Source organism: Ostrea edulis, chromosome 5, assembly GCF_947568905.1.
Source record: "Ostrea edulis chromosome 5, xbOstEdul1.1, whole genome shotgun sequence".
Taxonomy (NCBI): Eukaryota; Metazoa; Mollusca; class Bivalvia; order Ostreida; family Ostreidae; genus Ostrea; species Ostrea edulis.
Window position 1 is genome coordinate 78,294,517 of NC_079168.1, and position 69,754 is coordinate 78,364,270.

The 69,754-nt window shown below is 36.6% G+C and overlaps 1 protein-coding gene and 1 long non-coding RNA gene across 3 annotated transcripts; one reads left to right on the forward strand and one right to left on the reverse strand.

Annotated features, from left to right (window-relative positions):
• Positions 1–12,056: 12,056 nt before the first annotated feature.
• Positions 12,057–29,335, forward strand: LOC125649883 (mesenchyme-specific cell surface glycoprotein-like). Of its 2 annotated transcripts, none has more exons than XM_056166338.1 (11): positions 12,057–12,109; positions 18,549–18,752; positions 19,011–19,253; positions 20,425–20,617; positions 20,864–21,008; positions 21,447–21,561; positions 21,760–21,939; positions 24,672–24,740; positions 24,916–25,154; positions 25,300–25,508; positions 28,980–29,335. In XM_056166338.1, the coding sequence occupies exons 2-11, from the start codon at positions 18,557–18,559 to the stop codon at positions 29,089–29,091; spliced, it is 1,701 nt and encodes a 566-aa protein (XP_056022313.1). In that variant the 5' UTR covers positions 12,057–12,109; positions 18,549–18,556; the 3' UTR covers positions 29,092–29,335. The 2 variants fall into 2 exon arrangements, with proteins under 2 accessions (XP_056022313.1, XP_048733677.2); XM_048877720.2 differs by having other exon boundaries at positions 12,070–12,170.
• An 8,057-nt stretch (positions 29,336–37,392) lies between these two features.
• On the reverse strand, positions 37,393–38,465 carry LOC130055068 (uncharacterized). Its single transcript, XR_008803294.1, has 2 exons — positions 38,373–38,465; positions 37,393–37,908 (listed from the first exon to the last, which is right to left on the reverse strand). It is a non-coding gene; the product is annotated as an uncharacterized LOC130055068 (long non-coding RNA).
• Between the last annotated feature and the right edge of the window lie 31,289 nt (positions 38,466–69,754).

Genomic DNA, 69,754 nt, shown 5'->3' on the forward strand with positions numbered 1-69,754 from the left:
GTTTTAAGCAAAGCTTTAAAAGCAATCGGGGTAGACAGCACTAGGTATCAGTCATATTCATTCAGAATAGGTGCAGCTACTAATGCAGCCAAGTTAAGGTATATCTGATGATGAAATCTGTAAAGCGGGTAGGTGAAAATCTAAGACTTACAAATCATACTTCAGAACCTAGTGTGTTACTTCATTTGGCATTAGATAAAAACAATCACAATCTGTGGAAATGTTATTTCAGAATTTCAGGTCTGTGTTGTCGGTTCTTCAATATTGAAAAGAGCATTTGTGGCAGCCAGGGATAGGCCAGGTGGAGTGTGCTTAGGACTACAAAGATTAGGGATAAATATTTGGTGGCAAGGACAAAGGGGGTATGGTATGGTCAGATATGTATAGAATAATTAAAACTTTGTTGAAAATTAATGACAAACCACAATATCTGATATTACATTGTGGTGCCAATGATGTTGGTAACACACCAGTGAAAAGCTTGATAGAAAGCATTGAAATTACTTTAGACAATTCAATTACTTTTGCCTAATACAAAGATACATGCAATATGGTCTCTGTTGCTACCTAGAAGGGGATTGAGATATTCAGTAAATGTCAAAACCATGAAAAAATCTTTGAAAAAGGTTGAACCGCTCCATTGCATCATTAAATAGCAAGATATAAATTCCAATGATGAATCACTCTTTGAAAGTGATGGTGTTCACTTGTCCAGAGTAGGAAATTAATTATTTTTTAATGCAATTTGTGCAGCAATTGAACAATTTAAAACAAATGGGATACATGTGCATCCTAAACTTTATTAGTCATAAAAAGTTTACTTATGTGATGTGTGGCATGGTCTAGGCTGCAGAAACTAACAGCTTCCTCCAAATGGTGGCAGTGGCTTCAATGTACACATGTTGAGCATAAGTCCATTTCCGCCATGTGGAAGAATGCGCGTGTTGTTCCTCTTTGATTTGTACACTAAATCTGTCAATTTGACATTATTTGGTATTCAATTTGAAGTTGAAAAATTCTGTCTCGGATTGCCGTTCATCGGAATCCGAGTTAACCAGCTTGGTTTCTTGCATATATATTGATTGCAATTTTTGAATTTCTTTTTATAGTTGAGCAATTTGCTACAGTGTGTAGTTGAAAATTTTGCAAATATGTTCTTTGCCGTGTACCGGGAAAATGAATTTGCATATGAAAGATGAAGACAACGAACAGTGATCAACCTCATAACTCCTGTAAACAATACAAAATAGATAGTTGGGCAAACACGGACCCCTGGACACACCAGGTACCTAGGAAGAGTAAGCATCCCCTGTTGACCGGTCACACCCGCCGTGAGCCCTATATCCTGATCAGGTAAACGGAGGTATCCGTAGTCAAAATCAGTGTACCAAGAATGGTCTAATAATCGGTATGAAACACGTCAGACAGCATTTGACCCAATGATAGGTTGCATATGGATATTTGATTCATTTATATTTTAGGCAATGGTGACCTTTACCAATTTGGTGTCAATGCACAAATGACATTTCCATTGTAAAAGTATTGCTGTAATTAACAATTAGCTAATTTACATAAATTTTACTCATTGTCTAAAAACCAAGAAATTCCACAGGGGTCGGGTGGGGAGGAATAAACAAATGTTTACATAGTCACTGATTAATAAAGGGTTATTAATTCAACTGGTGTCTTATTCAATTCAATTTGTCATAGGAATAAGGCAGATACTTATGGCACGTTGGGAAGTTTTGACTGGTTCAAGGAGAAGGTCCTCTGTGTTTGAACATGCTTTAGGTCTACAATAAATACATTTTACTCACACTCTCATACAGTTTAAAGAAAGCAATACAGAAAAATACACGTACATTTGTAAAGCGCTATAGAAAATTAATGTTGATAGGGCGCTATATAAGTCTTTTAATTACAATTACAATATGTATCTCTTTACTAAGAGGATTATAAAGTTTAAAACCCTGTGTTCTTTTTCTGGAAAACCAAAATTAACAGTTTGTAAATCATATCCCATTCGTTTACTAGATTTTTCAAACATCCAATCGGATAATTTTATCCACAGTGTATAGACAGAAAGACAATAAAAAGAAATGCTTCATTGTTTCTGGTTCCAGTGCACCTATTGAGCAAAGATCTAAGCCAGTGAGAGGTTATCGTCCATCTCCGACAACAATAAGTAATATATTTGTTCGAAGTGTTATCTAAGGAGAAGTAGAATTGGTTGTGATGCTCCATTTCTGTTCATTGTTGACTGCAAGCTAGCCGAACAATCTTGTGCAAGAAGGATTTCGAAGTAAAATTCCCATCATACCGCAGATCCGTGTATCTAGGCGCGTTTCTACTCGTGTCAATCGAGTATTCCCCTGTACAAGAGTACTGGGGGACCGGGAAGGGTGTGTTGGGGCACTGGGACTAGTCCCTGGACCATAATGCCATGATAATGGCGTGTGTGATTCTGATTCACCTAACTGGGGCTTAATTTTGGCTACCCTACCCCTCTTCCCCATACAAATAGTGGTGCCATCCTGTGCCTGAATGAGCAGGTCCCTACTGCTGATAGGGGACGGTCATGGCAACGATGTGGTGCATATGTGTGCTCGCATAGCCACCAATTATAGGGGATACCAAGGAGTAAGCGTACTGGGCACTCGTCCAGACATAGAGTCAAGGAAATGGAACGAGTAGGTTTTGCAAAGCTGTACAGCTTGGTAAAGGGTCCGTGAGGAGATGGGGACAATGGAGGGACTACGGGACCTGGTGAGTTCCGAGGGTACGGTCCTGGTGTGGTTATATGTTAGCGCTGACTAGAACTTCTGATCAAACCCTGACTGAACTGACCTGAGGTCTGGTCATCAACTTATCGGAGAGGTTGTTGGGCTGATCTTCACGACACTGGAAAGAGGGAAGGCAGTGACGGGGGTATGGTTTTCTGGGAGATTTCCAGAACTGGATCTGTAACACTCGACTGTATAGTCGTAGTAGGCCTCACTGGGATATCTGGCATAACTGACTCCTCCTCCATGTGAAACGAGTAGTCTTCAGCCAACCTATTTAAGTCCCTAAACCTTCGGATATCATGGCTATAACTTTTTGGGGTGAAGCGAAACTAATAAAGTTCTCCGGGAAGCCGTACCTACAATATGGATCCACCATCTAAAATCTGAACTGCCAATCTCTTGAGAACTGAACTGGGGACCAGTACACCTCAATCCTGTCATTGGCACCCCTGAACCTTCCAACTCCTCTAACAAACAAGAAGGCAAGGACGGAGTGAAATAATCACCACCCATGAATGTTCCCCGAGAAAAAACTCAAACTTACGGCCTTTCATACCGCCGTGGGTTGTCTAATCTAAAGCCGACATTGCTTATCAACCCACTCATGTGTAAATTCGGGGACGCGGTGTTACGCCACACGATCGCTGGAGTATCCGGGGAGGGGCACAGCCCAAAACAGAACACCTAATTCATTGAAAAATCCAAAATTTACAAAGCTACTAAATTTTGCTTTAAAAATGTCTATATAGTGGATTCTATCTATCTAAATATAATTTACTAAACCTAGGTTTAATTCAAACCCCGACAAAATAGCGATAGACCTGCGGACTGCAGGGAAAATCAACCCACAGATATACATCCATTGCCTGGAGTTGGGGGGGGGGCTATACAGTACACCACAGTCAATGATTAAAGAAATCTGATAATGGACTCGAGACTTGGAAGGCATATGGTGCGACTCAAACAGGCCCAAACTGAGGGCGGAAAATGTTAGCCTTAGGGATCCCCTTTCTTGCCTGAATACTCTTTTAGCAGACTCTTCAATGATTACATTGTTATTAACCTCCATTATAATCCTAAATGATGTAAAATCACGAACTTTCTGGTGAGTTTAATTGCCATTAAAGGTCTATATGACCCCTTTCAATGGTTGTATGTGTTTGGTGAAGGCGTCAGAGAGGTCTGAAAAGTTGCCCCACCCTTTATGTGCAAGTTTACTGATACTGTATAAAATCTAAATGCATAACAGAAAAGGATGTACAAATAATGGTGAATTTCACAACCCAGGGTTAGAAAGACCCCAGGTGGTACCCGTACAACCCTAAACAGGGTAGAAAATGATAGCCTTATGGGTCTCCTTCCTTACCTACATACTCTTTTAGCGGACTCTTTAAAGATTAATTTGTTATAAGCCTTTATTATGACCCTGCATGATGTAAAATTAGGGACTTTCAGGTGAGCTCAATTGTACTTTGTGACCTTATTAAGTGTTCTATATGTTTGACCTTGTTGTTTTCTACCTGTCTATCAGCTTTGGTTTCTTTCATCACCCAATATTCCATTATTAGGAGGCCTGAAAAGGAACCCCATCTTTGGAAGGCCCCAGGTGGTATCCCCCACAGCCCCAAACTGAAGGTCGAAGATGATAGTCCTAGGGGTCCCCTTCTTTGCCTGCATACTCTTTTTGTGGACTCTTCAATGGTGAAATTGTTATTAGCCATTATCAAGACTCTCCATGATGCAAAATTAAGAACTTTCATGTGAGCTTAATTGCCCTTAAAGGCCTATCTGACCCCCTTTAAAGGTTCTATATATTTGATTTCATTGTTCTATAGTCCTTCATCAGTGCCGGTTTATTCCAACACCCTATAGTCATTTATTAGAGAGGTCTGAAAAGTGGCCCACCGTTTGGTGGACCTAGATGGTACCCCTACAGCCCCAAACTGAGGGCGGAGAATGATAGTCCTAGGACTCCACTTCCTTGCCTGCATTCTTTTCTGTGGACTATTCAGAGATTAATTTGTTATTAGCATTCATTATCTCCCTATGTGACGTAACATCAGGAACTTTCAGGTGAGCTCAATTACCTTCAAGTATAAAACTTTGTAATTAAAAATTTGTTGATTAATTGTTTGAAAAATTATCAATTTTTGATTTATTATTTATCTTTTAATCTGTGTTTATTTTACTAATATCTGTCTGTATGTATGTTATATGCAGGACCATATTGAAAACTAGCGTTATCGCTAAATATGTAATCCTGGATAAATAAAGGCTTTATTATTATTATTATTATGTGTTACTTTTTGGTATTCCGAGTACTCGCAGTACTTTGATGAACTTTCTTATTGGCTGCAACACGTAGCTTCTATGACCTTATTGTCTGCTGGTTAGTGGCTGCTTGCTTCAGCCTAGTATTGATATAGCGCTTCATAAAACAACTGTTATTTTTTGACAATACTGGCGATGCAGACGTTACAATATGGCAAACTAATGATGGGTGTTATGTATAAATACACATAACATTATAAAGAACTGTTTTTCTGTTTAACTCATGTTCTACTTGACAAGAAAATAAAATCATTCTAATTTAAAAATAAGACCCTCAGCTTTTTTATTTTTTTTTCTTGGAAAGGGGGGGGGTGCAAGACCCAAAATAGAAAATATGACTTTTTAAAACAGATTGATCACTGTTCGTTATCTTCACCTCTCATTTGATCGAATTCAAATTTTGAACATGGTGTTTCATGCAGCCATCCTGTAATCTAAAGAATAAAAAAAATAGCTAAGCACAAATAAGTCTATTTACGCTACAATGTTTTATACATGGATTTAAATCCAAAAGCTTGGTTTTTTTCTTATAATTCTTTCAACAAAATTTAAAACTTCAGGAATCGATCATAATAACAAATTATCAAGTAAAGTAGCTCTAAATCTGTAGAACATTCTCTGTCTCCTCTTTTCAACAACCGGAGGATCCAGACAGCCAAGAACATCTTGCATCTCTGCCTCGTAGTCCATATGCTTCTGATTGACCCGCATACCCCTAAACTTTCTAAAGAATGTGATTGTAGACCATATATCTACTTGAAATTATGCAGAGTCGCAGACCTGTATATGTTCATGGAATATAATTATTAAAGTTTAACAATGATCATTTATTTTTATACTTTAATGCTAAAATCATTCATTTATTGCACAATGATTTGTTTTACTCTGAAATGCTTTGTTTAAATACTGAAAAGATTTTCAACAATGTTTAATGAAAACAATTTCTTGAACGGAAATGAAAAATTCAATTCAAGAATTAAAAGAGAAAATGATGTAGATGGAATGATATCAACATCTCAACAGACAATAAAAATATAGAAAGAGACTCACAACTGCTAGCAACAATTTTGATTCATGTTTAATAAGGATGTATTTGTCCATAGAGTATATAATGAACACAAACAACCCATGAAATTTTAACTTTATGGATGTCTGGATGTAAAAATTTCATTTCAAAATGTGTGTTTGTCACTACCTTACCCCAAAGATAAAGAGTTGGGGAATCGAGCTCTCCATTCGCATCAATGAAGGTTAACATTCCTAGACATACCTATGTGGGTATTCCAGGTACATCATTGTGTATAGGTGGAAGCTTTGCATTCACAAGTACATTTATATTCAACAATTTTGAAGATAAGCGATGTATAATATTGGGAGAACCACTGGCATTCCAAAGCTCGTTTAGAACTAGATTTGCAACTGCGCAAATAAACATACATACATTACACAGATTGATCCCAGCCTATATACAATTAAAACACTAATGATGTCAAAAAGGTGGCGCACAAAAAAGGCCACCAAGCAATGAGACATGCAACGAGGTTCATGTAAGTTGTTGCGCCACCAAAGGAATGCCAGATGAAAAATAATTAAAGTATCCCGATCAAATGATAAATATGGTTAATTAAATTACATCAGTCTGTGTAAAAATAAAATCGTAAACTGTTTCATATTTTTTTTTAAAAACATTTAGATCTATGATGAAATACTGCAGAGGTATTACGAACAAAATTTATTCATGATGCTATATTTTTGATTCGAAAGTTTTCGCTGAAAATAAACTTTGTACTTTTGTTATTTCTGTACATCAGATTAATATGGAATTATTCTGTAATTATGAAATCACACTGTGAATATTCCAAGATCAGTGCTTTTAATTTCATCAAAACTGAACAAAAAATGAGTTGAGGAGAATTTGTTTTTAGATAAATGTATTGAGTATATAAATTATAGATCAAATCGTATATGGGTACTTATATAAACCAAGTACTGAATGTCTAATTATAACATTTTGTGATACTATGCTCTATTGTATTATTTTAAATTTATCAAAAAACTTGTTTGGTCTGAACAAGTTTTACACATGATTATCAGATAATATTTTATTGGTAGATTGGAGGCTTATGATAGAAATAAGAATTTCAAGGAGGATCCAATTTTACTGTCAGAGCCCCTTGATGTTGGATGGCCAGTGGCTGGCTTTAAACAGATCCTCCAAGAGCACAAATGCATTATCCCCCAAATTACAAGGGAACAGATGGAAACATATTTTTATATCGATTAGCAGGTATACAATATATAAGTTATATATTGAAATTGAAGAATTTATTAAATCTGAAAGATTTACATGTAATACAATAGAGGCCCTCTTGTGTTTTGCACAAGCTTAGCATTGTAAATGTTTGTGATGAAAATTTTCTGAGAATCATAGGAAAATTCTGTCAAAAGGATCAAATTTAGAAAACAACAAAATTGTCACATATTTTATTCATATTTAAAAAATCCTTTTATATCCTTTGTATGAAAGCATGTAAAAAATATTATATCATATTCAGATTTTTTTTTAATTAGATGACAAACAATGTACTGGAGATTTGAAAGCATTGGTAAAGGGCCAAGAATGTTCGACTCTACCAAAGTTTCGGCATGTTCTGTTTGCATTGAGGATGATATTTACCTCACAGGAATAGTGGGCGCCTCAATGAAACAAAACGTAAGTCAGACAGTAGTATTCTCTGGTATGCACATGTATTAAAAAATCATGGCTTAATTTTGCTTGTGGAGGGAAATGAATATCATAGATGTGGAGGTAACATTATATACACAACTAACACCCTTCTGTATGCAAGGTGAAGATAACGAACAGTGATCAATCTCATAACTCCTATAAGCAATACAAAATAGATAGTTGGGCAAACACGGACCCCTGGACACACCAGAGGTGGGAGCAGGTGCCTAGGAGGAGTAAGAATCCCCTGTTGACCGGTCACACCCGCCGTGAGCCCTATATCCTGATGAGGTAAACGGAGTTATCCGCAGTCAAAATCAGTGTGCCAATAACGGCTTAACAATCGGTATGAATCATGTCAGACAGCATTTGACCCAATGCGAGTTGTACTGACGAACTAGATCGTTATAACGACCATAGAACTTGCGAAATGCTGACTTCAATCGAGACTGTTGAAACCCCTGTAACATCAACTTGTTTGTCAGTAGCTTACCTCGATTTAAAAACTGACTATACGCAGAACAAGCTCTTGCATATCGAATCAGTTGAGATATATAAACACCATATGCAGGTGATAATGGAATATTGCTACATAGATATGGAAAGTTGACGATGGAGAAGCTGAAATCATCCCGTTTGTCATACAGTTGAGTTGTCAGTTTGCCGTTAATGTCTACTTTCAATAAAATATGCATTGTAGTGTACAATACACTTCCTGAAATTAGATGTGGCAAAACATATGAAAACTATTCTACAACCTAACAGAATTTCGCTGCATGGTATGTCATGTTTTAGAATTTTAATTTGTAACTCTTGCTTAATCCATTAATTATCTCGATATGAATACGTTTTGATATTCTCCTATCTTTGACAACTTCATATGCTTTTAGCTGCGATTTCCCCTTCAAGAAGGTGGGTGTGTTCACAGCTACATCACGACAACCAAACAAATCTTGATCCATAATTCCTCAATCGGCCATACTCCTGTCTCTCTTCCCAAACATTTTTATGGTTAAATCAAGCAAACATGATTTTTCAATTATCTTGCTGAACCTCCATAGGAATCTGATAAGAAAGTAACAGCACCTTTAGGACTGGGCCCAATCATGGTTTTCAATGTGTTCTTATGTTTGTAATTTGACCAAGTTACACTTTGACAGTTTACATGCGAGGGTTCCCTCAGTTGCATCAAGAATTACTTTTGTTTTCGGAAATTTCCTCTTAAAATCAACTGACATGGTTTCCTGAACTATATCCTTAGACGGCCAGATGTTGAGCTCTTTTAATTGGAAATAAAGAAAATTTATCCACTGGACTATTACCCTGGATACAGTTGATTCGGAAAGTTTGAACAACAATGCCAACTCTACATCATCTTTGGCCTGTCGCAATTTCATAAGGGTCATAAACAATTGATCTTTAGGGTGTAGTAGGGAGCATTGACATTTTAATGCAAATACAGCAGGTCCCAAGCAGTAGAAGAACATCATGTAGTGGTCAAAATCATCAAACCCAGTGTAATACAAAATTGTTCTATCGTCTACACAGACATTATCAATTGAGTATTTCACCGATAAAGGAATTTCGCACTGAATTTCCTCATCACATGTATTAGGACAGCATTATTATTGATTTGAACTTTCCCCCGTCGTTGTGACTTCAGTTTCACGCTGAGTATCTAAATTATCAAGCTCTTGAAAAGATAAATCATCACAGACCTCTGCGTTTGTACCGCCTCGCTCGTGACGACTCATCAGTAATGCTGTTCCGAAACTTAAACACTGTTGGAATTGAGTTTTCTTTCAAACAGGAACGGTCTCCTAAAATTATATTTAGGACATCATAGAATTCATAAACTATCAAAACATTAAAACAAATATCATTTTATAGCTTATGTTTTCAAGACATATCTATTAATCTATTTATATATGCTAAAGGTAGAGATCTTAATAATAACTTGAATATTCCTTGCTATGAAAGAGTAATCAGTGGAACATTCATGTAGGCCTACAGTACATGGTAATTTATTCATAATAAGGAGCATTCAGGACCTCCCATATATCTTTCTAGGCCTATTTGTTTCTATTAGATTTGATAACCATTACATATGGCTATTCATAAATAAGGAAATCTTATATGTATGGTACTGTCTGAGGTGTTAGCTGTACTTCAAGGACTTGCATGAGTATCAACTGAAAAAGAAACATGAAACCTTAAAGCAACACGAACTTCAATATCAAGATGTTAATTGAACAATACACAAAATCAATAAACGAGGAAATGAATGAACAAATAAATAGAATGTAAAATTTGCTTTTAGAAGTACCTAATAGCCCAGAATTTCTGTAGTCATATGTTCGAAAGTGGAAATGGCAAACAACATCATGTTTCATAGGCCTCCATAACCGTTTCATTTTGGGGTCAATTATCTTGATAGCGACCACCCACGTCTGTTGTAGCTCCCGATCTGATGGAAATTTGTGTCCTCCTGAATTATTGCACCCTGGGACACAGCAATATTGCGGCATTGTTGCTTTAATAGACGTTTCTTGGCGATATACGGCATTGTTTACATTACACTCAAGCGATGACGCGAAAACCAAACGCTCAGTTAACCACCTCTAGAACCGTCGCGCCTCCTATCGCGGGAAAATTCGAGAATACGTGTTTTTTTATGCACCAGATGCGCATTTCTACAAATAATATCTCTTCAGTTAGGCTGAAGCCGAAATTTTGGAAATCCGAAATAACAATAAACTTGTAAGAACTAAAAGGAAAAACAGAGTGCCAAAAACTGGAGCCAAATTCGTCTAAGGATCAGAGCTACCTGTATGCATGAGGAAGATCATCCTTAATTTTGAAATGAATTTCTACATTTTATCATCGCAATTAAATGTACATCCGTATTTTCAAGCTAGTAACGAAGTACTTAGCTACTGGGCTGTAGAAACCCTCGGGGTAGCATCCCCTGTCGACCAATCACACACGCCGTGAGCCATTTATCCTGATCAGGTGAACAAAGTAATCTGTAGTCAAAATCAGCGTGCCATGAACAGCCTAACAATCAGCATGAAACACGTCAGAGAGCATTTGACCCAATGATAGGTTGTATTGGCAAACTAGATTATCATTATAACGACCATAGAATTTGCGAAATACTGACTTCCAACGAAACTGTTGAAACCCTGTAACACCAACATGTTTGACGGTAGCCTGTCTCGATTTAAAAACTCATCATAAGCAGAACAGTATCTTGCGTATTGCATCAGTTGAGAGATATAACACCATATGCAGGTGATAATGGAATATTGCTACAAATATATGGAAAGTTGACGATGGAAAAGCTGAAGTCTAAATTAACTATATTTTGTGATTTAGACAAGCGACCCCCCCCCCCCCTCCTTATCTCTTTTTATTGCATGTACATGTACGCGTAAAAAGTGCTGAAGGAGTCCGAAATGCAGAATTTAAAACCAACGTCAAATTGTTCGTTCCCCTTTTCACTATTAACGTTTGTTCTCCATCTTCAATCGTTCCGTTCTCGCCGAAACCTTTCCATTGAAATCGTTCAGCATTCGATTCCCAATCAAAAACCTTCGTTCCGAAATCATTCAACGTTTTGTTTGTAGTTCCAATAGCGTACGCATCCATGTCTACGTTTGAACAAAGAAATTAAATATTGATAATGTCATTAAAGTAAATACACTTCAAATTCCAATGATAACATACAACTAGAGTTCAACATAAATTCAGCGCTGATTCGTCCTACAATTAACATTGATTCAATGTAGGAAGGTTAACGTGATTCTGCGTCAGAAGTTCAACTTCATTTCATTTTTTAAAACCAATCCTGTTTGAGATTATCATTGATGCGTCCATTCTAGTTACTTTCAAACTCTTGTTTTGTTGGAAAAAACTTAATATGATTTTAACTTTGAGCCTTCTAGACCACGAAAGCGTGATTGTATGCCAAAATTGACTTGGTTGAGGTAAGTTCAAGGTATACAATAATGATTATCACTAGTATGGTTATTCAATCGACCTCAAATACTTACATAATTACTTTTTGAAAAAACGTGACCGAAAAAGCTCATCCCTATATGTTATACAATTCCGATGTAAACGTCTGCCATTTTGTACTACGCTGACATAGATACCTCCAACGAAAATACGAAATTATATCTCTGACCTTTGACCTATGTGTTTAAATACACGAGTCTTATATGTGTTCAGACACACACTAAAGAGGGGCTAGTGGTGGAAGGTGAGAAAATCGTTCTTTTGTTTTCATAATTATCATCAACACTAGATTGACTACAGTACCAGTGAGTACAAACTATTTTTATAAAAATCTCATATGATGAATAAATATTTCTGGTTTTAATATGACACGTAATCAGGTTATTTTGAGTTGTTTTGTATTTTTGGTTGTTGTTTTTTTTTTTGGAAGGAGAGCATCAAATATGGTTTTGCTAAAACTATAATTTCGTCAGTTGATTGCGAGAAACAAAACACAAAAAACAAAATAAAATATTCAGGGAAATATACACTTTGTAGAAAATTATGAAACCAATGCACTTTTCCGGTAGAATAAAATACGTCAGCCATTTCACATTACTTCTTTACCAGATAACTTCAGCTGACAGAGTGAAATACTGGTGACATTTCACGAGAGATCGAAAAAAAATAATGCAGTCTTAATTTCGGTGTACGCACTCTCTATGGGTGAATCCTTATCTTGGGCATTGAATTATTACCAAGATATACTGTTTAAATGTCCTGGTCGTCATTTCGTGATCGCCATGGGAACTTACATGTGGCCAAATCTCCAAGACATCATATGATAACAGATAATTAATCCAAACCATTCCGTCAGTTCCTCAAACTAAACCAAGGCAACAGAAGCCGTCAACATACGCAACGTTTTTGGTCATAAAAAATTCAATCTCGTATTCCATCAAGACTACACCCAGTATTTTTTTAATTGATTTTTTTAAAAGAAATATACATCTACTAAGGCATCTAAACTTTAATTTTATTGCAAATTGCACAGTACCATATAATAACAAAAACCTGCTCCAATTTTTTGTTTCAACTATAGTCCAGATGAACATGTCATTACTGGTGATGTCAACATAGTTGAAAATGACTTATTTGAAAAGGTCTGAAATTCAGAGAGTCTCGATCTTTCAATTGATGACAGAACGTTCATCTATATCGTGAATTCGGTTGACGATTGTTTAAGGCGATTAGAATAAATATGAAAAGGAAGAACACAATGTCCGAATGGATAAAAAGTGTGAGAGGAGTATTAAAATTTCGTATTAGGCACGTCAAAACAAAAATGCGTATCATTGTTTGTTTAGTAAACTTTGTTTAGTAAACCATAAATGATGAAAGACATGTTGCAGGAGGAATATATTTCATAGGCCATCTTTGAACTTAACTGTCATCAAGTCACGTGACTTTAATCATCATGATAACGAAGTTTGCACACCACATAATGTTCTTTGCGCATAACATAAAGATGTTTGTACATGATGCAATGAACCAAAAAGCATATCATATAAAAACAGAATCACAGCACATAATGAAAAAAAAAACCCATATGACATAATAAGTGAACATGATATAATGAGAAAGCTTGGACACGGGTACGTTGAGTCCGGTTTTTAAAAAAAAACTTTACTTAAATAAAATTCGTGGAACAACGTAAAGTCATTAGATAGATAGATAAATACCTGTTGATAGATAGTTAGTTAGATAGATAGATAGATAGATAGATAGATAGATGTGATTCATTATATTTTATGATGGTATGTTGATTTTATTTTGTTCAAGGAAAAAAAACAACGATTCTGCTTTACATGTTGGTCCAAGTTTCCTCTGCCATAACCTGAAATAAAACTGCAATGTGTGACAATGCCCACTCTTCGTTATTGTATTCTTTGTGGGAGTTGTGAGATCGATCACTGTCCGTTACCTTCACTTTTTCATTTGTGATTAGTCATCCAAAAATTTGATTTTTGGCACGGGTTGCCTATTCCCCTAGGCACCTGACCCAGGTATCTCCAGGGATCCTTGTTTACCCAACACTTTCTTTTGTATTCCATAGGACTTATGAGATTGATCACTGTTTGTTATCTTCACCTTTCATTTGTTAATTCTACACACTAGTACTCTAAAGCTAATATCCGAAAGATTCTGGAATTCCTTATTGACTTTACGTAAATAGGTGTCCCAATAATTTGTTGAAATTTCCATGGAAACGAATTGTGCTCATTTATACGCTGACCTGTTATTACATGTATATTCTTACAGTATGCGGTGGAATTTATTTAAAGCCTTCTACATGAGAAGAAAATACCTCATGTTGTGGCCTTCAATTCGACATTTAGAAACGTCGACGTTTCATTTACATATTACACCCTTTACCCGATTAAGGTCCACGATGGGTGTGACCAGTCAATAAGGAATGCTTACTCTTCCTAGCTAATGTTCTACCAAGTCCCTATATTTGCTCCTCACAGAAATATCAGCTGCATTGAAGGAGAAACTTCAGACTATTGTACCACAACATATGCAAGAAGTGGTGTAAATCAAATATGGATTCTAAAAACGTCCAAAGAACTTTTAGTAAAACTTTTCCAAAATCAATAGATGCAAAACATACAACTTTATAACACTATACACGACCATTCCTCACGATAAATTAAAGACGAGGCTTTTTGATATCATAGATAGCTGCTTCTTGAATAAAAATGCAACAGGGATATATTCATATCTAGTGATCAGTCATCCAAAAAATTACTTTGTTAAACGCCACTCTGAATCTACCCACAAGTACTCTGATATTATAACGATGCTGGAATCCCTCAGTGACAATGTCTACGAGACCTTTGGTGAGCATGTCCTCCAACAGTCTGTTGCCATGACCACAAACTGTGCCTTTTTATTAGCGAACTTTTTTTAATATTCTGATGAGGCATAACGTATCAAAAAGCTTCTACAACTACACAATAAGTGAAACTATCTTGCTGTAGTCTTCAACTCAACATTTAGATATATCGACGACATTTTCTATATTAAGAATAATCGTTTTCATTCATAAGTTATATCGATATATCCAAGTGAAAATCAATTCGAATTTAAAGACACCACAGAATATTCCACATATGCTTCATATTTAATGTTTTATCGAATACAGAGGTTAACGGCAAACTGGCAACTCAATTTTATGAAAAACGGGATGACTTCAGCTTCCGCATCGTCAACTTCCCATATTTATATAGCAGCTTTCCATCATTACCATCACATCATGCTTGTCACAACTGATTTCATACATGATAGCATATTCTGTGTGTGAACAGTTTTCAAATCATTACAAGCTACTGACAAATAAGTTGATATTGAAGGGGTTTAAACGGTCTCGTTAGAGGTTAGATTTTTGCAAATCTACATGGTCGTTATAATGATCTTATTTACAAGCAGAGCCTGTCGTTAGGTCGAATTATGTATGTATGACAAATATTTTGGTTCAATGTCACTATTTTTATTATATATACAAATTGACAATGAGCTATTACAAGGAAAAGAAATAAAACACAATAAATATTGTTTCTTTCCAAAAATATACAACATATCAAATACTCAGTCAACAAAGACATTGTCATGAATATTTTGGAAAAAATAAACACAAATACATCTATAACATACCCCAATTGTATGGCAGTGCCACACACAATTAAACCCGTCTCACCGGAACAAAGAGGTATTCTATTGTGAATAATAAAGAAAATTGTATAAACTCATTGTCGAAATTATTAAAGAAATATTTTACTGCTACAACGCATCAGAATTGTTATAACTATAAATGAACGTTAGCATATTTATGAAATTAATAAAATGCTAAATGTTACTATAGTAGAATTACATGTATTGATACTGATAATATTTATCCAAAATAAAATATCAAAAGCATTTATAATTTGCTTACCAATATTTAAAATGTGTTACCCCGAACTCTATTCGAACAACCAGTGAACTGTGTGAAGGGCGGCATCAGACTGAGGAGCGTGCACATATAGTGAGTGAGTTATAAATAAGCCGACAAACCGGTTTTAATATTCCAAGTAATCAAACATAATTTATAAATTTCTTAGTTACCTGGACTATTGTTATAAACACAAAATACTAATATTAAATTGTATCTGAAACTTAAATACATTATATTGCATATTTTTTAAAGGCCGGGAGTAACCTAGAAAAATTTACCCCCCTACAGCAATTAAGCATATATGGCAAGAGGACAGGGCTTAGCAGTGTTATCAGAATAAGCACCAGTCTGATGCTTGACTCTACACGTGCTCTGTAGCAGACGATAATTTGAACAGGGAGACTGGCATGATTTATCAAAATAAACTAAAGTTTTCCCGCATTTTTCTACCACCCTGCTCGATCTGTGAGGCACTGAAAGGATATGTTTTTACTTTAACAAAACTTCACCCTAGGAACTACAAAATGAATTCATCATTGTTTTATCCATGTCTTTTAAAACATGTAGTTTTTTTTAAAAAATACACAAATATTGGTATATTTGATATACTAATACTTATGATTTTCCTCTTGGTACCTTTCAATCATGAAAAGAATTTGGGGGAATTGTAGCTGTGCAATGGAGGACATGTGCATTGAAGGATTATTAAGAAACACTTTGTCCATTATGATATTTGGAGACCTACTATCTGTGATTGTCTCTTTTGACATTGTAATGTACACATGTAAGAGTCCAGATTGAGAGTAATTTTAGAGTGATGGTTGAATAATTGGACATATTTGTCATCATTGATGAGAGACAATGGGAGTTACACAACTGGCCTAGGAGATTGTTGCTTAATCAGACAAACACCATGCTTGACATTTTTCGAGAAAAGGTACCAGCAATCCTGCAAAACTCTGAAACAGCGATCAGACTGAACAGTCCTAATGAGTTATATTTATAAAGTTAACCAAATTTTTAAAGGAATGTGATTATATATAATTAAAAAATAAAATCTGGATTTACCAATGATATATGAGTAAGTACTTTTTTTCCACGTTGTACAGTGATTTGATTACATGTTTCCTTTGGTGCAATCCCTCTTATCTAGAACTAGACAAGCATGCTCGTGCAATATGTGAGTCAACATCCGGTGTAAACAATAACAAAAGATAATCACACCCACAAACTGCCAATCTCTAGTTTGAAATACAAATTTAGCCCTGCTTCAGATTTTTGAGGCCAAAATTAAAACTTCATGAGAATTTATATCTAAAATAGATATGGCCAATATATGCACAGTTATGAGGGGAACAAGCATACCCATTTTAAAATTTCAGTACAACAGCTTAATCTTTATTTTTGCAAAATAAGTGCTGCAATCTGAATGTGACCAGAAAATTCATATATTCCACCATTTTCACCGATTGGCTGCTTTTATACCCAACTGCTGGCCTTTAATCTCAAAGAAAATGATTGGCAAGGACAGAACTCTATAAATAACTCTCAATCAATTGCGGCGCGCAGTTCGCGATAAAATTCCGCAATACGATGTATGCGTCACATATGATTTATTTCATGTAAAATACGGATGTATATTTAATTGCTGTTATAAAATTTAGAAGTTCATTTCAAAATTAAGGATTATCTCCCTCATACATAGCTCTTATCCTTGGACGAATTTGGCTCCACTTTTTTGGCACGCTGTTTTTGGCTATATTTAGCTCTAAAACTTCATAGTTATTTCGGATTTCAAAGATTTCGGTTGAGCATCACTGAAGAGACATTATTTGTCGAAATGCGCATCAAAATTGGTACTGTATAAGTTTTACATTATGACCCCTGGGTCGAGGCCTCTGCTGGTGGACTGTTAGTCCCCGAGGGTCTCTACAGCCCAGTAGCTAAGTACTTCGTTACTAGATTGAAAATACGGATGTATATTTAATTGCTGTTATAAAATTTAGAAATTCATTTCAAAATTAAGGATTATCTCCCTCATGCATAGCTCTTATCCTTGGACGAATTTGGCTCCACTTTTTTGGCACGCTGTTTTTGGCTATATTTAGCTCTAAAACTTCATAGTTATTTCGGATTTCAAAGATTTCGGTTGAGCATCACTGAAGAGACATTATTTGTCGAAATGCGCATCTGGTGCATCAAAATTGGTACCGTATAAGTTTTACATTCATACCACTTTTTAGGCTGTTCTTTATGAGTACATATTGATTTTGACTACGGATTACTCCGTTTACTTGATCAAGAAAACGGTTGTGATCAGCCAACGGGTATTGTTTACTCCACCTAGGCACCTGATTCCACTTCTGGTGTCTGTAGGGGTTCGTGATTACCCTGCTCTTCGTTTTGTATTATTTATGGGATTTATGCAATTGATTTGTTTATCTTCAATTTTCATCTGCAATATAACTCTGGATAAGACCTATTCATTCTTTTAAACAGAAATGGGAAAATCCAACAATCTGTATCCCATCAAAATCCTCATAAAATTCTAATGTGGTTTACAAACATTTTACAGGCTGACATAATCTTCCAAATAGCCACTCGACAAGATAACGATAATGTCCACATACATATTTTGCAAAACCAACTCACCGCATTATTTGAAATTTGTTGAGCAATTTATGATTATTTATTTTTGTTTATACAGAATCTAAAATGAGGTCAAGTGTCGCCTTACTTACGATCCTCTTCACATACTCTAATGCTGTCATCCAGCTGTCGAAGCAATCCTACATGAAATTCCCCTACCAGTTCGCCAATGGTGATCCATCCAGTCCCAGATACGGACTTTTCCAAAATGCTGCTCACAAGGCCACCTACCACACTGTTGATAAAATTCTATATGTTGCTTGTGAGTTTTGAATTTGCAACACATATATTAATATTCCCTTATATCAACTGGTTTATAGAAAGGTAATATGTTTTCCCCAATACAAGTTCTTGATGTAAGAATTGGAAAGATATTTTCATTGAGTTCGTTTGTTGTGAATATGGGCACAAAACTCGTTGTATGTGATGCGAATTTAACATCATACCCTCAACAGTTGCTTCATATATCGATATGATACCATGTTGTTATTTTTTTTAATTTTGATCTTTAAAAAACCAGCTGCGAGATCAACGGAAAAGTACCTACACATCATTGACATGAACAATCCCGCCAGCCCATCTATCCTGATGACCCACGTGTTCAGTAGTGCTACAGACGGTATGATCACAGCAGTGGAGGCGTGTTCAGACACCATTGCAGTGGCGCTGTCCGCCGCGGACCCAGTATCCGAAGGTCACGTGGAGCTTTTCACTCCATACAACAGAGCAGACCGTGTGTTCACAAGGATTGGCAGAGTGGCAGGTAAGTAGTAACCGTCATCATTATACACATACACAAAAGAAAAATTCTACTCTGAGAAATATTGTGACATAGCTTATTCAGTAAATTTCCAAATTTCTTGTTATATTATATAGAAGTTCCAACACTTCTGACCGACGTAGAGCCGTATCGTTCCGATTCCTATCATATCATGATCTCATTATTGAGGTCATATCAAAGACCCCTGACTTTCCAAGCACTTGGTGAAGGAATAGAAACTACTTTTATTAAAGTCTTAGGTTTGACGCGATGACGGGAGTGAGAATTGAACCTGGGTCTTCCAATTGAAAGGGAGTGCCCTAACCACTAGGCCACCGAGATTGGTTACAAGTGAATGGAGGGAAAATGAGTTTCAGTTTGATAAGTCCGAAATGATATTGATTTCAGTTTCGAAACGAAAGTTTTATTCTTAATGTGAGTTTCAATGTAGATAATGAGTAAAACAGTCCTGGAAATTAGACTTTTTCAAAAAAAATCCCATGACCTTACACGTATTGGATAATGTAAACAATAGAAGATAGTGCACATACGACTACCCTGGAACCCCGCGTACTGCTCCGATGTTCGCACCCAACCTAAGACATTAAACTAGCTAGTGATTGTCTCTTCGCCAAACGGCGTTAGAAGTGAAATATTACCTGTCTTTCGGATAAAATCGTAAAACCGTGTTAGAAAGATAAATAAATAACCCTCACTGCTTTGGCCTTGAGCCCGTTGTATGGGCCAAAAGTGTAGCCCTTCACCAACAGTTGACGGTGTCCCTGTATGACTAGCAACGTCTTGAAAATAACATCCAAATACACTTTTAAGTAGACAGAATATTGTATACGTGGTTATCTTGGCTGGCGTGAAGAACTTGATAATTTCTTCATAACCGAGTATAAAACACAATGTGGTGTCTGTTAAGAAAGTTTAAATAAATTACAACATTGCCGATTTTTCACAAAGAGGTCCAACTGATAATAGCAATATGATTTCTACACTGTACATCAATCATAAAAACACTTAAAGGTAATTTATAATACTCCGACTTAACCTTTTTTAGTTATGTTAAATTCCACAGAAATGCAACATTTTAAATGGTTCGATTTTTGCATTGTAAATTGGGGATGGCATATGCAAACAATAAATCGACGGGTAAAATGTTTTATAGTCGGTGTTCACCCAAAGGATATGGCATATACTACTGACTGCACAAGACTGGTTGTTGCCAATGAAGGGCCAGTGACCATTAATCCGATAACAAGTACTCTAGTCGACCCTGAGGGTTCAATCACGATCATAATCAGGAACGACCAAGGATTTCCCGTAGAAGTTAATATGGATTTCACGCAGCTGAATGGGAGGTTCATATACATTTACAACGCATAATACGTCGTTATCGACACACACACACACACACACACAGAAATATATATATATATATAGACATATACAAACAATAAATCGAGGGGTAACGCTGGACACTTTGATTTTTATAAAAAAAAAAAAAACCAAAAAAAAACAATTTTGGAGATATATATATATATATACATATATATATATATATATGATTGGACGATGTATCTGTAAATCTCATTAAAAATTTACAGAGTTGAAGATTACCTTAGAAACGGCGTTCGCTATGTATTCCGTGGAGATCATGATGCTGGAATAGTCAATACTTTCTCACAGGATCTCGAGCCCGAGTCAGTAACCATCAGCAACGATGACAGATTCGCTTTCGTTTCTTGCCAGGTATTACAAGAATATTACATTATTTGATTAGAAAAAAAATAATCCGCAATCTATCGATGGATGGTATATCCATATACATGTATATGCAGGGGTTTCAACATTCTCGTTCAAACTCTTTGGTCATTATAACCATCTAGTTTGCCAATACAGCCTATTATTGGGTCAAATGCTGTCTGACGTGTTTCATACCGATTGTTAAATCGTTCTTGGCACACAGATTTTTACTACGGATAACTCCGTATATCTGATGAAGATATAGGCCTCATGGCGAGTGTGACCGGTTGACAGGGGATGCTTACTCCTCCTAGGCACCTGATCCCACATTTGGTATACCCATGGGTCCGTATCTGCCCAACTCTCTATTTTGTATTGCTTATAGGAGTTATGAGATTGATCACTGTTCGTTCACCTTGCATACATAAAATTTTAATCATGCAGGAAAACAACGCAGTAATGAAAATCGACTTGTTTAATCAGAGGATCATAGAACTTTATGCTTTGGGAGTCAAGAACTGGACAAGTTATACGATGGATGCTAGTGATCAGAATGACGGTAACACTTGCTTGATTGATGCATGTATTGTAAATCTTTACTTGGCGGTACTTTTTCTTTGGGTGAATGATTCACTGCAAAATATTTGAACTTTAAAAAAAAACAATTGACATTTCAATATTTCAAATCTTGTTTAGAAACTAAAATATTCAGATGTAAAGGTTCTGAATTCCGTTAATACCTCCCAATCATTTATAGCTGCAAACCTTCGTAATCACGATGTCTACTCCTTCTACCAACCTGGAAAGCTCGCATTTGGTTTAGTCGATGGTAAAGGGTACGTCATTTCTGCTGACACTGGAAAAACGAAAACCTATACTTCAAGAGACCAAGGCTATGACTTTAAAGATAGCGTGAGAGCGAGAGTAGCTTGGAATGGTAATTTTGTTCTCAATAGTAAATTATTTGTGTATTATTAATATTGTTACATTAACATGATTCAAAGAGTCGAATTGGTCGATTTTATAAACTGACCATAAGATCAAGCGACACGCGATGAATCGAGGTTGGTCAGATAATTGACACTTTTCAACAATATATAATTCAATCCTTTGAATCAAGCTTCTCTATTGCGAAAAATTGACTTTATTTGTTTTCACCAAAAGCAATGTTTTATTTCTAAAAATAGTTTTGAGTGCAATGCTGATGTTATGTAGTCAATGTTAGCTTACATCTGACGACATCAGAACGGCTATTCGGAAAGTAGGATTTACCAACACACAAATATTAAGCATTAAGTATCCCTTTTCGTAGACAACGAGAAGATCATTGAATCAGGACTCTGGGTACTGCATTTGGATGCAATGATAATGTATATGATATGGGAAATTTGATGAGTGCACAAGGAAATAACGTGCATGTGATGGGAATCTTTCCAAATATTCAAAGCCGGACATCGTTCATATAAAAGACTAAGTATAAATAATGTCACGTTTCATTCACTTTTACCTTAGGCAATTTGGTTCACATCATATTCGCACAAAACTATACTCTATTCCATTGAGAGTTTTACATACGTTATTTCAAGAAGCAAGAACTAGTCTATACTTGGATTTTTCAACACCTAAATATAGACTGAACTCTATGAGTATGGATGTTGCCAATCACAGACTCTTTAAACCACCACGGGTCGTGGATAACATTTCTTCCAAATTATGCCGCCAGTTCTTTAAGCTCAAATTTACAAACAAAGGAATAAATGCTGTCAACATAAGCAATATTCTTCGTAATAAGAATTCAGGCGTGTATTCCAACAGATTTCATGTTCAAATCTACACCTAGTATTTCCTACAAATACACTTCTACTATTGCATCCAAACTTTTTAATTATAAACAAACGTTGGAGCGCCTAGATATAGACCATCCTATACTTTATTCAGTTACGTTGTTGTTCATCTTGTGATGTTGATATAGTTGAAAATGGGGACCTCAAATCATTTATTCTAAAACGTCCTAAATTTAGAGAACCTCGGTCTGTCAACTGGCGATAGATCTTCATCTCTAATATGAATTATATCGAGGATTATGGGGAAAAATAGGGAAAAGAAGAACTCCATACGTTGTCGGAATGGATTAAAAGTATAAGAGGGATATTGAAATCCCGCATTAGACACATGAAAACAAAAGTACGTACCATCTATCCTTCTATGTTTAGTAAACCAGGAGTGATAAAAGAATTAGATAGGTTACATGAGGAATATGTTTTGGTTCTAGCTGACAAGTTTGTAACAACATTGTCTTTGTAAGGCTCATTATACAACTGTATTCTATACGAACTTGGCATTAATTCCACTTTTAATCATCGTACTTATACTCAACTGCCCTTTCAAAACCATGCTTAATCTTTAGACACATTTAATTTTTTAGTCAATAGGTTCGATGAATTTTAGTTACCGTCCCTATAATGGATTCCTAAACTTCATAAAAACTGTTACAAAGATGCATTGCTGGCAGGCTACTGACAAACAAGTAGATGGTGCAGGGGTCCCAACAGTCTCGTTTAAAGTCAGCATTTCGCAAATTCTATGGTCGTTATAACGATCTAGTTTGCCAATACAACCTATCATTTTGTCAAATACTATCTGTCATCTTTCATACTGATTGCTAGGCCGTTCTTGGCACACTGATTTTGACAACGGATAACTCTGTTTACCTGATCAAGATATAGGGCTCACGGCGGGTGTGACCGGTCGGACAGGGAATACTTACTCCTCCTTGGCACCTGATCCCACCTCAGGTGTATCCAGGGGTCCGTGTTTGTCCAACTTTCTATTTTGTGTTGCTTATAGGAGTTATGAGATTGACCACTGTTCCTTATCTTCACCTAAACGGACTTGTTCACTTTTTTGAATTTTTTCTTTCATTTTTGATGTTGAATATTAAGAATATAACTCATTTAATGTTGACAGCCAACCTTTTGAAGGCAAGGATAAGTAAGCTCTAAAAGAGACATTATTTGTCGAAATGCGCATCTGGTACATCAAAATTGGTACCGTATAAGTTTTGCATTATGACCCCTGGGTCGAGGCCTCTGCTGGTGGACTGTTAGTCCCCGAGGGTCTCTACATCCCAGTAGCTAAGTACTTCGTTACTAGACTGAAAATAAGGATGTATATTTAATTGCTGTTACAAAATTTAGAAATTCATTTCAAAATTAAGGATTATCTCCCTCATGCTTAGCTCTTATCCTTGGACGAATTTGGTTACACTTTTTTGGCACGCTGTTTTTGGCTATATTTAGCTCTAAAACTTCATAGTTATTTCGGATTTCAAAGATTTCGGTTGAGCATCACTGAAGAGACATTATTTGTCGAAATGCGCATCTGGTGCATCAAAATTGGTACCGTATAAGTTTTACATGATAAAGATTCGAAATTTTATTACATTTACATAATCATCAAACTCGTTGGTCTTCCATCGACTTTCTTGCAATTTTGTTTATTCATATTTATATTTAGTCTGCTGAAACACAATTTCCAGTACGGGAATGTATTGCGTAACCCAATCTTACAAATATTTTCAAAACTTTTTTATCAGAAATGGTTGGTCATTTGAACTTATGATAAATCTAAAAGAGGCAATAAATCAAACCGTGAAATATCCATTTGTAGACGGAGATCTTGATACAACCATTATAAATCCAGCACTTCTTGCACAAATCCAGGACAACCAACAGCTGGGTAAGTGAGTCCTACTTGTAAGAATTGTATAAATTTTGAAAATATTCTCTTCCTAAACGCATTTCTAATTACTGCATGGTACCTGGGAACGTAAGACAAATGCTTTGTCCTATATTTGATTACCGTCTTCGAATTTTCAATTTGAGAACTGGTTCTATCAATACTTCTTTTCAAGGTAGGGTATTCATGAGTAATATGGATGGAATCAACATCTATAATAAAATTCAAGACATTTTCCTCTTTGGTGGGCGTGGTATTTCTTTGTGGGATTCTACAACCATGGCCCACGTCTTTGATAGTGGGGACGACCTAGAGATGAGGGCCTCCCAGAGCTACGCATCCACATTTAATGGGGATTGTAGCAATGCTAATAGTTCTCCGTCTCAACAGGTTGATGAAAGATCTGACGATATGGTAAGTTAACAGCATGTGATTACAGTAAAAGCAAAATATGAAAGAATATTGGAAACATGATGACTTTAACGGGTTAGATGTCTAGTTATACTTACAATAAACGTGTTGGGTGTGAAATTAAAATTGATGACATGTATTTGTTCAGGGCCCTGAGCCCAGTGCTATGGCTGCGGGTACCGTGGGAACCACGCCTGTTCTTGTTGTTGGCTCCAGGATGGGTGTCTTGTACGTCTTCAACATGAGAGGTATCAGTGCTAATTTTGAGAGCATCCACCGTGAGGGAGATACGAATGACTCCTGGAACAACCTGTACAATGCCGACGTAGCCGGTGATCAAGGTGTCTCCGACATCGGGTATGTTTGTCGCAATCATCGCTTCAAATCCATACCTTAAATGTGACGAAAACATTTTAGATGAATGTAGGCAGCATGTAGTTGACAGGATACATAATTCGTCTGACCGTTCGTCCATCTTTCTGTTAGACAAATGTAGTTATTTTCCAGACCGTTTTATTTTTTCACATTTTCAATTTTCTCAAGAATCGCACGCCAATTTCAACTATACGAGTGAATGGCACAATGGCTCCTTATATGAAGGGGATTCAAAAATGTTCGAATGATAAGCCTTCTGACAAAAGGAAATAATTAACAAATACAATGTAGTCAAAATAAGGTGGGTTGATTACAAAAATCTTCTTTAGAACCATTGGAGCTGAAAAACTATTTAGAATTTTCCATTATAGCTTCATTAAATATAATACATATATCTGAGAATTCTTTTCAAAAGGGTACAATATATCAAAAGAATATATATGTACCAAATCATATATATTCAAGTTTATTGATGCTATGACCACGGGCTCACAAGATGGGTTCAAAGTTTGAAATATGAATACATAGGAAAATCCCATGAAAGTATGAAATTTTCAAATCACTTTCATTTCTTTGTTTCACACCATGACCTCATACAAAAATGTTTACACTGCCGTACTACACTATACATTACCCTTAGCCCCGTACTTTATTCAGAGAGGTGTTTACATAGGAATAAATTGGAAAATAACCTGAACATCATTCAAGCTTGATGACACAATCCACAAAACAAAGTTCAAAGCTAGAATAAATTATCACTTTTACATAGGAATATGTATGGAAAGGTCCTTTTTTATTCCATGATCCCTGGATTCTCCGTGGTAACCCTGATTGGAATCGTATGTTTAACATGGGAAATGCATCTTTTTGAGTGAAATATGGGTGTCATGATGAAATGTCTTGATTATGATTTTATGTCTAATATGGGAAGTACAATTACTTGGGTGACATTTTGGTCTACTGATAAATGGTCAGAATGACCTTCTGACAGATCGATAACATACATGAAAAGGTGAAGATAATGAACATTAATCAAATTCAACTATTATCTTTATTGTCCCACCTTCAATAGAATCATGTCCCTTAAATGAAAATTACATAGAATAAATAGGGTTTTTTTTAGAAATCTGTTTCATTGTATCTGCCAATATTGTACCTAACTATAGTTTGTAATTGTATATTTATGCGTTACAAATTAAGTTGAATTTTCTTTTTTCAGAAGAGTTATGGCCCCTGGTCTTTTTTTAGGTTGTTTGTCATTCAGATGACCTGTAGTGATTTTCGTTATTTTGCATCTTTCATCATTCGTAGACTACTGAACATTTTTGGCTTCTTTTTACTCATTGTTCCTTATCTTCACTACTACGGATATCGGACTCTCGGCGGGTGTGACGGGTCGCCAGGGGATGCTTACTCCTTCTAGGCACCGATTTCACCTCTGGTATATCAAGAGGTTCGTGCTTGCCCAACTTTCTATTTTGCATTGCTTATAGGAGTTATCAAATTGAGGTGCCTAGGAGGAGTAGCATGTCGACCGGTCACATCCGCCGTGAGCCCTATAAAAGGTGAAGATAACGAACAGTGATCAATCTCATAATTCCTATAAGCAACACAAAATAGATAGTTGGGCAAACATGGACCCCTGGACATACCAGAGGGGGTTTAGTTGCCTATGAGGAGTAAAGTTCCCCTGTCGACCGGTCACACCCACCGTGAGCCCTATATCTGGATCAGGTAAACGGAGTTATCCGTAGTCAAAATCAACAATCGGTATGAAACACGTCAGACAGCATTTGACCCAGTGATAGGTTGTATTGAAGAATTAGATCTATCTAGATATCTCATGACTCCTATAAGCAATACAAAATAGATAGTTGGGCAAACACGGACCCCTGGACACACTAAAGGTGGGAAAAGGTGCCTTATATTGAGATATCTTGATCATGTAAACACGGACCCCTGGATACACTGGTGGGAGTATCACTTGATCACGTTACGTTATCTTCATCTTTCACTGAACCAATATTTGCTTCTTTTGACATTTAGCATGCTCGAGTGTAATGCGTGAGAACTATGATTTAAAGGTATCCGCCCTGCTTGGGCCTAATGGGGCACTCAGAGCATCGGAATAACATTCTTCTTTTTTCCTGATCATATAGTAAGAGACGAGACTTCTACCAAACTCTTGAAACTCGTAGTTCCTGTGTCAGAAAATCAGACCTAAGATAGGCTACATTTGTCATACAGTAGAAATGAATTAATGAATTTATTTACTCCTCAGATCTCTGCATACAAGCTGATGTACAATTATAGACAAGGACGTGTGTGCTGTATTGTAAAATGCATGGCCTCTGGATCAGCGATTCGAGCCTTTGGGCGGAAATGAATCTGCCATATGTTTTGTTGATTTTTGAAACTATATGTACTCTGTTATGATGAATCTTCTACCAAAATTGTGAAATCCATGACCCCAGGTCTGAACCAAACGTTTTCGGGTCCTCAGGTTGAACCAACTTGGTCATTTAGAGAAATTATATTGAATATTGGTATTAAGAATCGTCATTTTACTCCTGATTATCTAAAGAGATTTATGGTCCTAGGGTCAGGGGGTAATGCACCAAGATGGGACTAACTTTGCCATAAACTGAGACTGTAAACAATTTGTGGAAACCTTCTTACTCATAAACATTTTTTTGCAAATTGGATATAATTTTGTACACTGGTGGATTTTACCAAAATTATAAACCTCGTGATCGATTATTCTGTCTCATAGGTGGGACATAAATTTAAAGATGGTATTGTAAATTTGAAATTGTTTTCCCTTAAATACGTCTTACACAAAAATATTAGATAATTATTATCAGAACGGAATATTCTCCCTTATTGCTGAATTCATGGCCACTGGAACAGACATTTAAGTCCTAAGGCGAGACTACATGAATCGGTACAAAACTTAATAAGAACATATTTAAATTGGCTGAGATAAGCCGAATATTTTGCGGGTGTGACCTGTTGACTGGAGATGCTTATTCCTCCTAGGCACCTGATCCCACCTCTGGTGTGTCCAGAGGTCCGTATTTGCCCAACTCTCTATTTTGTATTGCTTATAGGAGTTATGAGATTGATCACTGTTCATTATTTTCATCTTCCTTGTAAGATCTTGAAGGTAAGAGCTTGAAAATGGTCACCTCGTTTAGGGGTTTGGGTGGGCTCTATGAGTGTAAAATGACAAAGTCTAAACCATTGTTTTTAACAGAACAAATGTTTATATTAACTATAACCACTTCTGATCTCGGAGAAAGGGTGAGACATGGTCCTACTTCTCGGAGGAATGACCTGCTTTTTGAACCATCACCAATGCCCGTGGGCAGTTATAGTTTATTACCTCTAGAATTTGAAAGTGCCATGCGCTGCATACATTGATTTATAATTGAAACAATTTGTCCGTTTCAGATTTGTGAATGCAGGAGATAGTCCCTCTGGTATTCCATTCATTTACGTTGTTGGACAAACCACCGGATCTCTCTCCGTGTATAACATAGTGGACGTCGCTTCAACATCTTAAATAATACTGTCATATAGACATAGTACTTGTGTTATACATTCTAGATTATATTGAGCGTGTGTCGTTTATTCATTAGGATGATTTATGTAGTTTTTCGTATGCTATCTTTTCCATAACCTGTCATTAATTAATACAAAATCGATAACTGATTTTAACGTTTCTACCACACATCATTCTTGAAAAGTTATTCCTTATAAATCATATGTATCAATGGTTTGTTAATAATGAATAAATATAAATGATGTGTCATTGTCCTTTTGCTTTTCAATAAAAGCATTGCAATTAGCATACGATATTTATTGCAGGCTAGTAAATTTGATTCGCAAATGACCTTTAAAATTGACATAAGATCTATACCTATTTTTAACGCAAGTTAACTAAAAATACACTATTATTAGGAATAAATGTGTAGTCTGTTTCTAATATTGTGATATGATCATTTCCATTATTTTAATCCCTTAAAATACAAACTAGACAATTACATGTATTTCACTATGAACGAGTTCCCTTTCCATCACAATTCATATTCCACGACAAAAGTGGATTTATATTATGACAACAAAATATCTATAGTCCATAACAAGGTGTCACAAGATTTATATTCTGTGACAACAGATAATATATTCTGTGACAACACAAAAATATTCTGTTACAACATAGTATTATTAAAAGACAACAGATTATGTATTCTGTGACAACACAAAAATATTCTGTTACAACATAATATTATCAAAAGACAACAGAATATGTATTCTGTGACAAAAGGATGTATATATCTTGAAAACAAAGTATATATTCCATGACAACAGAATATGTATTCCGTGACAAATTGGTATGTATTCCATCACAACAGAGTATGTATTCTGTGACAAGAGAGTATGTACATGTATTACCTTACAATAGAGTATGTATTCCTTGACAACAGAATATATATTATTTGACAAGAGTATGTATTCATAACAACAGAATATACATTCTTTGACAGAAATATATGTATGTTGTTACAATAGAGTATGCATTCCGTGAAACACTATGCATTCCGGCACAACAGAGTATATATTCTTTTACAACAGTGTATGTATTCCGTGACAAAGGGGTATGTATTCTATGACAAGAGTTTATACCATGACAACAGAGTGTGTATTTCGTGACAACAGAGTATGTAATCCATTTCAACAGTGTGTGCATTCCGTGGCAAATAAGCATGTATTCCATCACTAAAGAGTATGAATTCTGTGACAACTGAGTTCATAGCACGGGACAAGAGTATGTATTCTGTGATAAGAGATTACGTATTACTTTACAACAAAAAATGACAACAGAGTATGCATTTTGTGACATCAGAGTATGTATTTCGGCACGACAGAGTATGTATTCCGGCACAACAGAGTATGTATTCTGTGACAAAAGCATAACTATTTCTTGGCAAAATATTATGTATTACATTACAACAGAAAATGCATTCCATGACAACAGAGTACGTATTCCGCTACAACAGAGTACGTGTTCCGTTACAACAGAGTATGTATTCCGTTACAACAGAGTATGTATTCCGTTACAACAAAGTGTGTATTCCGTTACAACACTATGTATTCTGTTACAGCACAGTATGCATTCTGTTACAACAGAGTATGTATTCCGTTACAACAGAGTATGTATTCCGTTACAACAGACTATGTATTCCGTTACAACTGAGTGTGTATTCCGATACAACAGATATTCCGTTACAACAGACTATGTATTTCGTTACAACAGAGTGTGTATTCCGATACAACATAGTGTGTATTCCATTACAACAGAATGTGTATTCCGTTACAACAGACTATGTATTCCGTTACAACAGAGTATGTATTCCGTTACAACAGAGTACGTATTTCGTTACAACACAGTATGTATTCCGTTACAATACAGTATGTATTCCGTTACAACAGAGTGTTTATTCCGTTACAACTGATATTCCATTACAACAGAGTATGTATTTCGTTACAACAGAATGTGTATTCCATTACAACAGAGTATGTATTCCGTTACAACAGAGTGTGTATTCCGTTACAACAGAATATGTATTCCGTTACAACAGAGTGTGTATTCCGTTACAACAGAGTACGTATTCCATTATAACAGTGTGTATTCTGTTACAACAGATTGTTTATTCCGTTACAACGCAGTATGTATTCCGTTACAACAGAGTGTGTATTCCGTTACAACAGAGTATATATTCCGTTACAACAGAGTATGTTTTCCGTTACAACAGTACGTATTCCATTACAATAGAGTGTGTATTCCGTTACAACAGAGTATGTATTCCGTTACAACAGAGTATGTATTCCGTTACAACAGAGTATGTTTTCCGTTACAACACAGTAACAGAGTACGCATTCCGTTACAACAGAGGATGTATTCCATTACAACAGAGGATGTATTCCATTACAACACAGTATGTATTAAGTAACAACAGAGTACGCATTCCGATACAACAGAGTATGTATTCAGTAACAACGAAGTGTGTATTACGTTACAACAGAGTATGTATTCAGTAACAACAGAGTTACAATAGAATGTGTATTCTGATACAACAGAGTGTATTCCGTTACAACAGAGTGTGTATTCCGTTACAACAGAGTGTATATTCCGTTACAACAGAGTGTATATTCCGTTACAACAGAGTGTATTCCGTTACAACAGAGTACGTATTCCGTTACAACAGAGTACGTATTCCGTTACAGCAGAGTGTGTATTCCGTTACAACAGAGTATGTATTCCGTTACAACAAAGTGTGTATTCCGTTACAACACAGTATGTATTCCGTTACAACAGTGTGTATTCCGTTGCAACAGAGTATGTATTCCGTTACAACAAAGAACATATTCCGTTACAACAGTGTGTATTCCGTTACAGCAGACAAGATATTCCGTTACAACAGAATATGTATTCCGTTACAACAGAATATGTATTCCGTTACAACAGAGTGTGTATTCCGTTACAGCAGAGTACGTATTCCGTTACAACAGAGTTTGTATTCCGGCAAAACAGAGTATGTATTCCGTTACAATAGTAAACATATTCCGTTTCAACAGAGTACATATTCCGTTACAACAGAGTGTGTATCCCGATACAACAGAGTATGTATTCCGTTACAACAGAGTGTGTATTCTGTTACAACAGAGTATGTATTCCGTTACAATAGAGAACATATTCCGTTTCAACAGAGTACGTATTCCGTTACAACAGAGTGTGTATCCCGATACAACAGAGTATGTATTCCGTTACAACAGAGTGTGTATTCTGTTACAACAGAGTACGTATTCTGTTATAACAGAGTGTGTATTCTGTTACAACAGATTGTTTATTCCGTTACAACGCAGTATGTATTCCGTTACAACAGAGTATATATTCCGTTACAACAGAGTATGTTTTCCGTTACAATGGTACGTATTCCATTACAATAGAGTGTGTATTCCGTTACAACAGAGTATGTATTCCGTTACAACAGAGTATGTATTCCGTTACAACAGAGTGTGTATTCTGTTACAACAGAGTGTGTATTCCGTTACAACAGAGTGTGTATTCCGTTACAACAGAGTGTGTATTCCGTTACAACAGAGTGTCTTCCGTTACAACAGAGTACGTATTCCGTTATAACAGAGTGTGTATTCTGTTACAACAGATTGTTTATTCCGTTACAACGCAGTATGTATTCCGTTACAACAGAGTATATATTCCGTTACAACAGAGTATGTTTTCCGTTACAACGGTACGTATTCCATTACAATAGAGTGTGTATTCCGTTACAACAGAGTATGTATTCCGTTACAACAGAGTATGTATTCCGTTATAACACAGTAACAACAGAGTAACAACAGAGTACGCATTCCGATACAACAGAGTATGTATTCCGTTACAACAGAGGATGTATTTCATTACAACAGAGGATGTATTCCATTAGAACACAGTATGTATTCAGTAACAACAGAGTACGCATTCCGATACAACAGAGTATGTATTCAGTAACAACGGTGTGTATTACGTTACAACAGAGTATGTATTCAGTAACAACAGAGTTACAATAGAATGTGTATTCTGATACAACAGAGTGTATTTCGTTACAACAGAGTGTGTATTCCGTTACAACAGAGTGTATATTCCGTTCCAACAGCGTGTATTCCGTTACAACAGAGTACGTATTCCGTTACAACAGAGTGTGTATTCCGTTACAACAGAGTGTGTATTCCGTTACAACAGAGTATGTATTCCGTTACAACAAAGTGTGTATTCCGTTACAACACAGTATGTATTCCGTTACAACAGTGTGTATTCCGTTACAACAAAGAACATATTCCGTTACAACAGTGTGTATTCCGTTACAGCAAAGATATTCCGTTACAACAGAATATGTATTCCGTTACAACAGAATATGTATTCCGTTAGAACAGAGTGTGTATTCTGTTACAGCAGAGTACGTATTCTGTTACAACATAGTATGTATTCCGGCAAAACAGAGTATGTATTCCGTTACAATAGAGAACATATTCCGTTTCAACAGAGTACGTATTCCGTTACAACAGAGTGTGTATTCTGTTACAACAGAGTATGTTTTCCGTTACAACAGAGTACGTATTCCGTTACAGTAGAGTGTGTATTCCGTTACAACAGAGTGTGTATTCCGTTACAACAGAATGTGACATGTGTATTCTGTGACAACTGATTTCATAACCCGATACAACAGTGTGTATTCCGTCACAACAGAGTATGTATTCCGTTACAACAGAGTACGTATTCTGTTACAACAGAGTATGTATTTTGTGACAGAGTATGTATTCCGGCACAACAGAGTATGTATTCTGTGACTACAGATTATGTATTCCTTGAAACAGTAGGTTTTCTGTCACAACAGAATATGTATTTCCGTGACAACAAGGTGTGTATTCCTTGAAAATAAAATGTGCATTCCATGACAACAGAGTATGTATTCCGTTACAACAAAGTATGTATTCCGTTACAACAAAGTATGTATTCCGTCACAACAGAGTACGTATTCCGTTACAACAAAGATGTATTCCGTTACAACAGAGTATGTATTCCGTTACAACAGAGTATGTATTCCGTTACAACAGAGTATGTATTCCGTTACAACAGAGTATGTATTCCGTTACAACAAAGATGTATTCCGTTACAACAAAGATGTATTCCGTTACAACAGAGTATGTATTCCGTTACAACAGAGTATGTATTCCGTTACAACAAAGTATGTATTCCGTTACAACAGAGTATGTATTCCGTTACAACAGAGTGTGTATTCCGTTACAACAGAGTATGTATTCCGTTACAACAGAGTGTGTATTCCGTTACAACAGAGTATGTAATCCGTTACAACAGAGTGTGTATTCCGTTACAACAGAGTGTGTATTCCGTTACAACAGAGTATGTATTCCGTTACAACAGAGTATGTATTCCGTTACAACAGAGTATGTATTCCGTTACAACAGAGTATGTATTCCGTTACAACAAAGATGTATTCCGTTACAACAAAGATGTATTCCGTTACAACAGAGTATGTATTCCGTTACAACAGAGTATGTATTCCGTTACAACAAAGTATGTATTCCGTTACAACAGAGTATGTATTCCGTTACAACAAAGTATGTATTCCGTTACAACAAAGATGTATTCCGTTACAACAAAGATGTATTCCGTTACAACAGAGTATGTATTCCGTTACAACAAAGTATGTATTCCGTTACAACAGAGTATGTATTCCGTTACAACAAAGTATGTATTCCGTTACAACAGAGTGTGTATTCCGTTACAACAGAGTATGTATTCCGTTACAACAGAGTGTGTATTCCGTTACAACAAAGTATGTATTCTATGATTATAGACATACAGGGACATAACGATAAAAAGCAAAAGTTTTAATTCTATTTACAAACAAGAGTACCACGGGCCACATTGCTCAGATGAGAAACATTGGTCCTGCATGCTGTTCTTTAGCTATTGTAATTCTTAAAAGAATGTTTGCCAATATTTATTCCCATAAAAATTTGATCCTATATTGTGGCCCCAACCTAACAATGATACAATATCACAAGAAAAATATAATGATCTAAAATTTTCAAGATATTCCCATATAAAACTTTGATCTCCTATTGTCCAACCCTCCGAAGGTCGTGATTTGAACATGATTCAATCTGGAGATGTTTGCATATTAATATGAGTATTCATGGCCCTCCTGTTGTTGAGAATAATTTTCCTATTTATTCCCATGTAAAAGTTTTATCCCCTTATCTGACCTCACCCTACCCCCGGGGACCTCAATTTGCACAAATTTGAATCTGTACTACCTGGGAATGCTTGTATATTGATATGCGTCATCAACGCCTTGTTGTTCTTTTTAAGATTCTTAAAGATTTATCATATATATCCCATTTTATCCCCTCTTGTGATCCCAATCTACCTACGGGGGTCATGATTTGAACAAATTTCAAACTGGATGCTTGCATATTGATATGAGTATTCATAGCTCTGCTGTAAGATTTTTAAAGATATTTCCTATATATTGCTATGTAAAGAATTGATCCCCTGTTGTGACCTCACCCTACCCCCTCTTCGCCAGGGACCACAATTTGAACACATTTCAATCTGTACTACCTGGAATGCTTGAATATTAATATGAATAATCATGACCCTGTTGTTCTAGACAAGATCTTTAAAGATTTATCCAACATATTCCCATTTAAAACTTTAATCCTCTATTTTGGCCTAACCCTACCCCCGGAGTCCATGATTTGAACAAACTTCAAAGTGCAAATGAGTATTCATAGTCCTGCTGTAAGATTTTTAAAGATGTTCCTACATATTCCTATATATAATCCCCTATTGTGGACTCACCCTACCCCCAGGGACCAAATTTGAACAAACTTGAAAATGCATTACATGGGAATGCCTGCATATATTAATATGATTAATCATGGCCCTGTTGTTCCAGAGAAGAGTTTAAATGATTTATCCTATATACATGTATCACCATGGAAACATCTGATCCCCTGTTGTGGTCCCATCATACCTCCGGTGTCATGATTTGAACAAACTTAAATCTACACTATATCAGGAAGCATTCATGTAAATCATATCTGGCAAGAAATCAGAGCATTTCCCCAAGTGGTAATTCCGTAAATGCACTAACGATAAGCATATGAATGGTGAAGATAACGAACAGTGACCAATCTCATATTTCCGATAAGCAATACAAAATAGTGAGTTGGGCAAACACGCACCCATGGATATACCAGAGGTGGTATCAGGTGCCTAGGAGGAGTAAGTATCCCCTGTCGATCGGTCACATCCGCGCCGTGAACCCCATATCTTGATCAGGTAAACAGTTATCCATAGTCAAAATCATATAATTTGAAATTTTCGCTGTTTTGAAGCCCCTTTGCGACTGATCCTGGAAAAAAATCTTCATAATTTTCTCCATAAATTTTATTCGTTTATTCACCCTCGATCGAGCATCGTCTTGATAGATCTACAATGACTCGATAATGCTAGGTGATTCCGAATAGCCATACAGTAACAAACGGTTTGAGGAACGAACAATTTATCGAGAATAACGGTTTTTAATGAGAACGGAACGCGTCATCGTCGCAAACCACGGTTTTGAGTCCACTCCCGCTCCCTCATTGATGATGGAGAGAATCGAATTGAAGCACCCGTGGGTAACTGACGATGGGAACGCGTTGGTCGGGGAACATAACCGTTACGGCTTGAACGGAAAGGTTTGGTATATGGGAACGGAACAATTCTCGTCGAGAACGGTAACGGGATGCCTCATGGTGTAGAAGTACTGTTTGGGATTTCTACAGCATCTCATTACTGATTCTGTAAACGTGAACATCGATTCCGTGTGAACGTCTACTCCTGCACTGGGTTGCTCAAAACCTTGGTTAAATCTAACCTCTGGTTAAGCTTAATCAGTGGTTAAATTTACTGTCCACTGAGTAAATAACCACTGGTCAAAATTATGTTGCTCAAGTGAGTTTAGCCCTAGGGAATACTAACCAACGGTTAAGTACATTTAACCAGTGGTTAGTATCCCATAATTCAACAATGGTCGTCTGGACTTGTAAACAATGATGGCTGCTGCAAATGTTAATGAAGCGGACAGAAAATTTTTCACCTAATAAGACACTACTCTTACTTGTACAAGTTATATTCTGAAGTCAACCGAGGTCGTAAACTCGTTAAGGAAAGGTGGTGTCACGTGGTCAAGCTGGCCTTCTCCATTAATCACACAAAAACAAAGGATCAAAATTATAAAGAAATTTATTTAACAAGAAATAAGGGGGGGGGGGGGGATATAAATAACTTAGTGAAACTCCCACACTCACTATCGCACGCAGATTCACTCAAAAATATCTTCCTTACTATTTACAACAAAAAAATAATAACAATCAAATTCGAAACCGCTAAACTTTTACATGTATTCTTTTCACATTTAATCCCGGGTTAATTCAAAAAAATTCTAATGAAATATAAGCTAGCTATTGTTGCCAAACTGTCCGAATGTTTCCACTATTCCTTTAATACACTGCTGCGAGTGCTCCAGATTTGGTCTTCTACTAATTATTAAATGACTAAAGTGTTCTTTGGAAACTTATCTGTCTCCCTCTGAATAAGTAGTGGTATTCCCCACACTTCCGGACTGTATTCAGGAACCTCAGTGGTAGATATACCCATGCACAGACGCTTTGTCCTTGCGAAACCCCTGTTGTATCAGGCGGTCTTCACGATCACTGGTAGTCCATGATTATACCCCTGACGCTACAACAATGAATGTTTATTAAGTCAAGTGTTCTATGAAATGTTTGGCAACACATACGTATATATGTTTGGCAATGTATATATCCAATGCAAATCTTATTGACTGTTAACAATGTAAAATGTAAATAACAAATCATTTCCAATATGGCGGCCCATACTCACAACTTCCGGTCATTCACTTCCGCCCCAAAATTTTAACTAAGACATTTAAATGGACAAAATATTTCCAAATAAAGCGACAATTGACAATAGAAAATAAAAACCACATAGCATTAATACAACGTTATCGATATAATACAAAAGCCATTCAAACACTCTCGATAACCGTCACACTTGAGCACACATACAGGTAAAATATGGCGAGAGCTGGCCAAGTGCATGAATTGGAACAAATTGCGTTCAACAATGAATTTAACTTGAAAAAGAAATTATACTACAAAATCACAAAATACAACTGTACTCACCACAGACCTTTCTCCGTCCCACTGTCAAGTGTTTTAAAACATAGTAACTGCCAATGTATATATCAGACTAGTTATATGTCGGACTAGCCTCCTGCCCACCTCTACTCTGCCAGAATGCTCGGCCGGTAATGACCCAGCTGCCAAGGTTCAGACTGGCTTAACTGACTTGCAATGAATCATGGGAACGATTCCCAACCGCGGGAAATTAAAATTTATACAGGTACAAGCATATGGTGATTGTTACAGGTGGGGGGGGGGGGGGGGGGGAGTAAAACAGTTGAGAATGTGAAAGAGATGTACAGGAAGACTTGTTCGAAAGCAAAAGGAGAAGAAACTGTCTGCCGAAAACTCCTCCATATAGACTGGAGGGGGTCCACCTCCTTTGTCACTCGACCATAGCTGTCTCATAGAAAATTATCTAGATCCACTGGGAATCAGTTCCTTAAATAATTCATCGGGATTTCAGGAGGAGTTGAGGATGGAGGACTCGATATTCAAGGTAGGCCTACATTATTGTATTATTTAAACTAAAGTAAACTATAACCTGACTTTTCCTAATACAAATACTGAGAATTAAAATATGTTTTAGTCAAAGGAAATTCACAAGTTGAGTAGTTCGTCTGCAAACCGGCTTCTAATTTTTTTTGTGGTACACCTAACACGAAGTTGTAACTTTTAATCCAACGATATAATTTTTCAGTGAAGGCATTACATAGAATACCTAATGTTGGAATATAGCTAAAAACAAGTCGAACTATTCTTAGACCTACTCACAATGTGAAGGTCATTGTAATCTAGCATGAAATTCAATCTCGATCGATTGATAATGATTGATTGATAGTATCTTGTTTAACGTCTCTCTCAAGAATTTTTCACTGATATGGAGACATCACCAAGCCTGGTGAAAGCCTTCAAATTTAGACCTTTACTCGGCGCTTACGGCCATTAAACAGTGAGGGTTCTTTAGCGTGCCACACCTACTGTGACACGGGACATCCGTTTTTGAGGTCATCTCCAAGGACCCGTGATATTCAAACCTGATGCCGAGCGTTTGGCGATGGAACTGTCACTACCTGTTTTAACGACTTAGGTCTCTCGCGCACAGGCAATGGTTTCTGTAAAACGCTTACGACCTCTATTAATATTAATATACAGAGGTCGCAAGTTGTTTACAGAAACAGGTGCCTGTGCTCTTGCGGCCGAAATTCGAACCCCGGCCTCCCGCATGCGGGGCGAACGCTCTAACCTCTAGGCCACCGCGGCGGTGATTCCATCTCGACAGTAGAAAAATAATTTGCATAAATGTGAATAGACTGAATTCAATGTTTTAAACTTCAATCCCATATAATTATTTCAACTTGAGATAACATAGATGCAATAAATATTCATCAAAGAAACTATTGCATCTCTTTTTTAACAACATGAATGAAATTTAAAGATTTAACACATTCATAAACAGGATACATAGGTGAAGTCACCGGGGTAGGGGAGGGGGTCACGAGGGAGAGGGGGGTAAATTGAGCCCCTTTATCCCTTTATTGCCGCAGTGCACCAATTCCTAACCATGCCTTTATGTTTGTACCCCCCTACGCTAGAGTCACATGTTTATTTATATACCCATTTCATTCATCTGATTAAACTATTCAAATCATATAATTATTTGTTTATTTTCAAAAAACCAAAATAGCTTTAAAAACTACACAATTTTTGATAAGTTGATAATTGAATTAATTTAACTTAAATGGAGTTATTAATCATGTACACACATATTTTGTTTTGTACATAAATATTTATCTATTCCATATATTTATATTTGATATTTCAAAGAATTTAAATGTTGATATTCAGATTTTATTTATGTGTTTAAATTAACTGAAAGCAAACAAGTAGTCTTAGTAGATTAAAAACAGGTCATACACTAGTCTTGTGATCACTTAATTAGGTGTAGAAAGAAAAAGAAAAGAAAAAGACACAAACAAACAAACACAATGTTGAAAGGTGGAGTTGAGAATTTCAAGTCATTGTCCAAGTTAAAGTAAACCTTAAAGAAATAATACGAAAAAGAATGTATTAATCATCAATCCTGTCACAATCCTCTGGGATAATTTTCACTTCTGTAAAATTACCCCCCCCCCCCCCCCAAAAAAAAAAACCCCTAACAAACACATACACACACCCGAAAAAATAAAAAACAAACCAACTACTTGTTATAACACACATATTGGATAAATACATGTTCATATAGTTATTTCTTTGAATGATGATCAAAAAGGTAGGGGTACAGTACAATAACTTATTTCTAATTTATCATATTTATGTGGATAAAATTACCTATGGGGTCAAAAGTGATGGGGGCATTAGTTTTCTGAAGAATATTTATTGCATCTATGTTATCTCAAGTTGAAATAATTATATGGGATTGAAGTTTAAAAACATCGAATTCAGTCTATTAACATTTATGCAAATTATTTTTCTACTGCCGAGATGGATTCGAATCGCTACCGCGGTGGCCGAGAGGTTAGAGCATTCGCCCCGCATGCGGAAGGCCGGGGGTTCGAATTCCGGCCGCGACAGATCTACGTCGTTAAAACAAGTAGTGCCAGTTTCATCGCCAAACGATCGGCATGGGGTATAAATGTCACGGGTCCTCAGAGATTACCTCAAAAATGGAGTTCCCGTGTCACAGTAGGTGTGGCACGCTAAAGAACCCTCACTGCTCAATGGCCGTAAGCGCCGAGTATAAAGGTCTTAAATTTGAAGCCCTTCACCGGTCTTGGTGACGTCTCCATACGCAGGCGCGTAGCTGCCTATACGCAAGTACGCAACTGAGTACACATTATTTGCTAAAAAAAGAAAAAAAGAGAAATTATTTTTACATTTTTATGTCATTTCCTTAAGTGTAACTGCGCTATGTATTTCCGATTTATGATTAACTCCAATCATCATGTCTATTCTATTGTTTGAATTCGTTTGTTTAGAAAATTGACAGCCAAAATACCCGTCGTATACTCAAAAAAATTGGTGATTGTAATCAATAAAACCCAGGAAGGCTTCGCCCTGGACCCACTGGGGGCCTCAAGGCGGCCCCCAGATCCCCTGCCTTACTTTGCGGACACTTCATTTTCTGTCTGGCTACGCACCTGATACGAGTGAAAAATTCTCGAGAGAGACGTTAAACAAGATACAATCAATCATTATCAATCAATCGAGATTGAATCAATTGTATGAGAACCCAAAATTCATAGCTTACAGTGACCTTCACATTGTGAGTAGGTCTAAGAATAGTTCGACTTGTTTTTAGCTATATTCCAACATTATCATGTACGTGTGCAGATTATGTTATTTTTGCGTACTTTATGTAATGATTATCAATCCTGTCACAAGCCTTCACTGAAAAATTATATCGTTGGATTAAAAGTTACAACTTCGTGTTAGGTGTACCAGAGGGAAAAAATAGAAGCCGATTTACAGACGAACTACTCAACTTGCGAATTTCCTTTGACTTAAACGTATTTCAATTCTCAGTATTTGTATTAGGAAAAGTGCAGTTTTAGTTTACTTTAGTTTAAATAATACAATAATGTAGGCCTACCGTGAATATCGAGGCCTTCATCCTCAACTCCTCCTGAAACCCCTGAATTAAAGTCACTGATTCCCAGTGGATCTAAATAAATTTCTATGAGACAGGGTCGAGTAACAAAGAAGGTGGACCCCCTCCAGTCTATATTCAGTAAGTTTTCTGCCGACAGTTTCTTCTCCTTTTGTTTTCGAACAAGTCTTCCTGTACATCTCTTTCACATTCTCAACTATTTAACCACCCCACTTCCCACCCCCAACACCTTTCCTTTTCGAGTTAACGACCTCGGTTGACTTCAGAATATAACTTGTACAAGTAAGAGTAGTGTCTTATTAGGTGAAAAACTCTCTGTCCGCTTCATTAACATTTGTAGCAGCTATTGTTGTTTACATGTTCAGACGACCATTGTTGAATTATGGGATACTAACCACTGGTTTATGGACCGCCAAATTAACATAAACTCAAATAATTGAAGATATCTTCAATTATTTGAAGATATCATCAATTCATTTGATGCGCGCAACAATTGAATTAAAGATCTCTTCAAATAATTAATGATATCTTCAACTCTGAATTATTGCGCGCATTAATTGAATTAATGATCTTTCAAATGAATTAATTATATCAACAATTGAATTGGTGCGCGCTACAATTCAACTGAAGAGAGCAATAATTGATATAATGCGCGCATTAAATTAATTGATGAGAGCAATAATTGAATTGATGCGCGCATTAATTCATTTGATGAGAGCAATAATTCTTTTAGAGAGAGCAACTATATAATTAAAGATATTTTCAATTCAACATATCCACAATTGAATTAATGATGTCTTTAATTGAATTGTTGCTCTCTTTAAAAGAATTGATGCGCGCATTGATTCCTTATACAAAAGCATTGTAAATTATTTAAAGATATCTTCAATTGAATTAAAGAGATCATCAATTTATTTATACCGAGCTCTAAATTAATTATTGCGAGCAATATTTCTACTAAATTGATGCTCTCATCAAATGCATTGAAGAGAGCAATAATTGAATTACATGTAATGCGTGCATCAAATCTATTATTGCTCTCATTAATTGAATTAATGCGCGCATCAATTGAATTGAATAAATGCGCGCATTAAATCAATTATTGCTCTCATTAATTCAATTGATGCGCGCATTAATTCAATTGATGAGAGCAATAATTTAATTGAAGCGCGCATTAATTCATTTAATGAGAGCAATAATTGATTTAATGCGCGCATTAATTCAATTAAAGAGAGCAATAATTGAATTGATGATATCTTCAAATAATTGAAGATATCTTCAGTTATTTGAGTTTATGTTAATTTGGCGCTCCATACTGGTTAAATGTACCTAAGTGTTGGTTAGTATGCTCTAGGGCTAAACTCATTTTGAGCTACAGAATTTTGACCAGTGGTTAGTTACTCAGTGGATAGTAAATTTAACCACTGGTTAAGCTTAACCAAGGTTTTGAGCAAACTACCCGTCGAGGTCTCATTACGTCACCTACGAATAGACCTCTCCTATGTGACGCAGCACAATATACAGATTTGTATATTGAGTCCGCGATTATCACGCAGGCAAATAACACTAAAGAAGTAGTTCGCAGTTAAAAGTTTGAAGATATTGATATTAAGAGCATTAATATAAAAGTATGGATTTTATTTTAAACATAAAATGATCAAAAGACCATTAAAAAGTAGGGAGACTCTGTTCAAATTATTGTGTAAAGTAATGAACTTGATGTTTACGTTCTTGTTTTGAAAGTTGTTTACGTTTGACGTTATGTTTTTTCGTCATTCTACAGTGACGTCACAGTATACGCGGCCTAAGAAATCGCTATCCCATAATGCCTAAGTGGAAGAGTTTGGTTTGTGAGCAAACGAACTCTGGTGGAAGTTTGAGTTTGAGCAACTGGGTCCAGTTCCTTAAGCTCAAATTTACAAACCAAGGAATAGTTGCCGTCAACATGGGCAGACATAAAAGAGTTCATTCGTGTATTCCAACTCATTTTAAGTTCAAGTCTACACCCAATATTTCTTATAAATATACTTCTACTATTGCATTCGAACTTTTAAATTCTAAACAAACTTTTCATTGCCTAGATCAAAGGTGAAAATAACAAAATAGATACATGTAGTTGGGCACACATGGAACCCTGGACACACCAGAGGTGGGATCAGGTGTCTAGGAGGAGTAAGCATCACCTGTCGACCGGTCACACCCGCCGTGAGCCCTAAGACCATCTTATACTTAATCCACCTACATGTTTTTGTTCATCTTCTTTCAACTATAGTCCAGCTGGACATGTCATTACTGGTGATGATGATATAGTTGATGAATTTTGTCGAAGATTATGCCAGACGATGGGCTAGATATGAAAAAACGTGATACTTTGTCAGAATGGATTAAAAGTATAAGAGGAATTTTAAAATCCCACATTAGACATATCAAAACAAAAGTACGTACCATCTATCCTCCTGTGTTTAGCAAACGTGATAAAAGAATTAGATAGGTCACATGAGTAATATGTCTTGGTTCCAGCTGACAAAGCTTGTAACAACATTGTCTTTGTTTCTAAGGCTCATTATCACAACTGTAATTTAAACGAATTTGGCATTAATTCCACTTATGGTAATCGTACTTATACACCAACTGCCCTTTCAAAAGATGAAATTCTTCAAAACCATGCTTCAGTTTTAGACACATTTAATACCCCAGTCAATGGGTTCAATGAATGAGTTATCGTGCCTATACTGGATTCCTAAACTTCATAAAACCACTTACATACGGAGATGCATTGCTGGATCCAGTAAATCTTTCACTAAGCCCTTATCTTTACTTCTCATGAAAATATTAACAGGTGTTAAGGAGAACCTCCAAACTTACTGTGCGACTACCTATGCCAGATTGATTGATTGTATATTGTTTAACGTCCCTCTCGAAAAAATTTCACTTATATGGAGACATCACTATTGCCGGTGAAGGGCTACAGAATTTAGAACTATGCTCGGCGCTTATGGCCTTTGAGCAGGGAGGGATCTTTATTGTGCCACACCTGCTGTGACACGGGGCCTCAGTTTTTGCGGTCTCATCCAAAGGACAGCCCCATCTAGTCGCTTCTTACGACAAGCAAGGGGTACTCACGACTTATTCTAACCCGGATCCCCACAGGACTACATATGCCAGAAGTGGTGTAAATCAAATGTGGATTCTAAGCAATTCTAAAGAACTTTTAGTAAACTTGAAATCACAAAACTTTTCTCAAATCAACAAAATCAAATAGTATAACTTTTCAACACTTTCCACGACCATTCCTCACGATAGATTAAAGACTAGACTTTTAGACATAGACAAAAATGAAAACCGTCCTATCTAGTGAGCAGTCATCCAAATTATTACCTTGTTAAACGCCACTCCGATTCCACGCACAAGTATTCTGAAGTTGAAACAAAAGGCACGAATTGTGCTCCTTTGTTAGCTGACTTGTTTTTATATCCCTATGAAGCAGAATTTATTTTAAAACGTTTACGTGAGAACAAAAATTTCTTCTTGTGTACTTCAATTCGGCATTAAGATACATAGACGGCGCATTATCTATTAACAATAATAATTTTCATTCATATGTCGATTCGATTCTCTGTTAAGTCGAAATAAAAGACACCAAAGAGTCGTAGGCTTCTGCTTCAGACTTAGATATTTTTTTAAGTAGATATTAACGGCAAACTAACAACCCAACTTTATTATAAACGGGATGATTTCAGCTTCTCCATCATCAGCTTCCCATATTTATGTAGCAATATTCCATTATCACCTCCATGTGGTGTTTATATAGCTCAACTGATTCGATACGCAAGAGCTTGTTCTACTTATGGTCAGTTTTTAAATCGAAGCAGGCTACTGACAAACAAGTTAATGGTGCAGTGGTTCCAACAGTCTCGTTTAGTCAGCATTTCGCAAATTATATGGTCGTTATAACGATCTAGTTTGCCAATACAATTCATTGTGTCATCTGCTGTCTGACGTGTTTCATACCGATTGTTAGACCGCTCTTGATACAGAGATTTTGACTACGGATAACTCCGTTTACCTGATCAAGGTATAGGGTTCACGGCGGATGTTACCGGTCAACTGGGGATGCTTAATCCTCCTAGGCACCTGATCCCACCTCTGGTGTGTTCAGGGGTCCGTGTTTGCCCAACTATCAATTTTGTATTGCTTATAAGAGTTATGAGATTGATCACTTTCGTTATCTTCACCTTTTATATCACTGTTCATGAAGAAGTAGGTATATAAATTTATGCATAGTAACTGCCTATACATATTGTATATCACTAGCTTAATAAAGAGAAACAGACTATATCTATAATAGAAATTCTATTTCTACTCTATGGGGGAAGATTGGGAAAAAGTGTCCGTTGAACGAGGAAGAGAATGCTAAGGGGTACTCGATGTCATGCAAAGAAGAAACTCGGTGATACCCGGAAGTATGGTTTAGCTCACCTGAACGTTTAAATGTTTGGTATATCGTAGAGAATAATGGGGTTTTATGACTGCTATTAGAGCATTAATCCGTGAAGACAAGGCGGAAAAACTTCAAAACAAGATAGGAGACCCCTAGGACTATCATTTACCACTTTCAGTTTGGGGCTGTAGTGGTAGCACCCGGTGGCTTCTGGGAGTCGGAAAAGATTTCGAGTCCCTATTTTTACCCTATGAGGAATGACAGGGACAATGTATCCATTGATTAAGGTAGAAAAATCTGTGGGGTACTGGATGCCATGTAAAAAGGAGCTTTGTGATACCCGGAAGTATTGTTTAGCTCATCTGCACTTTGACATTTTTTATATTTCATAGAGAATAAAGGGACTTATGCTTACTTATAGAACATTAATCTTTCAAGACAAGGCAGAAAGAAGAAAGGCAAGATAGGGGACCCCTAGGACTATCATTTACCTTTTTTAGTTTAGGGCTGTAGTGGTACCACCCGGTGGCTCCCGGGGTTGGGACACATTTCTATTTCTACTCTATAAGGGGAGGCAGGGACAGAGTTTTCATTGATTGAGGCAGGGAATGCTAAGCGGTACTCGATGTCATGTAAAAAAAAAAAAAAGTTCTGTGATACCCGAAAGTATTGTTTACATCACTTTAACTTTAACATTTTTGGTATGTTGTAGAGAATAAAGAGGGTTTGTGACTGATTTTATAGCATTATGTTTGTAAGAGATGGCGGAAAGAACATCAGGGCAAGTTAAAGGACCCCCTTGGAATATCATTTTCCGCTTTCAGTTTGGGGCTGTAGTGGTACCACCCGATGACTCCCGGGGATCGGTACAGATCTGTAGTCCCTATTACTACTTTATGATGGGAGACGGGGATGATGCATCCATTGATTGAGGTAGCGAATGATAAGGGGTACTCGATGCCGTGTAAAGAAGAGGTCTGATACCTGGAAGTATTGTTTAGCTCACTTGAAATTTGCCATGTTCGGTATGTCGTAGAGAATGAAGGTGTTTGATGCCTACATTTAGATTGATTGATTGAATATTGTTTAACGTCCCTCTCAAGAATATTTCACTCATTTGGAGACGTCACCACTGCCGGTGAAGGGCTGCAAAATTTAGGCCTATACTCGGCGCGTATAGCCTTTGAGCAGGGAGGGGTCTTTATCGTGCCACACCTGCTGTGACACGGGACCTCGGTTTTTGCGGTCTCATCCGAAGGACCGCCCCATTTAGTTGCCTCTTACGACAAGCATGCATACCAATGCTAATGTGACTAATCTTGGTCCTTTTATTTTTATAAATGTTCTTAAATATCTTCGCATGTATCTGAATATAAAATTTGAATCCCTGATAGGTATAGCGTCTACATCTTATCTCTGGGCCTTGATGTGAACAAACGTTTCAATATACTAGTATATTCTTCTCAAGAAGGGTTGTTGTAATTTATTATAAAATTATCTAAATTACTTCTATGGCCCAGTGGTTAGATGTTCATTATGTATTTATATGTAAAAGTTATTTTCTATGGTTGCCCAACTCTACCCCTTAATGATACCATTTGAATAATCTTACATGCATCTTCTATGTGCCAGGAAGCTGTCATTTAAATATAAGTTTTAATCTTGTTCTGTGGATCCATGAATGAAATAATCTCGAGAGGACGTTAAACAATAATCACTCTTGCTCAGTGGTTCTAGAGAAGGATAATTCTATAAAAACAAAAATCTGCATATGCCCATGTAAATCTCTGATCCCCTGTTGTGACTCATCCAACCCGATCTGGCCTAATATGAACGAGCGTGAATCTGCACATGTTCATGAAGCTTTCACGTTTGGATTTATCTGGTTCAGTGGTTCCTGTGAAACTATGAATTGACACCTTCACGTATGGACAATTGATGGAAATTGACCAAGTCGTTCTGGAAAAAGACGAAAATGTGAACATTTTACAGACAAGTAGACATATGGACAGACAAGCAGACAACGGTCGATAAAAGTAAGCAACGGGCGGGGATGACATTCCTATAAGGTATTCTATGCCAGATATTTAACATTTCTGTTATTCCATATTGAATGTAAGTAACATAGAAATTCCGATCTAGCGCAGAGCTTAAATGAAAGGGCAAAAAGAATCCTAGGACAATGTTGGGGACTCTTAGAGCAAAGTGATCACTGCACATGCAGATGAAAGGTGAAGATAACGAACAGTGATCAATCTCATAACTCCCATAAGCAATACAAAATCGATTTTTGGGCAAGCGCGGACCCCCGGACACACCAGAGGTGGGATCAGGTGCCTAGGATGAGTAAGCAACCCTGTCGACCGGTCACACCCGCTGTGAGCCCTATATCCTAATCAGGTAAACGGAGTTATCCATAGTCAAAACCAGTGTGCCAAGAACGGCCTACCAATCGGTATGAAACACGCCAGAGAGCATTTGACCCAATGATAGGTTGTATTGGCGAACTGGATCATTATAACGACCATAGAATTTGCAAACTGCTGACTTCAATCGAGATTGTTGAAACCCCTGTACCATTAACTTGTTTGTCAGTAGCTTGCGTCGATTTAAAAACAGACGTGCATAGCTCTTATCCTTAGACGAATTTGGCTCCACTTTTTTGGCACTCTGATTTTCTCTGAAATAGCTCTTAGGGCCTACAAGTTTACTGTTATTTCGGATTTCAAAAATTTTGGTTGAGCATCATTGAAGAGACATTATTTGTCGAAATGCGCATTTGGTGCATCAAAATTGGTACCGTATAAGTTACATATCCAAGAGGATAATAAAGAGAGATACACATTGTTAAAAGAAAGCCATATTATGCATTACTAATATGTAATGTATGGATGTTAAAAGAAACTCATTTTGTACATGCTGCTATTTACTGAATAAATGAAATCATAATCATATCAAGAAGTTCTAATAATGATATAAAATGAAAATTATAGTACTAGTATTAGAAAACAACAGTCTAATGTCAAACTGAGCTCCCTCTTTACCGTTTCGGTGTACAATTTAGGATAGTACTGGATGTATGAAAGAGATAGATAACATAAAAAAATGTCATTGTTATGACTATTACTTTAAATGGAAAAATCTATATCAAAATTTGTGTTGTTGTCATCCATCTTTCTTGGTAATGGTCTTAGACGCACATCTAATACCACTGCTGCATCAAATTGACCGATGATGATATTCAGCTTTCTATCTTTTTACCGTTTGTTCTGATTCAATCTCAAAATGAAAATGCGTATCACATTATGAGATAGATCACTGTTCGTTATCTTCACCTTTCATTATGAGGTTGATAACTATTTGTTATCCTTTCCTTTTCATTATCTATGCAAAAATGATGTTCTTAAGATACGGATAAATATAATGAACTCCTGTGAAAGAAATGAAGAGAAATATCAAGGGAAAGGTGTAACAGCATAAATATACAAACACAATGTAGTGATTATGTTGTACACTTTCTGTCTTTCATTTTCGTACCTCTGTCTTCTTCTCTTGTACAAAGGAAATTTCTGATTCGACACACATAATGTTTGCGTTTCCGTATGGCACTGACAGATGGACAGAGAGGATTTCTATGAAAACCACTTTTACTAAGACATCTGAGATATAGCCAGTTACAAGAGCCAAATTTGAAGATAATATACAATTCAGTGTGCAGGCTTCTGGTATACCGGACAGGATACATTGGCGAGATATAGCTCCCTGCCTAACGCGAGTAACGAAATATCTATTTCTTAGGCTTTGTAAATCGTTTCTTCAGAGAAATAGTTTTCGCCAAACTTTATCAGACACTGCTGAGTGTAAAAGGATGGATCCTTAAGGACGGTCATGTGGCGTGATAGCTTCTCATCATCGGTTCGAATACACTAGTCCATCTAAGGCCACTAGTTGAAAAATTTCTTTTAGCCCAAATGGTTGCTCTTGTTGAAAAAACGTTCACTGTAACACCTCATGCATTATGAACTGTCGAACAAAACAATCTTCACCGCAGCATTGTTCGTCAAGTACCGCATCCTTTAGAATTAGAATATGTCCCACAGTTTTCCAGATCTCTTTGTTTCGGAAGCGATTTGGATGCAGCTGCATCCTTGACAATCCACTCTTCTGCATTGAAACCGATACAATCTCAAAAAATGTAATATGTTAGACAAGACTGCATTGTCAAATCCTCCCAATGGGTCAAGATAAACGATGTATTTCTGTTCAATGGAGACCATAATGGCAATCCAGTCGCGGTTGTTTATGTTGATTGGTATAAAGACATCGGCTTCATTCCATTCCTCACAACGGAAATCATTAACCTTTTGATCGAACCAACTGTATGGCAATACCTTAAGTCAGGAATACTCAATACCTCATCAGGAGTTGCTTGTAGCAGGATTGTTTTTGCAATGTGACTAATTGCTTTATTCCCTTCCACGACTTTCCCCACAAACACAATTCATTCGTGCAGTTGCATATCCTCTCTCGTATTTCCCAATGTCTGCTAACTGCAACACATACTTCATATCGCCAAATGTGTTGTGACAGTCTTCACAACTAAATGTTAGAAGGACTTCGAAACCTACAATCCTTTTGACTTCCTTTGAGTATTGCTCCATCAGATATTCAATTAGGTTTTTAACAAAGTACATTGCATTGCCATCTGTGATCGATGAATCAAATAAAGAAGTCAACCGTCAGCTGGTACTTCATTATCGACTACTTTGAAGTTCCGAATTCTGTCCAACATCAGTATCTTAAAAGGTGATATGAATACTGCAGTCGTCATAGAGTGTTGAAGAGAGTCACATTTAACGGAATAAGATTGTTTAATTGTTTTGCTGTTTTCCACCACACTCAATAATTTTTCAGTTATCTGGTGGCGCCCAGTTTTTATTGGTGGAAGAGAGAACCCAGATACAATGTACCTGGGAAGAGACCACCGACCTTCCGAAAGTAAACTGGGAAACTTTCTCACTTACCAGCGCGAACGGGATTCAAACCCGTGCCGACCAGAGGTGAGATACCGTGTAATTTTGAGCGCGATGATCTAACCACTCGGCCACGGAGGCCCTAGCGGAGTAGGAAATACAGCAACATGATGAATAAGGTAGAAGATATCCATCCTTATTCAGTGTTTGACCCCGATATACTTGAACTATTTCGTCGTTTATTACGACATACTTATCAACAGCTTTCCTTAAACTGATGTCCTCTGTGCATCACTACGCCCTCTAGTTTGTATATCAACTCACTGTCCTGTGTGGTGTGCTTTTTGAAGTTGATGAAGTCGTCTGGATATATGTCACTTCTGTCCTTTTTTACTAGATTCCATTTGTTCACTTTATATCGCTGTAAAGCCAATATTACAATGTAAAGTACCAGGGAAAAGGACAGTAACACACATCGCATTCAGGCTCTTCAATGCGCTCGTCCATGAATAAGTCATCTAAAAGACCCTGAAATATATTACTTTCCTTATAATTTTGATAAATACCTACACACATGCATGCAAACTATGAATTAAGATATTATTGTAAAAACAAGTGGTTGCTCTAAAGGAAAAAAAAGCAATATACATGTAAATTACTTTAATGCAAAGGCTTGCTACTCCGTCTGTAATGCTCAAAGAAAAAGATGTTGCCTCTTCTTCGTGAGTGACGACTTTACCGCATGATAAACATGAAATTATCTCTCAGATCTGAAAATAGCACAAATACATATCAATGGTTCATTGAACTCGATTTTCTAGCTATACTTTAAATTTGCGTATACCTGACGATGTTTTCGGTATAGCACAACTTTCCCTTACCCTTATATCCCTGTAATCCAGTGAACTTGTTAGTGTTGACAAAAATGACGTAAGGAACTGATGAGCGTCATTTTGACGTTTAGCATCTAATCGGAATTCATCCTGAAGATCATTTAATGTGTCACATATAACTGTCTTCGATACTTCAGCTCCATTAATCACATTGTTTTGTAATAGTTAGAGTTTTAATCAGTTTGGAACAAAATGTCAGGTCCTTATTGAATTTGTCTAATGCCAACTGTATGATATCTTTTGAACATAAGACGCTCAAAACTGCATTGAAAATAAAGAATCCCCTGTGTTTAGCAATCCATATAATGTACTTAGTACTATGTCGTCCTCTCTTTTTATGATATATGACCGATTAGAAGGCAATAACTGTCGTTAATCGATGCATCCTTCTTTCATAAGAAGCATTGCTATGTCAGAATTACAGTTGTGAGTATGTGAAGATTGAGGACAAATTACAATGGTTCCTTTCGACTAATATGTACTGGGTGTTACATGCAACTCTGTTATATTTTCTAGACTCCTTTCCTTGCTCTTTGTACTTTTGATCTTTTCGTCTTTCGTGTTAGTCTTTTTTTTTTCTTTTTTTTTTTTGGTGTCGATTTTCTCTGTTTCGATTATTTAACAGAAATAAGTTCTTTGGAGGTATCTGGTATTTTCCAAAGATTTGTACATTTGGCGTTCGTGGCTATTTGTCCCATTCTTCCTCAACCGTTCGAGTACTTCTTCCTTTCCGGTCTTTCCCACCTACCTTGAGGTGTTTAATGATTGCTAAATTCTGAACTGCCTCCATATGTGTCTGTAACTGCACCGAAAATTCATCTATCCTATGAAGAGGATTTCCACCTAGAAATATATCTTTAAAGATTTGAAATCGCTTTTCAATGGAGGTGTTCCCACGTACTTGTGTTGCATTGCTACGAAAGCATCTTTATACCTCGCCAGCACCATGCCTTGAGAGATCGCCTACGAACAAATTCGACCATAACGGTAAAGTTGGCATGAATAATCTGTGAATCCGATCCATTAAAGTTGACGAATAGTATCTTTATTTGGGAAAATAAGGATTTGGGGTCTTGTTCGCTTCTTCTGACATTTGGTAGAAGGCATCGGTCGTCGATCTATTGAGGTAATCTTCTTCGATAAGTTTGTTTGAGCAAATTCTGGAAAAATAGAAACAGCTTCTATCTCCTCTTCTCTTTCAACGTCCGTTTCATTATCCATTTTCTTCGGCAACTGCGCAAGTCTCTCGTTGATGGTACTTAAATACGCTTCTATGTTAGAGTCCACAGTCTTGGCAAGTAAAACATGATAGATGGATGTCATGTTAATCTGGACATCACTCAGGGTTGCTGAATATAGAATGAGGCTGAAGCAATACATTCCAAATTCTAAATTCGATTTGTACACATCTTTTACTATCTTTTTTAAAGAAGACATCACATGGGAAAGAAAAGCATGTGGGATTATTTTTTGTCGTATCAGAGCTCGTTGCCTTACCGACAATTATTCTCCATGCTCTTGATCTAAAATCATCCAGAGTTTCATTACATGATCAGGTCTTCCAACAGTCTGTTGGAATTCCCATTGGCACGAATTGTGCTCCTTTGTTAGCTGACCTGTTTTTATATTCATATGAAGCAGAATTTATTCAAAAACTTCTACGTGAGAAGACAAAATCTCTCGCTGTGACCTTCAATTCGACTTTTAGATATATCGATGACGTTTTGTCTATTAACAATGATAGCTTTCATTCATATGTCGATTTGATATATCCCTGTGAGCTCGAAATAAAGGACACCACAGAGTCGTCCACTTCTGCTTCAGACTTAGATATTTTATTGAAAGTAGACATTAACGGCAAACTGACAACTCAACTGTATGACAAACGGGATGATTTCAGCTTCTCCATCGTCAACTTCCCATATTTATGTAGCAATATTCCATTATCACCTGCATATGGTGTTTATATATCTCAACTGATTCGATATGCAAGAGCTTGTTCTGGGTATAGTCAGTTTTTAAATCGAGGTAAGCTACTGACAAACAAGTTGATGGTACAGGGATTTCAACAGTCTCGATTGAAGTCAGCATTTCGCAAATTCTATGGTCGTTATAACGATGTAGTTCGTCAATACAACCTCGCATTGGGTCAAATGCTGTCTGACGTGTTTCATACCGATTGTTAAGCCGTTCTTGGCACACTGATTTTGACTGCGGATAACTCCGTTTACCTGATCAGGATATAGGGCTCACGGCGGGTGTGACCGGTCAACAGGGGATGCTTACTCCTCCTAGGCACCTTATCCCACCTCTGGTGTGTCCAGGGGTCCGTGTTTGCCCAACTATCTATTTTGTATTGCTTGTAGGACTTATGAGATTGATCACTGTTCGTTATCTTCACCTTGCATGAAAACCAAACTTTTATCACTGTTGATATGTTTTGGAATAGCGACAATTCCATGACCAAACAATCTCTTTTCGCTGCGCCTAAATACACTGATCCAAAATCTGATAATTGGCGTAGAATGTAATGTGGATAGTAATCTAGCTACAGGAATAACATTCTGACCTTTGGTCGGATACATGCGTATTATCTCATAGTAGTAAAAGCGTGGGCGATGGACACTTTGTCGAATGACCGAACCTGTTGCATCCCAGAAGACTGTCGCGTTTTTTGTCATATCATGCCAGATTCGCACCCCCATTTCCGCCCGATACATCACTACTGTATTGAGATATGTCTTACAAAGTCGGGTAATCTTTTCGCAGTATATTAAGAGACTTTTTTCAGCAAACTTTCAAATTCTGATTTGTCTAAAGTATTAGAAAATCTGGATTCGCTTGCAATCTTTTGAAAACTTTGCGGAGAGTTACCAAAGTCGGAGAACTTACCAGGAGTTTGACCTCATTGTTTACAGAGGAAAATTCCATGTAATATTTGTATGGCTTTGGTCCCTCTCAACTTGTCTCCAATTTATTTTCTTTTTTCATCCCTAGAAGGTCTTGCATAGTGTTGTACAACATCGTGTTTGACTGTGGAACTCATCGAAAAATGTACCTTTCTCTCCTTATCCATCGAAAATGTCAGCCTGTTTTGACAATCTGGAAACTTGAAAAAACCTTCACCTCTAAAGTTAAGTTTGCTTATTGATTTCCGTTTCCTTGCAACCGACACTTTACGCCATCTAAACATGTACACGCAATATGGATTTGTGTCTTTGATGCCGTTTGAAATGATGCGTTCCCAGTTCCCGTTTGAAAAACATCGACCCTTATAAGTGGCACACAAGTTCTCCCAACCCTCCTCGGATATATAAAAATATTCATTCTCTGGAACCAATAAAAGGTTTTGAAAAAGAGACGCCTACGGCTTCTTCTAATGTATTCCTGGAAAATGAATTTTCAACAGTGAACAGCTGCAAATTGCTTCTTTTGCTCTTGTCTGGTCTTTCTTCCACAGATGGATCGTGGGTACTCTCGGGAGAAGCAGTATCTTCAGTGTCTGAATCATTCTAACATTCTATATCAGGTATCTCCACAGTTATCTTTCAGTCCCACTGTATTTGGGAATTATGGTTCTTCGTACAATTTTCATAACCAAGGGTAAAAGCATCAACAAACTGGTTTGTACAGTGTACATCTTTGATATAATTTTGGTTTTTTTACTGTTCTCTTTATCCTATTTGTACTGCAGTCAAACATCTCATTGAAATAACTCTTACATTTCTTCCTGGTCGTACATTATAAGACGTCTTTTCAACAGTGTTTTCCATTGCCATAAATTCTACCATCATTTGTATAACTAATATTTTTGTCTACCTCTAATACTAACGTAATTGCTTGATCTTCTTTCTTTGTTCACATTGAAGTCTTCGGTATCTTCATATTCTTTGCACCTGATGAGAATTGTTTGCTACGTCGGTCTTTGAAATATTTTTCCTAATTTTTTAATCGACCGAGAAATATATATCGCTGTCGTCTTCCTTATCTCACTTAGTTTTGAGTTTTGGACATGTTACATTGATTTCCATATTTTCTGGTGGTAGTTCTGATTTAGTGGACGTGTTCTGTGTGGGATATGATGATATTGCAGGGATGTCCCTCTCGGTGAAATCGTTCACTTCTTCCTTTTGTTTGACGCCATCATTCATGAAGAATTCTTCTATCATGTTGTTTGTATAACACCATCTTTTCAAAAATCCCATAGCTAGATGCGAAGTTTGTCTTCCAAGTTAAATTGATAATCTCCCCCAAAATCCTGTTCTACTCAGCGAATGCAAATCATCTTTATCTTTGTGGCATTGTCGAAATCCAGAAAATATATTTTTCTTTTTCAATTGTTTTCTTAGAAATGCTTTGTTTTTGTATTTCTGTAAAATACAATCCAAATAAATTCAGTACAAGCTATCTCTACATATGTAACGGATGTCAGCCACTGCCAAATTGACTTCTTTGCAACGCAATCCTGTGCATGCCTTTATTTATCTAAATGTACATGGACACCATTTCTGATCAATCTAAATTGAAAGATCTTTTATGAATAAGTGGATTTAGATACTAGTATTTTTACACAGGATGTACTTTGTATTTACATAAAAGCCGGCTTCCAAAATCTCGTTAACGGCAACACCACTGTGAATGTATTAGAATGTACAGGCACGAAATAAAGTTACTAGTATATGATAACCATTTCCTATAATTTTCATTTCTTTTTAATACTGATACAGGTATTGTACTTGTCTTTGTATCAACCAAAAAAATGTGATTTAACTATGTGTCAGAAACCCTCGTATCAACAAATTCTTTTTTGTCTTACGAAGAAGTATGAAAGTTCACTAAAGTTAAATGACTTGGACATATTGTAACGTCAATTTTTAAAACGTTTAAAATTTATGAAAATTGTACAAAGCTCCCACGGAGATGAAATTTGATGAGATGTTTGCGGATAATGATTTCACTATTTTGTTACATTAATAAATAAATGATTTTTTGAAAATGTTTATACTTATAAATTAACAAATTTTGCCAATAAACTCCGACACGCTTGCTCCAGAGTTACTGTTTACACCTTTAATATTGTTCCATTTGTGAGCTGAAGTCCGTAAACTATAATATAATTTTACTTGATTAATGAATGTCGTAAAATTAATTAAAAACCTACTTTCGTCTTTGATCAACTATCCTACAATAGCAAAAATAGAGTATATTTGCGGGCAGGCTTTGCGAATCTAAGCTAGTTTTATTTCTTTATTTTCGATGATAACTTAAGATAATACAATATGAAATAAATCTGTTGTTTATCGATGGTTGATTTTGATATTACAGAAGAGATAAGTTTCGATAATTTTCTAATAAATTAAATATGCCTATTCGTTTCTTCAATCCATGATTTCAGTCTTGAATCAGCTCTATCGAAGTTTCCAGAACGAAGCGCCAAAGGCATTGCATCACTATCTAGACGCTTAGGTCTAAAACCAATCGCACATTCTCGGACATTTCCGGCAAGCCGAGAAGTTGCGATTGGTTTACAACATGATCAGCATAAAATTGTATAGGTGTTCAGTGTATTTATCATTTTATGAAGATTTATAATTATATTACTTTAACGAAGGTCATCCCCTCCCGAGACCAACGATCTGATACATCGATAATTTTCTAAATATGATATCCATCTAATATTTTCGATGTTCTTAATTTTTCCCGTGATTATAGAAGTCACTGTTACGACTTTTTGTAATAATTCATGAACAGTTACTGATATCTACAAACACATGGATAAACACTAAGAATTTGTTATTTTAGTTAAACATGTTTTGTGATGACACAGATTTGAAAGTAAGCAAAACTCGTAAGTCGAAAACTGTCCAATATGTCAGATATCGCATTATGCGGGGCTGTTCTGGGAAGTCAGCATTAGTGCTAGGTAATTAATAAATGCGCTGGTAAACATTTAAAGGTATTGCCCCCTTGTGGTTCTTGAGAGCATTTATCAAGGAATTCATATCCAAAACTTTAAACCCCCTACTCTGAGCCCGCTAATAATGATTATTTTACAGAATTTCCTTATGTTTCTACTTCCATCTTTATTCCTCTCTGACTGATAGGTGGTATTTTGTGAATAAACTAAACTTATCACACTATATGATGAATATGATTGCATCTTGATTTCATATACTGTGGTTTGTGAGAGGAATTCAGGGAGTGTATATACCTATATTACTAGCATATTCCCTTTTATGGTAGAATTATTTCAATGCGAATACTTTGAACTCCTCATTAAGGAACCTTCCTGTCCCAGGAAGATTTCAGGTGCTACGATATATCGCTTATCATCCAATGGTTCTTACATGCAAGGTTAGGATTGCGAGAAGAGGGATATAACGCAGTGGAGAACAGTGTGACCGCCCCCCCCCCTTTTTTTTTTTACCTGATCATGTTGGACCAACTGGGATTATTTTAATTATTTGTAGGCAGATACATGTAATTGGCTTGGCGAAATCACAGTGGGGGGATTTCAGGACTTGTTTTTAATTCTTCATTCAGATTGACAGGTAAACAGTCTGTCTCAAATTCTGTTTGGGTACCCGTAGATGTTACAGCGACTCTTATATCTGTCTGTAGTGAGACATACCTGCGTTTCTGAATTAAAAAAACCCACAAAATGAACCAGACAAACGGGATGATTTCAGCTTCTCCATCGTCAACTTCCCATATTTATGTAGCAATATTCCATTATCACCTGCATATGGTGTTTATATATCTCAACTGATTTGATATGCAAGAGCTTGTTCTGGGTATAGTCAGTTTTTAAATCGAGGTAAGCTACTGACAAACAAGTTGATGGTACAGGGATTTCAACAGTCTCGATTGAAGTCAGCATTTCGCAGATTCTATGATCGTTATAACGATCTAGTTCGTTAATACAACCTCGCATTGGGTCAAATGCAGTCTGACGTGTTTCATACCGATTGTTAAGCCGTTCTTGGCACACTGATTTTGACTGCGGATAACTCCGTTACCTGATCAGGATATAGGGCTCACGGCGGGTGTGACCGGTCAACAGGGGATGTTTACTCCTCCTATGCACCTTTTCCCACCTCTGGTGTGTCCAGGGGTCCGTGTTTGCCCAACTATCTATTTTGTATTGCTTGTAGGAGTTATGAGATTGATCACTGTTCGTTATCTTCACCTTGCATATACATGTATTAAACTTATGAAATTACATTTGATTATCTAATGAAAAATATTAATCAACAATTGATCCATATTGTCATAATTTTGGAGTTTCACTAATTCTGTTTATTTGTTTATCTTGTATGCATGCTCAGCATTTATTGCTCTATACTGTTATCACAATGGGTAACGGGATATGTCTGTCAGCGTGCTACACTAGTGGTCGCCGATGTTCTCATGGGAATATAAGGGTTCATTGTTTATATTCCTGATTAAGGTTAGCTATTATCGGTGCTTTATGATTTTGGCTGGGAACCTTGAAGTTTGAGGGGCATGCCCAAGTTTGAGTCAGTTCTGTATTGGAGTTTAATACAGATGGATGTCAGTTCTGCTCCGTAAACAGATGGACTGATGTGTATATTGAACTTCAACTATTTGAAGTTGTTCAACATAAATGTTGTGTGTAAATGTGTGTATATTTGTAAATAAACTGTAAATATAACATCTGCCTTATTCTTGGACATTAGCACGTTACAATTTTGGTGGCAGCGGTGGGATTATTATTACAAGTGATATGGCAGAAAATTTAGATACCCTAACTGTGCTATTAGGAATAAGACGTAATAGGTCAGATACAGGAATAGGGACGATGACATCCACCCCTCATGAGATCCAGCGTATAGAAAGAGAATGTGCAGCGCTTGATCGAGAAATACGCAATACTACAGCGGCACTCCGAAACAATAGTTACAATGATGATCATCAAAGTAACAGGGATTTCATGAAACCTTTAATACGTCCAGCTGCATATGATGGGTCTGAGCCGTGGGATGATTATAAAGTCCAGTTTGAACTCGTGGCGGAGGTAAATGGATGGGACGACATAAGGAAGTCCATGTTCTTAGCGTCTTCGTTAAGGGGTGCTGCACAAGGAGTGTTAGCTGATCTAGAGCCAGGAAAACGACGTTCCTATGTTGAATTGTCAAATGCACTAAGTCGCCGTTTTGGATCCGAGAACAGAACTGAACTGTTCCGAGTTCAGCTAAAAAAACCTTGTCCGGAAAAGAGACCAATCACTTCCGGAGTTAGCTCAATATATAAAACGATTGAGCAGAAAGGCTTACCCTAATGCTCCGCGAGATCTACTGGAAACATGTGTCGGGATCATTTCATAGACGCCCTTACTGACTCCGACATGAGACTGAGGATTCAGCAAGCGCATCCAAAAACAATTGATGATGCTACAAAACTGTCCGTAGAACTGGATGCATTTAATATGGCAGAAAAACAGTGAGAAAAACGAGCTACTACAGCGGTGCGGAATGTAACTGTCAGTGACTATGCAAATGAAAAATCATTCAGTGCTGATGACATTAAAGCATGTATGGGAGAAATTTCAAAGGAACTCGTTGAAATGCGCAAGGAAATAGCAACAATGAAAAAATCGAAAGATACATGTGCTGCTAATTCAAAACCATCAACAAAAGAAATCCGTTGTTGGAACTGTGGTGGGAATCATTTTAGAAGGAACTGCCCGAAAGCCAAAAAATCATCAAGTTCTGGTAAGGGAAATTCAAACTTTACCCCGCGATCTTCTCGAATATCGAAGGACGGGTCTGGTATGTATGTGGATGGATGTATACATGATGCCGAATCTGTACGATTTCTTGTAGATACAGGTGCCAATGTCTTTATCATTAATACCAGTGTCTACAGGAAAATGAATCCACTAACCGAATTACAATCTTCTAAAATGAATATGAAGATGGCTGATGGCAAATGTATTCATGCAAAAGGGATCGCGACAATGAACGTGACTCTCGCAGGCATTTCTGTACAGCACGAATTCTGGATTGTTGACATTGATGAGGACATCGAGGGATTGCTCGGATTTGATTTCTTGAAGGCACATAAATGTGTTCTTGATGTAGGAAATAGTCAGTTTAAATTGAATGGGCATATTGTAAAATGTTCAACATTCTCGTGCAACTACATGCGATGTTGTAGGGTTGTTCTGGAAGATACTAGTGTTGTTCCAGCTGGAAGTGAGATGTTGCTTCAAGGAAAAGTTTTGGATACCGATTCAGTATCTAAGACAGGCCTTGTTATTCCTACGGAGAAATTTACTGAAAAGTACAAACTGATTGTAGGGAAAGCTGTAGTAGATTTGTCGAAGGAAAAAGTTCCTATAGGTGTGCTCAATGTGTCAGACAAATCAATCAAACTTTATCCGAGAACAGTAGTTGGTCACTGCGAAGCTGTAACAATAGACCGAAGTGAGGAAACTTGTTCTTATCCAGATGGCAAAATTCCGGATTACCTTTCGACTTTACTATATGAATCATGTGTCAATTTGAATGGAAAACAATCGGAAATCCTAAAACAGTTTTTGATCAACAACAAAGATGTGTTTGCACCCGACAAACTAGCACTTGGTCGCACAGGAGTAATCAAACACAAGATTGACACTCAGGGCGCTACACCCATCAAACAACAACTCCGTCGAATGCCATTTGCTAAGAGATCTGAGGTGTCATCACAGATCGAAATGATGTTATCTGAGGACGTGATTGAAAAATCAAACAGTCCTTGGGCTTCACCAATTGTATTGGTGAGGAAGAAGGATGGTTCCCTTCGGTTTTGTGTAGACTATAGAAAGTTGAATTATGTTACTAAGAAGGATTCATTTCCGGTTCCCAGAGTTGACGACAAACTGGACGCTCTAGTTGGTTCTCAGTGGTTTTGCACCCTTGATTTACAAAGCGGCTATTGGCAAGTTGAAGTGGAAGATCAGGATCGTGAGAAAACTGCCTTTGTGACCGAAAATGGACTGTACCAGTTCAAGGTCATGCCCTTTGGACTGTGTAATGCACCTGCCACCTTTGAAAGGGTAATGAGTAAAGTCTTATCGGGATTATCTTGGAAAACCTGTTTGGTTTATCTTGATGACGTGATTGTTTTCGGTCAAGACTTTGAGACAACGTTAAATCGTTTAGAGGAAGTGCTTTTGCGACTACGTACTGCGGGACTGAAATTAAGTCCAAAGAAATGTTTCTTATTTCAAAAGAGAGTGACATACTTGTGGCATATTGTAACCCCGGACGGAATTCAAGTGGATCAATCAAAAATTGATGCCATAAAATATTGGCCTGTGCCCGTCAACATTAAGCAGCTTCGTAGTTTTCTTGGATTATGCTCTTATTATCGCAAGTTTATTTTGAACTTTGCAAAAGTTGCTCGTCCATTAAATTCCATGACAGAAAATAAACCATTTTTGTGGACGGATGAGTGCAACACGGCTTTCCAGCAGCTAAAATCTAAACTAATGCACAGTCCGGTACTGGCATACCCGGATCCTCAAGGCTCAGAATGCATCCTAGATACAGACGCTAGCAACAAAGCCATTGGATCTGTGCTTTCTCAAATTCAAGATGGTAAGGAGAAAGTAATAGGCTATTTTAGTCATGCATTAGGGAAATCCGAGACAAACTACTGTGTAACCCGCAAGGAATTACTCGCGATTGTAGAGTCCATAAAACACTTCCACTGCTACTTGTATGGCAGGAAGTTTCGCCTACGCACAGACCATGGGTCACTTCGGTGGCTTATGAATTTCAAAAATATTGAAGGACAGTTAGCTCGATGGCTGGAAGTTCTTGGCATTTATGACTTTGAAATAGAACATCGAGCTGGAGCAAAACATGTTAATGCTGACTCAATGTCACGCCGACCTTGCCAAAACTGCTCATATTGTGAACGAACTGAGCAAACTTTTCGTCAAGAAGGAAAATGCAATGTTGTCCGTAAAAAGACTCAGCTTTCCTGGATAAATGGAATATCACAATCTCAAATGGCCAAAGCCCAAAGAGACGATACGACAATAGGTGTTGTTTTCTCAAAATTGCAGCAAAGCCATACCAAGCCTAAATGGGAGGAAATCTGTTTGGAAAGTGTGCCAGTGAAAACTTTGTGGTCTCAGTGGCAAATACTGGAATTCAAGAATGGTGTCCTGCATCGGAGATGGGAAGATGATACAGGGAAGCGAATTTCGTGGCAAGTGATTGTGCCAGAAATATATCGTGCAGATATATTAAAATCGCTTCATGATGCCGTTACAGCTGGTCATCTTGGAGTCAACAAAACTTTGTCTCGGATACGAGAACGATTTTATTGGCCAGGTGTTGGATCTAGTGTAAAGGACTGGTGTCGTAAATGTGAACAGTGTTCGGCAAGGAAAAGTCCGTCTAAATCCCACAAGGCCCCTATGAAGATCTACAATGTGGGAGCTCCAATGGAGAGGGTAGCCCTGGATATCATGGGTCCCTTACCTGTAACAGAACGCGGAAACAAATACATTCTTGTTGTGGGAGATTATTTTACTAAATGGACTGAGGCATACGCGATCCCAGATCAAGAGGCTGAGACTGTAGCCAGGAAGCTCGTTGATGAGTTCATTTGTCGTTTTGGGGTCCCTTTACTTATTCATTCCGACCAGGGAAGAAAGTTTGAATCTGGACTATTCATCTCGATGTCAAAACTACTAGGAATGGAGAAGACTTGAACTACAGCTTTACACCCCCAATCTGACGGAATTATTGAGCGTTTCAATAAAACGGTTGGAAATATGCTTGCAACATTAGTGTCTAAAGATCAAAGAGACTGGGACGAAATTCTCCCGATGACAATGATGGCATATAGGAGTGCTGACCAGGAATCAACGTCATATTCCCCGAATTTGATGATGTTAGGTCGGGAAGTACGTTTACCTGTGGATTTAATGTACGGAAGTATTCCTAAAGAAGAAACAAACAGTGTGCCTGAATATGTTGCAGACTTGAAGGACAAAATGTGCAAAGTGCATGAATCGGCTAGACAACATATTAAAAGTGCAAGTGATAAACAGAAGTCCGGATATGATTATTCTGTGAAATTTAACCCATATAAAAGTAGTGACCTCGTGTGGCTTTTTGATCCTAAACGCAAAATCGGTGTGAGCCCAAAATTACAATCTAATTGGGACGGACTTTATCGCGTAGTTACGTCAATTAGTGATCTTGTGTACCGAATCCAAAAGACACCAAATTCCAGACGAAAGTGACGCGTGGCAGCCGTCAAGTGAGCAGCAGTCTGGTGATGATGACGAGGTACGTTCTATTGACAATGCGAGTTATAATGACGATTGCGAAGCAGGGATTGATGCAGAATACGGTCGCGGTAAACGAATCCGCCGTCCTGTGGAACGATTGGATTTATAAAGTGACAGTGTAATTAACTGAGAATGTACATTGAGAAAACTGTCAATTTTAATTTGTAAATAACATATGTGGACACATGTCTTGGAAGGAGGGAGCAATTCATAATTTTGGAGTTTCACTAATTCTGTTTATTTGTTTATCTTGTATGCATGCTCAGCATTTATTGCTCTATACTGTTATCACAATGGGTTACGGGATATGTCTGTCAGCGTCCTACACTAGTGGTCGCCGATGTTCTCATGGGAATATAAGGGTTCATTGTTTATATTCCTGATTAAGGTTGGCCATTATCGGTGCTTTATGATTTTGCCTGGGAACCTTGAAGTTTGAGGGGCATGCCCAAGTTTGAGTCAGTTCTGTATTGGAGTTTAATACAGATGGATGTCAGTTCTGCTCCGTAAGCAGATGGACTGATGTGTATATTGAACTTCAACTATTTGAAGTTGTTCAACATAAATGTTGTGTGTAAATGTGTGTATATTTGTAAATAAACTGTAAATATAACATCTGCCTTATTCTTGGACATTAACACGTTACAATATAATGAAAAGACTTAGGCCTAATTTATCTTAATCTTTGCAAGAAATGTACAAAAATAGGAAAATGGACAGTTTAAATCACAATTGACCAGTATTGACCACTTGGGGAGTATTGACCGGGACGGTTAAAACCACTGGTTAAACCGGGGGCGGTTTTGACCGCCCAACCCTGCTTACAATCAATCCATATGTGGTTTGTGTAGCCATTTCATATGTGTCTGTCCCAATGTCATTGTGAATGGCAGGATCATCAGTAGATGCACACTCTTGGTTATCTTGGAATGGGGGGGGGGGGGGGGGGGGTGGAGGAAGAATGACTTGTACATTCTCATCAATTTTTAACTCCTGTAAACAAATTGATAAAAGTAAGTTTCGGTGAAGAATAATTCGTGTGACTGGCAAGGGAGGGGGGGGGTAATAAAAATAAGCTTTAATAGTCCTTTTAAAAGAATTACGTGGTGGTAAGGTTGTGTAAAAAAAAAAATGAACCGAGTATTACTGGATAAATGTCAATAAAATAGCCAATAAGTTTAATATGATCTATATTGAAACATACCTTCGTGGTTCCTCTTTTCTCCACAGCTCTGGGGGTTCTGCTATTTTGTTTTGGAATTAAGGGGAGGGTCTGAATCTGTTTTCCGTTTTTGGCCTTTAGATACATGTAACGGCTTGTAATTAAAGACAGTTGGAATTGCCTCTTTCTTTAGTTGCAGTCTTGAGTAGCCCAAAGACCGTGCCTTAGACGGCTCAATTACGAAACAGTTCTCTGTAAAATGACGTTCGCACAGCTTGGAGTGTTTCGACGGCCAATAATCCACTGTTTTTAATTTTCTTACCCAAACTTCACAATTCTTTGTGTCTGTAGGGAAATTGAACATTGCTAACCCCTGTCCATATTGAACATTGCAGTTTGGGGCCGCACATAACACCATATTTACGCGTTGTTTATTCGATGTTTCTGTCGCCTGCTGATCAGCGTCTATAGTTTCAATATGGCGGGTTCGTGTCAAGGGGCGTAACTCCCAAAACATTTTCCGCTCTGACACAAGTGCGATATCTTTATCGGTGCGTATCGCGTATATATGACCAAAATTAACCGAACAAACCCGCACAATCATTTTATATGATATAAATGAAGCAAATAAATACTTAATATAAATAAAGTGATTTTTCGTTTCAGTTGACCTTTAAAGAAACTATTCAATCTGTAAGTAACCAATATTTGAATGATATAGGAAGTATGAATTTTCAGTGCAAAAATGGCATTGATGAAAGCTTATTTCTTGAGGTTCTAATGATGGAGATCAGGGGAGTTAGTATATCATACTCATCTTATAAGAAAAAGGGGAAAAAATACTAAAGAAAAAAAACTTTTGGATGAAATTGAGGTTTTGGAGTCTGAACCAAATATTGATATTGATACTCTTGATGAGAAGAGAACAGCCCTTGAATGTATTAGAAAAGAAAGATTGCAAGGTCATATGATAAGGTCTCGTGCTCGTTGGATAGAAGAAGGAGAAAAACCTTCAAAATAGTTTTGTAATTTGGAATCTAGGAAGTATTTGAACAAAACTATTAAAAAAAATAATTTGGAGGATATCGGAATAATATATGATCAATCAGAGATACATGTATTGGATAATGTTAAGATATATTATGAAACTTTATATAACAATAATGATTCAAACTTGATTAATGTTGATCTAGAGAACATCATTTCTGATTATAATTCTCCTAAGTTAGATGTGCATACAGCCAATAAACTATAGGTCGATATTGTAGAGGGAGAGGTTCTTAATGTGCTAAAAAAAACATGAAAAACAACAAATCTCCTAGTAGTGATGGTTACACGACAGAATTTTTCAAATTTTTTTGGAATGATATTAAATACGATGTTGTAAGAGCCATTAATTGTATATTTCATAAGAGAGAACTTCCTATTTCACAAAGATTAGGAATTATTTCATGCTTACCCAATGAGATAAACCAAGACAGCTTCTAAAAAACTGGCGCCCAATTACACTTTTAAATGTACTATACAAAATCATATCGGGCTGTCTTAGCTTCAGAATCAAACACGTTTTGAATTATATAATACCAGATACACAATCTGGTTTTCTAAAAGGGAGATATATTGGAGAGAATACTGGATTTATTTATGATATTATGTCATATACTGAGAGAAACAATATTCCAGGTCTTTTAGTACTCATTGATTTTGAAAAGGCTTTTGATTCAATGTCATGGTCTTTCATTCATAAAGTTTTAAAATATTTTGGTTTTGGGGAATGCTTTATTCAGTGGATAAAGATTTTGAACACAAATTTCAGAGCCTCGATTTTACAGAGTGGATTCCTGTCTAAACAGTTTGACATACAAAGAGGATGTAGACAAGGCGATCCTATTGCACCATATTTATTCATCATATGTGCTGAAATTCTTGCAATATTAATTAAACAAAACAAAAATATAAATGGCATATGTATACAAAATAAAGAACATAAAATATCACAATATGCAGACGATACTTCACTAGCCCTTGATGGTTCAGCTGAATCGCTTTTTGCAGCTTTGGTTACTATTGAATTTTTTTCCCAGTTTTTCTGGTTTGGATTGGTTCAAAAAAAATTTCCGATCAAGTCTTTCATCATACAAGATGGAAATTGGACTGGGGATCAACAACTTTTAATTTACTTGGTATTAATTTTTCTGTTGATCTTAAAGAAATTGAAGACATAAATTTTGGACTTCAAATCCCGAAAATTGTCGCTCTTATTGAACAGTGGAAAAGAAGAATTCTTACTCAATTTGGTCGGGTCACTGTCATTAAAACCTTACTTATCCCAAAATTGAATCATTTCTTCATATCACTTCCTACTCCAAAAAAGGAAACAATTACATATTTGTACAAAATTATCTTTGAATTCTTGACGAAATCTAGTATAGATAAAGTCAAGAGGTCTATGATAAAACAAGACTATCTAGCAGGTGGTTTAAAGATGGTTGATATAAACAACTTTATTACATCTCTGAAATGCTCATGGATTAAGAGACTTACTAAGTCTAACTGTCATAAACCTTGGATGAGTATCTTCTTTGCTGTGTATGGAAGTGATATCTTGTAGGAGTTATGAGATTGATCACTGTTCGTAATCTTCACCTTGCATCTTAAAGAAATTAATAAGACTTTGGAGATAGCTTTATTTTAGAATGCTTATTTAATGAAAATAATGCATTTTGGAAAGATGTTTTTACTTCTTGGCTTTCTTATTTGAAGATCAGTCAAAATTCTCCAAAACTAAAAAGTAATTTTCAAAGTATTCCAGTGTGGTACAATTCTAATATTAAAATAGCTGGAAAGCCTGTTTTTATTAAAGAATGGTATGATAAAGGGATTAAAGTTGTTCAAGATTTTTTTGACAATGATTGTAATTTCCTTGCCTTAGAAAAATTACAATGCTTATACAATCTCCATGAAGTTTGTGTAATGCAATATAATAGCATTATCACAGCAATTTCAAAATACCTAAAATGTCTGTCTATTGATAGACATTTAGCCAAAAAATTACTAATCCCTGTATGCCTATATTTTTTTAACATGTTTTGATGCATGAAAAATGTTCCAAAATCATTTACAATATTTTGAACGAAAACGATATGATCCCAACTTCTATGGTCAAGTGGAAAGCTGGATTGTCTCCATATGGAGTGGGTGATATTTCCATACAAGGTATATTTAAAATGTGTTTCAAAACAAACAACTGATTCTTCTGCTCAATGGCTACAGTTTAGAATTTTACATAGAATCCTTCCTGTTGGATATTATTTGAAAAACAATAATGTTAAAACAAATGACTGCTGTAGATTTTGTACAAGTAATGTAGAGACGATGACACATATTTTTGCTTCATGTGATAAAACCCAAACATTGTGGAGTGAGTTGAGTCTTCATATATATAGAAAAACTTCAGAAAGAGTAGGTTTTAATGTGCCCAATATTATATTAGGTGAAAATCCACTAAATTTTAACAACAAAGTTATGAATTTTATATGTTAAACAATACATCTTTACCTGTTCAATGCAGGATAAGGAACCAAACCTTGTTGGATTATTATGTCACTTAAAGTTAAAATATCATGTGGAAAAATATGCTGCAATTCAAAAACATAGAATGCACAGCTTTGATAAAATGTGGAAGAGATGGAAAAATATTTTTGAATAATTTATTTTTACATGTTTTTTGTTTTTTTGTTTTTTGTTATGCTTAAATACTGTACAGCAAGTGACCACAGGAGAGAATGAGATGTATGTATGATTGATTGTCCGTTTGTTTATTTGTCTGTGTGATTATATTGTATGTGTCAAAAAACAAATAAATTATATTAAAAAGAAATTATCAATGTACTTTTGTGCATGTAAGGACAAAATTAATTGTTCAAAAAGATCAGAAAATGGAAAGAGTGGTCAATTTTATTTCTTTCCATCCTTTCATTACAA

What these genes read in the sequence shown, in the direction of transcription:
- LOC125649883 (XM_056166338.1), top strand. Translation starts at nt 18,557, where the DNA reads ATGAGGTCAAGTGTCGCCTTACTTACGATCCTCTTCACATACTCTAAT. An exon ending in TCGCTTTCGTTTCTTGCCAG is followed by an intron (nt 21,009 to 21,446) that starts GTATTACAAGAA and finishes TTAATCATGCAG; the next exon opens with GAAAACAACGCAGTAATGAA. An exon ending in CAAGGTGTCTCCGACATCGG is followed by an intron (nt 25,509 to 28,979) that starts GTATGTTTGTCG and finishes TGTCCGTTTCAG; the next exon opens with ATTTGTGAATGCAGGAGATA.